A 68,192-nucleotide genomic window follows, 5' to 3' on the forward strand; every position below is an offset into this window, starting at 1 on the left:
GAGTCAGAATTTCTCTCTGTAGACGCGATGTAAAAAAAAATGTTAAATAAAAAAAATCCCCACCTATACCTACCCTATTTTTTTCAAAAATTCAAAGATGTAATAGGAAACACACATAATAATTTATTTGGCCTAATGTCAAGTATCAGGTTTAAACATTCAGGTAAATGATGTCGGGCTTATCTAGTTTACCAAATAACACCTACATTTTAGTTGTAAAAATCATTATTGTTTTGTGCTTAGTATTTTTAGATATCCCATATTACAAACAGGTTACAAGACACCTCAGCATAATTTGGTTTATACAAATATAGCTCCGTTCCATTTCAGAATTTTAATGCAGAGATATAACTTGTCCCTGTTGAATTAAAATAAAACTTAAATCATGTAAACATTTGGGTAGTGTCAATATTACCGTTCTTTTGGTTTGTAACTTTATAACTTTATATCATTATGCAAGCGGGGGCATACATTCCCCGATGTATTTCAAAAGTCAATCATGGTTGATTTTCTAACAGAATTATTCTAATATTTAATTTCAGGCTCTAATTACATGTACATGTAAGATGAAGGAGCGATTTATTTTGAAAGATCCTGGAATGTTCAACTTTATTTGGAAACAATTGGCAGAGTACTGACAGAATTTACACCAGAAGCCAGTCCATCTTGTCCTGCAATTGGGAACTATATGTAAACTGCTGAAACTTGAGAACAACATTAGAAGTCAAGATCAACAATACTTGGAACTACATCATCATGTGTACACTGAAGAAGAATATTGATATAAAAATAACGATAATATAGAACTGATCAGCTAACAGGCTAAGGATTGTACATGTACTTGATGTATACATGTCAACATTTACTAGTAAATTGAAATTAATAATGTTAATAAATGTCTTATGATTTTGATCTTATGGACATATGAGGAATAATTTAATTATTTTGCTGTCTGTAGTGAATTTTTCTGCAAACTTTATTCATGATATGCAAACTGCAATATATACAGTTGTCCTTAATACAGATAGTACCTTATGATATTTGTACATTTTGGACATCATATAAGTACAAAGTGGCACATGCCTTTGCTTCACCTTTTACCCCTGACCCAAAATGGCCACTTGAATTATTTTACATCATTTGGCATTTGCCGTCCATCCATATGCTATTCAGTTTCTATTTGATTTCAAAAGTTACATTTTCTTGATATAAGGAGAAATAAGATATAGTTTTGTTCAATGAGACAGCAATGAAACAAATTAATCAAAAGAATAATATATTGTCTGGAAAAACTTGTGTTTCATTAACCGATAACCTTCTTACCTATGGTAAATTCTGAAATTATTGCGTGCATTTATTATTGAAATTTTTCACGAATGGTCTAAATATTTAGTTTAATTATTGTGATTGCAAAAAATTCTGCGTAAAGATCTTTAATTTATATTAGCTATCAGAATGCGAGTTCTTATTATTGCGATATTCACGCTGTCGCATTATTTGCATTAATTAAAACATCACAGTATAAATTTCTGAATTTACAGTATCATAATGATACAGATTACTGATCATGAAATCAGATAAATATTATTTTGTAAAATTAGATATGCACTTAAATTGATACAGATTGCAACAAAGATCTGAATCTCATTTCAAATTCATGGATAAATGATCAATGTTAAAGTTACCTGATTATGGTTGTTTATAAGATACTGTTAGCAATAGGTCATTTGTCAATTTTTTTAAATTTGTGTTTTTCTAATACTATAAGTATAATGTAAATGTAGTAGATAACTATATGTACATTGTATGCAATGGTTTACAAATGTAAGGAGCACATGTCTGTCTGGCAGTTGTCATTTACGACATTTTCATGGTTCATTGGTCAATATTAAGTCCTCTTTTAATATGCTACATCTACATTGTGTAATCAATAGGTCAACTATATTTGGTGTATTGAATGATTATTAAATGTATAAATTGGCCTCGAAATGACAAATGGACAATTTGAAACAATTCAAATAAGAAAACTAACTGCCTGATTTATGTACAAAATAATGAATGAAAAACAAATATGCCTGTCTTGCAGGGTGGATCTAAACTTAACCTCATTTTCATGGTTTTGTCTGTTTCTTGAATACTAAATAGGTTTCAAAATATTTGGTTGATGGGATGATTGTAAAAGAGTCGGATTAAGGGGGAGGGGCCAGGGCTTATTGGTTGATTATATATGGAATAACTGGAGCCGGCCTCTCTTAGACAGTCAGTGCCACCCCCCCACCCCGTTTTATGAAAATTTTTGGTTCCGTCACAGAGCCCGTAAGCCTGGATTGGATTGATTTATTTGACTTTGGCCTCATTTGCATGATCATTTACAATATAATTTTATCTGATATTCGTAGTAAAACTTTAACCTTTAGGAATATCAACATAAAATCAAGCATGAATGGTGATTAGTAAAGAAGGTGAGACATTTCAGCTTGTGTACTCTTGTTAACACAAAATATATGCTGAAAGCTGTGACTGCCATACATGCAGATGTATCTAGGAATATGTCGTAACAACTTGATAAATATGTGATCTAGACTAGTATCCTGAAACTTCTTGTTTGTATTGAAATAAGACCTTATAGTTGACACTGTTTGCTTGTATTAGCATTATATTTTTTTGAGAAAAGTTATTTCCATATTTTTTTCACAGCTATCGTGGTTGAAATCAATATCGTTGACATCCCAACAAATGTGTCTACTCACCATTTTCAAATTTGGTATATCAAGTTGCTCCAACAGATACATTACAACTGCCATGTTCAGGTCCCTCAAATGAAACTTTTCACCATGAAATTAATATTTTGTCTTTGGCAAACTTTATCAAAGTAGATTTTCATTTACAAAGGTTGGAGAGATGTGTGAAATATAAAACCAGGAAGATGTGGTATTATTATTTATGATGCAACTCTCCACCAGAGACCAATTTACATAGAAGATAAAAACTACAGGTCTCCGTACGGACTTCAGCAACGACCCAAACCCATACCGCGTAGTCCGCTATGATAAAAGGCCAATAAATTACGTTCTTTTGTATATATTGCACATAATAACAATTTAATTTGTGCATGCTGAACGTTCACTGGCAAATATTGCAAGCATAATACGGATGAGAACATATAGATGATAAGTATCAAAAGAAAGTTATGCAAAGTAGGAGGAGCTCGATATATGGTCTGCCATAAGAAAATGAATGGACAATGTATGCTTGATATTGGCAAAATTCCAATTTTTACCCTACAAGGATTCGTATTATTAGTTACATAGTGTGCTAGTGACCTAATACGGTATATATGGTGTCAGTAAATTCCATATGGGATTAGAGCGAAGCTCGAATCCCCATATTGAATTTACTGACCCCATATATACCTTATTACGTCAATAGCACACTATGTAACGAATTTATCTTACCGACTATCTTAACGTGTAAAATTAGACTAGTGACCTATCAAAATGAGCAAGTCTTCAATACAGTTAGCATTGACATGATTAAGAAACTAATTCCTTTGATCCTACAAAAACAGATGCCAACAATGACAACTTGTTAGATTTAAATGTGTTTTATGAATCTATTTTACTTTATCATCTCTTTCTTTGTCTGTTGAAATAACATTAACGGTACCAATTTTTCTGCACCAGATGCGCATTTCGACAAATAATGTCTCTTCAGTTATGCTCGTGGCCAATATATGTAAAATCCATAGCTTATATAAAAGATGTAGAGCTATTATCTAAAAGTGGAAACCTTTAAGATTTTTTCTCAGTACTGTTTAAACTTTTGTTTTTCTGAAGGGACGTAACACCACTACTAACCGTGTATGAAATAAGTCCCGCCTCCTTATTACCTTATATGGAATATAAAGGGACGTAACTCCACTACTAACCGTGTATGAAATAAACCCCGCCTCCCAACTTACCTAATATTAAATATACACGGTTTCCACGAGGACGCTTTTAACCAATCATATTCCTAGAAATGTATAGGGGGTAAGATAATTATGCATCCAGGTGTATGAACACCCTGTCTAAGCAAGGGATTATCTGTCAGATTAGTCATATTTCTATGTTAACCCTATACGATATGAAAAAAAGTAGATGTGGTATGATTGCCAATGAAACAACTACCCGCCAAAGTTCAAATTTAAAAGTCAATATTATTATCTATGATGAGTTTATTTTTATTAAAAAAACCGTCATCTCCTTATTGTCATTAGGCATAGATCGATAATAACGTTTCTTTGCAACAGGTGGATCAAACCAGTGTTCACAAAGAAAATTGTCATTCATTGACACACTCCACTTTAAATTTTTGAATCAAAACTTTCCTTATTAGCTTCCCTTTTAAAAACGCATGTCAAAAAGTCAGTAAGACAGAAGTTTAAGTTTGCCAACATCACCGACTAATATAGCGTCCCTGTGTACTGGGCGGAGTTTTAAAATCACATTTCCAACTTTCCCTGAACCTAGTAAGTAGTATAGGTTTTTTTTGTTATAAAGTCTTTAGTATAGTGTTTGGAACTGCACGGTACACTGCGGGTGTGTGTCCTATAGTCAAAGTCCCGGCATGGTCAAACCTGGGAATAGTATATCTCAATATGTATGTTCCTGGTCAAACCAAATAATTTGTGGTCCTCCGCAAAGCATGCGATATTGCGGGATAATATCATAGACCGATATATCAGGTCGGAATACTAGGTCCTGGTTGCTATTGATCAATTTTCATCTACATGAAAAGGTGGAAAACAGCAAATTATTGAAGTGTCATTTTATTTCTGCATAAAACAAATACTCAGTTTAGTGAAATGTGTGGATCCGTTGGTGTATTATAATAACACATTCAATAATGTTAGTTTTTACACTGATATTTCCTTTTTTTTTTAAAGCGAACTCGGTTGGCATATTGATAGATACAACAGAAAATTGCAAATTAACAAAATAACAATTAGCAAAATAAGTAATAGGAAAATATCATATTAAAATTAAATAAAAAACATTGGCCCCAAGCGGTAATATATTATAGGACTAGTGTTCCGGAAATCATAGAATTATAATACGAAAAAAAATGGTAGATAGTTTCATGCTCATTATTAGATAAAGTAATTAAATCTTTGAATGAAAATGTTATATGTGACTGTGAAGTATGAAGTCTTTGTTAGAAAATTGGCATGTTCCTTTTTTTTTGGGGGGGGGGGGGGGGGGATAGAAAAATACTTTTATTATTATCAAAATTGTGCAGTGGGAAAATATTTCACATACTCGGGAATAAAATCCTAACAATACTTTGAAATTAAGATATTTCAAGTAAAAAAGAGATTTATGACAGTAACAAAATGTTATAAAACGCCATACGGATAAATTGAAAATGAACCCCCGGTGCCTTTAAAGCAAACTAAATAGTACATGTATACGGGTTTTACTTGTTTTTGAAAGTCGTACGATGATATGCAGTTGTTAACATCGCTATCCTTTGTTTACGGTTAAACATTGCGTCATTAGCAAAACATTTTCATAAATAAATCTTAAAGACATCTTTAATTCAACAGGTATTTAAATGAAAATAGGGTGCGAACGTACCAAAGGGGCGAACGTGTATGATGAGAATGTGTTTTTGGGAGCGAGCGCGCACCAGATACCGTCGACGTCGTACAGATCAGTATTTATATATATATTTTGTTTTTAATGTTTTGCTTAAATCATGTATATTTCTGTCCTTTTAAACTTTTATGTGAAAAATGAAGAAAGCACTATGAAATTCTGATCGTATGTATTTCCTGTTTTGTAGAACGTTTTGCATCGCTTGTTGGCATCGTAAAGGGTGCTTTCATACACGCCCGCGTTCCAGTGTCGTCAAAGCTATTTTTGAGAAGATCACTTAAAGCGGCCGTTTCCAAGGCACTCGTCGTAAGAAACATGCGTTAAAATATATGCACTGTTAAAGGGCCGAGCCACCATAACTTCTGGATTCGAGCGTCACTGATTGATCCGCTGTTGACGAAATGCTTATCAGGCGTATAAAATTTTAATCCTGATATCTTTGATGAGAGTATTGATAAATAGTTCTAGCATGGTTGTCGTCACTGCGTACAATCAATACAATGTTGTAACAATAAGAAACACTGACCAGTGCAGAACCAATATGAAAAGCTCATTAGTCAATCAGATCAGCAATCATTGGGTGAATCTGTTACGGAACCGCCCGAAATGAATCCAATGTTATAACCTATAAGAAAACGCTGACCAATGCAGAAAAAAACCAATATGAAAAGCTCATTAGTAATCGTAATTTGCTGTAGGATGACTCTTTTCTTATGCACAATCAATCCAATTTAAAACAATAAGACAAGTTCATAAGGTAATTAGCTTTATGAATGAGTATCTTCATTACGAAAAATCTATCCAAAATTAAGTCTAATTTATTTTAACGAAACCACAAATAATTTGTTGGATATTTAAACCCAGTTTTGATCGTCATATAGTATAATTTGCTGAGAACAAAAACCATAAAGTGAATAAATTGATAGTCACGAAATTATTCAAGGGAGGTATAAATAAAGGTTTCACAAGTGACAAATACAGTTTTTGAAATGGTTTTGCAAAAACTAAGAACGTTTAGGATGCCACTGCTTACCAATTTTCGATTACAATTTTTGATGATGGTCTTTATCAGTGATTTTGTTGTTATTGGTGGGATCCAGGAAATGCGTTATACTTCATCTATGTTACCGATCAATTCAACTGTATACACATCAGGTATTTTCCCAAGTGCAGAGGAGTACCGAACAGAATTAGCTATAGAGTACAGATAGTCTAAACAAGCTAGATGCTTCAGTACTGAGTTCTTCATACATGTCGACAGATATTGTTTTCAAATTACGTGGTAGCCCTGAAACATACCGTGTACTAAATACCGGAAATCAATCTGAACTGCACCAAATGATTTTGACCAATTCTTTCGATGAACGGCCACGTGATATATTTGAGAATATATTTGATCGAAGTACAGATACTACGAAAAACAACATAATTGAACAATATTCAACATCGAATCCGAAACAATAGTCATCATCGAATCCGAAACAATATTCATCATCGAATCCGAAAACTGATATCGAAGAGCTCGTCTCCTTAGATTTAGGTCGAAAATATAGTTCGTGTGAACATGTATCAAATCTTCAAAATCTGTCACTGCGATGCTTTATGCATACTTTACAATGACTGTTGCTATAACGCTGATATCCCCGATGATTCTAGCGTTTCCAAAGACCTTCTGAGTGTTTGATTGCATATCACCTATGATGACTTCTTGGATGACGGGTATTAAAGGTTACAAAGCTGTAAAAACATGTCCTAAAGATTTCAAAAATACAGAAATTGACATCAAATCATAGTATTGGCTGCTTTGCAGGATCAATAAAAAGAAAGAGTCAATAACTCATTAGCTGTAGAGTTTATTCCACTAGTTGCTGCTAATCTACGACAATGTGTTGTTACCAGGAATCCGGAAAATGAAAGCAAACATTGTTTCATCTACTACACCAGCCCATGTGATGGCAACAAACAATAAAGAAAATGCAATAGTCAGAAATGCATTTTGCATCGATCCGGAAAATATCTTAGCGGGTGTGTTGGAATGATTGGTCCGTTAAGAGATTGGGTTGGATTTTATGACATATTTCCAATGACTGTATTATTCCAATTTCAGGAGAGCTGTAAAGGCGAGCTAGGTAAAACATACTTTTATATATATACATATATAAAACGTCTGAATAATAGTCAACGATCTTTCCCACGAGGGCGCTGTATCGATACGAATAACGATGCATGTACACAATAAATAAATTATATAAACGCCTAAAAAGTGTACAAAACAACACTATATGACTTAGATGTTAAGTGAATCATATCAATCTTAAACAAAGTAGATTGATATGATTTATTTAACATCATTATCAAACTGAGTCAGGGGCATTACTTAAACAAGTAACAATTAAAATTACCTTTACAAGTAATGTTGGAAACGAGGCTAATTTAGATATAACTTATATAAGTTATTTTTCTGAATATTATTTTTATAGGTGTCCAATAATACAGATTTTACTAACTTTAAATAATTTTCACAGTCATCTGGTTATTTTTCCCTTGATATATAAAAACTAATTCTTCCGAAACACTAATTAACTTTCTGACGCACTTATCTTTCATACCGACGCTTCTGGGTCAAAGATTGGTCTCTTGTGACTATTAAATTATCATTTTCCTCTAAAATCTTAAAGGTAGATTGATATAAATAGATAGATACTTGTGAATTAATTAAGACCTGAAGTTATTTATAATTTGTAACCCAAATCATTTACATATGTGCCTTAGATAAGTGTAATTGCTTAATTTTTTCAAAAATGTATAAAATAACTTATTCAAGTAATATTTTTGTCATTATTTTTAAAGTAACCCTGTATCTCTATACTCCTCTCAAATCTGATACATTCTTTATTTTATGATATAAAATGTTGTTTAAAATCATGAAAACTACATTTAGTCTATGTTTCTATTGAAAATTAAAATAACTCTATTAAGTAATTTTATTATTTTTAAAAACAAAAATTACTTATATAAGTAACTAAAAAAAATAACTTGTTTAAGTAACGCCCCTGACTGCTGCTAAGACATACGCCCGGATTTCCTAATATTTTTCTATAAATGTATCTCAGCATGTTATCAGTAATCAGTTAGATATAAATTATGTGGACACACTTGTTTAGTGGTTCACTAATTATAACCAGATGTTGATCACAAAATATAAGCTATACATTTATATTTCTCTGTGTCTTTCCTCCTTGTTTCATTGTATTTCTGAACAATAAATTTGAAAAGAAAAAAAAATATCCTAAAGAAAAAATATATATTAAAAATAATAATATGCATAATATGCATGTTTTGTTTATTGCGATGTAATGGACAACTTTCCCTACATTTATCTGAAATAATTTTGTTCCTCAACTTTTATTCTATATTAAATAACTTTGATTTCTTTCAAACTGATGTGTAATCGGGGAAAATTAAAAAATTACCATAAACGATTAGCATAACTTTGAAAAATGATCTGGTCTATGCCATAGATATTGGCTAAAAGACAACTTTTTAGCCCTCCCCCTTTTATCTAAATCTGGTATTTTTCTTAGTTTTCTATCAATTTCGATTAAATTCACGTTTTTTCTATACTAGATCACAATAAACATGCTCAAATTAAATTGTATTTGCTATTTGCTTTTGATTCTAAGTTAACTTTACACAGCTAGAAATTAACAGTAAAAACTCCAGATATGCATGATAGAGCCATATTCCAAAATTAACAATGATTTCCAAAATACAAGTGTAACTAGAGGCTGTCAGAGTGACGGCAAACCAGATTTCCTGCAAAGGTTGAAAGCGGAACAGCCGAGCAAGTATGGACACAACATTTAAGCTTAAAACAGCTTTTGATTTGGATTGTGATTGAATATTTGACACAGCATAGTGTGGTCAAAAGAACTGATTTTTATTAAAAAAATCCATTTGATTACCAGAAAACGAAAAAAATCAATTAAACCTCCAGATGACAATCCCCCTTTTTTCTTCAAAACAATAGAATGTGTTAATCAATGTGTTCTCTTCATTTCTATCATACCATTGTTGGATGTGGGCTGATTGACACTCTTGTTCTAAATACATGAATTTTTGAAAGTTGTTATTGCCTTTGAACAAGCTCTCAGTAACTGCGAGTACTCTCAGATCTGTACTTATTGGCTTTTCTATTGTAGGGATGTATGAATACCTTGCCACGTCCATCCGTCTGTGTTTTTGTTACTTATTTTTCTGCTTTGTATCGGTCTGATGAGTTGAGCTTCAACTGATTTTATAGTTTGTTCACATATGTTGTACTGTTACACCACTATCCAAGGTAAGGAGAAGGGTTGGGCGCCCACTAACATGTCTAACCCAGCCACATCCTGCATGTGCCTGTCCAATTGAATTTATATTGTTTAGAACGTTTTAAACTAATCACAACGATTTTGTGTACGCTTTTGAAAATAGTAATCAGAATGCATTAGATTCTGTAAGGACGAATTATACCACTTAGGTTTATATCCCAGATATTAAACTGTATTTTAGGAACACAAATACAATGTAAACGCACAAAAGATGCAATAAAAACAACTGTACATTTACGCCGTATAAATTTTTAAAAATTTATAAATTTACCAAAAGAGAGGCGGACAATACCAAGCCCGGGCGACTTCAAAACTCATAAGTCGAAGAAAAACTTAAACGCCATAGCGAACCCCCCCCCCCCCAAAAAAAAAAAACCATCTTTCTGAAAAAATATTACACTGAATACACGATGTATACTTAGAACGCTAGCTTTCCGATTCAATCGACGATAACGCTTGCTTTCCGATACGCGTAACGCTTGCTTTCATAATAAGGTTGACAAAGAAGCCGGTGAATTGAGATCAAGATGGATGATGCTTCAAATATTGTTTATGGTGTTTTCTCTTGTATCTCACTGAACACTATAGCTATTTTAATTGATAAACATGTTTTTCATGTCGTTATGAAAGTGTTTATTCAGGTGGTAAACGGTTTAAAATTTATTTAATATAGTCATAAATGCCCGTTGAAAAGAATCACAGGAAACGATGTCTTTCAGATTGTTTAATTTCAGCGTCGTCCTGGGAAACGATTGCTTTGCGATTTTCAGGAAACCACTTCTTTTAGACTATCAAATGTATTCTAGTTTTTGTTTATGGTTATTAAGTTACATCCTACAAGAAGGTCCGGGTGGGATTTATAAAAGAGAATATAATGGGCAAAAAAGCGCAGAATAAATAGAAAAAAATTAATAAATGAGAAAAATGTGTAATGTAATAAAGGGTAAATGATTTTTGGTTGATATGTGTTAAAAATAAAAAAAAATATATATTACTTTTGCTTGCCGAAACAAATACGGTTTGATCTGCATCTGAAAAGATACTAAATATAACTACACCCGTATAAGATGAAAGGTTTGATACACCCAATAATTGCTATATAACCTATGCTCCGATTCTTTTATTTCCCGTAATGGTTCAGTTTTTTCCTAAATTCACTTAAAGTACGTCCATGTTTCATTTTTTAAAATTCAAAATTCAATAAGGAATAATAAAAATAGTTTATATTTCAGTATTGAAGTTTAAAAGACGAACTATATCAGTTATGATTTGACTGTGGCACTTTTCAATATTCAAATATTTAAAAATAAAAAAATACATATTTACTAACACTTTTAATGATTGTTATTAACTTTATTTCTTTATTTAGTCTCGGACGATAAACTGCTGTATTTCACCAACTATGAATAAAGAAAGTACTTTAAAGCTGTTACTTCAAATGTGGGTACTTTTAACATTTTATCTTATTTCTAAAGTTAACACCAAAGCATTTACGCCAGATTTTGACAAATGTTGAGTATCTAGCTTTACCAAAGACATATATTAACAGCTTTAACTCATTATAAATTAAAATTATGTTAATTAATTGAAGAAATGCTACGAATTGTTTTTTGGAAAGAAATTAATTCTTATTGGTTACCGACGTTCTTTGATGCAAAACTTAGCTAAAAACAGTAAATTTTTTTGCATATTTTTTTTAACAACAATATATACACACCGGGTATCCCGATCTGAAATCCGCGGAGGGATCCGAATTCCAATGAGCAATTACACGAGAATGAAAACGACGGAGAAATAAAAATCTGAACCCAGTTCCAAAGATGATCATGTTTCATTGAAAAAGAATGTAACTGGTAACATTACGTATTAAGGAAACAGCCATATAACATAAAAAGGGGATTATGCTTATTTAATTCTGAGATTCTTTTTCGTTACCGACAAGCTTCAAATTATTTATTATTTTGAGAACCTACAATTAATTTAAATGGCAAAAAATCTCAATCAGAATACTTTTGTTCTCCCATATCAAAAGTTTTGTTTCTTCAAAATCGGGAATCAGAATATCTTTTAGAAAAAATCACTCCCTCAGATTTAAATGATTTAACTATGACCTACGCGGATTATTCAGTGTGCACCACATATTTGATGTTATTTATTCATAAACAGCAAAAATATTACAGTTATTCCTCGAATAAAATAAAAAAAATCGTTTACATTTCAATTTTAAGTTGAGAGAATGAAATATACAATTTTAAACAATTTACATTCTAAACGGTTGAAGTCTTATGAAAGTTTAAGCTTGAAACCTTTCTTCTAAACGAACCAATCAACAGAACGTGTTTCAAAAACAGACAATTATAAATTAGTATGCACATTCATGAAAACTACACATGTTAAAAAACTTAATAATTCCAATGTAAATATTACTTTTGGTATGGGATTTGAATTAGCTATGATACTTGTCTATCAACTTAGTATTTCCAAAGAAACCAGATAGAGCAACGCCTTTGTTTTACATTACGTTCTTACTAAGTCCCAGACTGAGTTATTTATTATGTATGAATTGTTAACATATTGTTTTGTGGTAGTGATGCACACAAATATTATAATTGTTTGCCTTATATATATTTCATAATGAAAAATATTGTACAACTGAGATCATTGCTTTTGAATTGAGACATATGGTTGGAGCACCCTTTTTAAAATAGGATTGCGCCTGAACCTATACTACTTAAAACAACAATATTTTCTCTTATGTGACTAAATAAACCAATTATCCGAATTACTTCATTGATTTACGAACATTTTCTTTTTTTTTTCTAAATAGTTTGATGTTAATTGGATATGCTTGGCACGATCTTACGAACAACATATAGAACAAGATTACTCACTGGTGTCATCTACAAATTTGTCGAGAAGCATGATAGAAGAAATACTAACCGTTATGGAATGGTCGCTTAGTGATGAAATTAAAACAATGGCCTTGATGTTTTCTTATAAGGTAGAAAAGATCGACAATTTATTTCATGTAAAAAACGTTTCTATTACTGGTCATGTAATAGAAAAAGTATCATATAAAGCGTCCTTAAACAACGATAACAAACTTAAGGAAACCCAGTGGCTGATACCAAGGAATTGTATATTTAAAAGGAATGGAAACGCGGCTCGAGATCAATCGGGATACCCGCAGAGCACCCGCAGAGCACCCGCAGAGCTATAATCCATGTCTGGCTCAGGCGGAAGTATGATGAATTATATGAAAAATCATGACGGTGGTCCTTTTCCTGTCATATAGATCGGTCTTTAAATTCACGGGGTCATCTTGCTTGAGACGATATAAATGAGAGATAAAGCCGAAATCAAGAATAAACTTTTATTCCTTGAAAAAGAAAAGGCCTTAGGTATCATTTTAATGCCTCATTAAACATAGGTTTGTAATATTGTATTGAGTAATTTCTCATTAGAATAGACCCCTGTCTTGAAACTTGAGGGAGTTTCATCCGGATTACAAAACAAAAAATACGGTGTTTTGATTTTTTCTAAAAACTCGACAACTACGAAGCGAAAACAAAACAGTTGATATCATTATGAAGCTGAAACCTTATTCTATCGTTCAGCTCTTTTTAAGGTTTCTTGTTACTTTTCTGAGTTTTCTACGGTTTTTCGAAATTTCTGTTTTGAGTTTTATTATTCTGTCAAAATATGTCTATCAATCTGGCAGTGCACTACGATTTCTTTATAATATTGAAAAGTAGAAAGAAAAAAGTGAGAAAATGAGATATCACTTTAAAGAAGAAATATTTTCCTACAGTTTGGTCTAAATTATGAATGCTAAATATAATTGGTACTATGTAAATTAATTTATTTCGAAACATGTTGAAATTTGAAGTTGAACGTCAACAAATACATCGACACTTTGTATTTTGGTATGAGTTAAATAACTGCGTGGAATAGATGTGACATTGACATACAATTTTAAAGCTTAATCTTTTTTCTAACAATTAGTGTTGGTTTTATGAAAATGGTGATAAAAACGAATTTGCTATGATTTTTCAAAATCCCATATTTATAGTTGACATTGACGCCATTTTGTTCAGTCAAGTTCGACACCGACGAAGTTGGAAATAACAGACAAGAAATATATACAAAGACTTACGATTGGGATTGATTGTGTCTTTTTATATACATGTACGATGTTATTCATTTATTTTTTTGTAAATACTTTTTTTTTTATACTAAATCGTTGTTTGGTAATGTAGTTTGCCATTATTAAGCGTTGCCGCAAATTACCATACGCAACAGCAAAACTGTTCCTTCCTTTTTTCTCGAAGAGCAGTAGTCTATAGGTCGCAAAAGTATTCCTTTGGTGTTAAAATACATAAAATGCGAATGTGGGAAAGTTTAAACTGTTTCTAATTAGAAAATTTATTGCATCTCTGCATAATTTAGCATTAATTAACAGGTGAGCTGGGCGTTATTAATTTTTAACATCTTAAGTATGTAAGGCAAAAATTAACTTATCATTAATACATGAAATATTATACCTGCAAATTAGAACATCCCGCATGCCATTGTTTATTATAACATCTGTAATCTAAGTTCTTTTATCTAGATAATATACTGAAGTTGTTTACTTTTTTCTTCCCTTCATAATGATGTATTAACTTCTTTCTTTATCAGTCATATTTCACAATTGAAAAGTCATTTAACTATATTTTAAAAATTTCCTTTATTTTGCATGAAAGCTATTTAAAACTCGTAAAATGTCCGACATCATCTGATTGTGACATACCTTCATGAAATATCAAGATAAAAAAAAAAAACTAGAATAAAAAGTTTTTTTATAAGTAACTTTGCATGTGGTTGTATTGCTATATTTTTTTCTTGGATTAATTTATTTTTAGTTTCATGATTAATCACCTACTATACCGCGTTCGTACTGCACAACACAACTTGCACAATGTAAGTACCATTACTCTACATTAAAATAGGTATTTCGAGTTATCTTCTAAAAAAACCCAATTATGATTTATTTTACACCAAGCAAATTGAAAAAGAATGCCCCTCATAAGGATTTTAGTTTATTATTTTTTATTACAGAAACATGCCTAAGAAGAAAATAATATCATTGTCAAGTTAGATAACTAGTGTCAGATTAAATGACCACGTTCGATAACTTCTACCAGATGTTAGAGCGATGGGGTGTAATTAACACCCGGTCAAAGCAAGAGATGCATCATAATATTTTCTTTGAAGTCGGCCGCGTTTCCATTCTTTTTAAATATACAATTCCTTGCTGATACATGTACGTGTTTCCCCCCAAAACTGATTTTCCTATGAAGTAAATGCAATGTTTGTAAAAAGAAATGAAAGATGGCTGCACAGCACAGCATTTTAATTTCAGAGTAGATTGAACCAACTAACTACTGACCATAAAAACAACTTCGAGAAAAAGTTATTGTCTAAAAGTATAATTGAAAGTGAGACATGGAGGAACTCTGACAATCCAAGAAGAGTCATCAAAAATTAACTTGTGCTGATTTTATCCAACATGTCCAAAAGCAACCAACTTTTGCCAGTATGAATATAAACATGAATGTAATTACATATACAGGTACGGGCATTTCTGTGATTGCCTTGACACTATCTATACTTGTTTATAGTAGGTTGGGTAAGCACAGAAGTATTTTTGGTTCAAATGTAGAAAACTTAACAATTGCTTTGTTGATTTCAGAAACTTCAATAAGACAACAACTAGACAACACCAGGCCTGTGTTTGTTTTTAGTTTTTTTAGGGGGATTATTCTGCTAGGCAAATTAAACTTAAATGTGTATACATCTGTTTTTCTGCAATGTCTACACCTCCGTATGCTACGTTTTCTTATAAATCTTTTACACGATGTATCACCTGGAAAAAAAAATGATACTTCAATTTGTCAAAGACAACGTCTCGAGAGAAAGCGAAATTCAGAGACAGGAGCACATTAATGCATTAACACATATATTAAGATCTAATAAGGGGTTGCAGAATAAAGAATACTAGCGGAGTAAAAATTGAACAAAGGAAATGACAGTTTGCAAGAATAAAAATGGAAAAAATAATAAGTCAGTTAGAACACTGATCACAGATAAGAACAATGTACAGATAAAAGAAATAATTTAATGATAAAAGAATTTCACAATATATATTTTTTTGAGGATTTCACATGATAAGCGTTATATTTAAAGAAAAAGAACATTTAGATACACACTGCATTTAGACCCCTATATAGTTGTTGGATTATCTCGGTATGTTATGAAATAAAAAAAAAATCACTGATCAAAGGTTGTTGTAAGTAATCATATTTTCCAGTTCCCCTAACTTTCATTTTTTTTTAAGTTTACATCAATCAAAGCCTTATTTTAATTTGGTTTCATTATTACTACCCCCTTTATGTTGCATATCAATTGTTGTGTATCATGCACTAGTTCTATATATATACTTCGAACATACACTGAACATTTTAGAGCTAGAACCATTTAGTAAACTTTAAAGTTTCTATAGACTTGTATACAGTAAATTCCATACAGATAAAAAACAGTTAATAAATATGTTAGTTTGTATGAGTGTTTCCTTTTTAACTTGTCGATGTATTAATAACCACACATCACTCTTTCAAGAATTTGTAAACTCAATGATGTAATGTTGTTTATACATGTTATATATACTAATATGCTATGTTAAGCAGCAGTTTATGAACAGAAAACGTTCTGTCGTAATACAGTACCAAAACAAGCTGTTACATGTCCTGCTGCTAAAGTTACCAGTTTTTCAAAAAGTGGCTAAATCATATATTTGAAAGGAAGAATAATGCAAACAGATGACATGCAAGATAGTCGAAGAGATTAACGAATTGGTTACTAAAACATGACAAAGTTCAACTATCTCCCATAAGAGCAAAAATTAATAAAAATCAAAACCCTAACAACATTCACACCTTTAGTATTTGTACAAACAGACAGGAAAGATTCAAACTGTAAGAGGCGTTATTCGTAAAATCTATATATCCATAATGGGACGGAAGGAGGACGAACATACGGACAATATACCCCCTTACTTTCAGTTATGGCTTCGATTTTATCTTTTATTAGATCTAGACATAATAGGATGATTTCTATATTTATGGTTTTACAATTTTTGCGTTCATGTACTTACAAAGTATTTTTGTCTAAATTAATATTTGTCTGAAACATGCACATATTGATAATGAACATATTATGTTTTACAACGTTTCATTTTCGTGTCCATAAAAGAGGGTCTAATTCGGGTTTACGGAATACAGAATTACGTTTTTTTTTATTGTTTGGGCAAAAATGTTGTGTTTGCGTCGCTTCTTCAGGAAAAACGAAGTCGGTGGCGATATTTTTTTAGCATCATCTACTTTGTAAGACAAGAAGGAAAAACATAACAATTCTTAAAAAAGATCTATGGAGTGGTTCACGTGATTTATTCAGGAAACAGAAAATTGTTAAAGAAACATATTGAATTTCCCTATAAACATGATATATTCAATGTAATTTAGTACCTTATCGCACCATTTTGAAAACGGCTTTTTCTGGAAAACGAATTCCGTGACACATTTTTTTTTAACATTTTTTTTATGTATATTTTCAATATCTCATTCAGTTCTAAACTTTAAAAAATTATATGGACTGGTCATTGACTGATCCTTAACATACACTTTGTATGTAACAAACGATAACGATAACATTGATTTAGAAGTTTTATTCATTACATAAAAATATACAATATAATTATTGCGAAAGAAATACAATGTTTGCCAAGAATGACTGTTTTACAAAGAACACTTTTATAGAAATTTAAGTAAAAAAATGTATGAATAATTGAATAAATACTATAGCTATTGCTTTCTGTTATGGTCATTGAAGAAATGTAAACTTCTCTAAAAATCAGCCTTAAGCCGTTATTGTTTTAATAATGAAAGAAATATAGAAAAGAAGATGTGGTATGATTGACAATGAGACAACTGTCCATAAGAGACCAAAATGACACAGACATTAACAACTATAGGTCACCGCACGGCCGTCAACAATGAACAAAGCCCATATCGCATAGGCAGCCTTAAAAGTCCCCAATATGACAATGTAAAACAATTTAAACGAGAAAACTAACGGTCTTATTTATATAAAAGAATGAAAAAAAAAACCAAATATGTCACACATAAACAAACCACAAACACTGAATTACAGGCTCTCTGACTTTATTATAAACGGTTATGATACTCAAGTTTATTTTTAAATTATCCTCAAAACTTTTATATATTTTCAATTCTCTAACAGCATGATCAATGTTTATTCTTTAGTCATTACGTCTAATTAATTTTCTACACCAAATCTACTTATTCTTGGAGTTTCGAACAATCCGATGTCTAAGATAAGGTGTCAATGCTTATTGTCTGCTTGGATATATTTTGCCGACAACCAAAACAACAAGGAACCATATGCTCTCTCCGAAATACAGGACACGTCTCTTTATATTATGTTTCCAAAATTTTGTCTTTAGTAATTAAATATAGAAAAATCAGCAAAGATTTTGTTCACAGTGTACTTTACGAATGGGTTCTTTGTAAATGACGTGAAAATTCGGTAACCAAGTAACATGATATGATTATTCAACCCATCATAGCGCGGTACTTTTAAAATAGATGTGTATCAAAGTCTTTTGCTTTCACGATTACATGTTTGTGTCCGGAACTGTTCCCTGATCGACTTATTTTCTTTTTATCCCTTAAGTCTTAGGGATACTGTTGATGCCAAAGTCTGTGTTGAAATGAAAACCGTTGAAAGTGCATTATATACAACTACAAGAAAATTGTACCGGTCTTGCATCATGTTTTAGACGATCAAACCCCTCTGTTCAGGGATAAAAATATATCCATCGTGAAAAATACGTTCATACAAAAACGATATCAATATGTTTAAGATATTTTCGTATAAATTGGTTCTTTTAAATGAAAATTCACATTAAATATCCACATTCATGCATCAAATTTTGCTAACAAGAAAAGAAAATTTATACCTTAATTTCTCTGCTTTTACCATCCAAGATTGCGAAAGACACCCATACCACCTAAATGAAATAAAACGTCTTATTTGTAAATTTTCTCTTTTTTCTCCGCAATAGGTCTTTTTAAAACCTCTATCTACAGTGTATTCGGAAAATTTTGTGGTTCTGATTAATATAGTTGGAACGCACAGTGATATAGCAAACAAAGAACTCCCTCACATAGTCAGTAAACCGGATATACGATAATAATAATGTATAAAATTGATGTTTGTCGTGTAATTTAAATTAATAAAAGACGGATTATATATAAGTATGTAAATATAAAAAAGAAGATGTGTTATGATTGCTAATGAGACAACTTTTTACAAGAGACCAAAATGACAGAGAAATTAAAGTGTGTGGTCACCGTAAGGTCTTCAACAATGAGCAAAGCTCATACCGCATAGTCAGCTATAAAATACCCCGAAATGACAATATAAAAAAAATTCAAAAGAGAAAATTAACGCCTGATTTATTTTAAAGAAATGAACAAAAAACAAATATGTAACACATAACCAAACTACAACCACTGAATTACAGGCTCCTGACTTGGGACAGGCACAAACATACATAATGTGACGGGGTTAAACATGTTAGCGGGATCCTAACCCTCTCTCTAACCTGGAACAGTGGTGTAACAGTCCAACATAAGAACGAACTATAAAAATCAGTTGAAAAAGGCTTAACTCATCAGATGCATGGAGTAAAATACAAGTGGACGTGGCCCGGTACTTATACATCCCAACAACATAAAGACACTAGGAACAGATCTGAGAGTAGTCGCAGTTAACTGACAGCTAGTTCAAAGCCACTAACAACTAATAAAAAAAATCACGCAACTAAGACTAAATTATCAATCCGTACACATCCAACATCTTATTGATTTAGTGTAGAGACGTGATAAACAGTCAAAGAAAATCATGACCTTTATCGACATATTTTAGATCCATGAATTTTTATATGTTGATAAGGTACTAGTCATATTTAGTTTGCTTTTACTTTTTTGATAACAAAATCAATGTTATCACAAAAAAAAAAAACAATATTCAATGATCTTATTACAGTGTTAAATTAGTAACTTTTTAAAATAAGTTTATTTAAAGGAGCGATAAGTTTACAAGGATCATTTCTAAATTTTACGGGCACGGTTAACAACATATCCGTAAAAATGAGGACGTGCTATCCAGTTTAAAATAAATTTTCTACAGCTACAATCAAACTTCAAAACAAAATGTTTATATCTATGGAAACATTTAGTAAAGGTTTAAAGTAATGTATAGTAACGAGTTTGATTTTAATCTTTTTTAGGCAAACGAAATGGGTAACTGAGGTATTTATCATTTTTATATATCAGGAATTAGTTGAATGCAAAGATTTGTTATTGTTTTGAAAACATTTATTAAAAATGTAGTCAGAATAACTAAGAAATCCTTTTCAACTGAGAGTTAATGTTTAAAATGATATGGCCATCGACTTGATTTGATACATTTTTGAATTTGTGATTACATTCCATGATGAAATTCTTCTAAATCTTGTTTGTATATGAAATATAAAAAAAAAAAAAACAATTTTACATACCAATTTTCTCATCATGCTTCTCAGTCTTATAAAAAATTGAATGAGAAAAGAATATAAACTTTAACAGTACAGAATACTTGTTAAACTTATTAAAGACATTTTGATGATGGCCGAACCTAAGATTACCCAGGCTTTTAGTTTCTTGTGTTTTTCTATTGCATTGTCATGTTGTCTTCGACTTTAGTGTCTTGTATTTTTCTATTGTATTCTCAATTTGAATTCGACTTTTAATAACATCAAACCGTCGCTGGACTTCCAAAATGACTTCCAGAAATAAAGAAATGTATAATTATGTTATTCCCAAATCCATTATACAACAATTTTCAAGTTTTCATACAACATTTTGGAAGTAAACTTTACAAACAACTGACATTGTCAACTATGTAATATGTTTTATTTCAAACGTTTTGATTTGCTTAACTGTATGCTATTTTGTAATACCAAAGATTCCCTCCGCCTACACCATTGGTGTCAAAAAGTATTTTAGACATTTTGGAAGCCCAGCGACGAAACACTTTTTCTTCTATTCATACAACATTTTGGAAAGCCTGGGGAAAAAAAAAGTCGTAATAGTTTTCTATAATAAAATGCAATCAAACATTTCAGCTGATTTATCACAATCACTGCAACCAAGTATTTTACCATTTAAACAAGACAATAGGTTAATAGTATACTATATACTTAGCATATATTGCAAAATATCAATTATTCTAAATAACAAGGATGTCCTTATCCCAGGCAGAAAACCTTAGCCGTATTGGTCATAACTTTTTGGAACTTTTGGCTCTTCAACTTTGTACTTGTTTTAGCTTTTGAAAATGTTTTCATACGCGTCACAGGCTAGTCTTGATTTTATTTTTTATCAAAATGTGTTTGATATACGAATGTCATATATCACGTCATCCTAATTTTTCAAATTAAGGGACTGTCTTTAACTTACAGGAAGATGAAAGTTTTGTCTCTCAGTGTTAAATGTCTCACTGTGATTTTGAGATAAAGAACAGCAATAAAAGCACTGTTCTTTTGCTTTTTTTGTGTGAGTTTTTTTGTTGTTGTAGTCATTGCTGAGCATGTATTGATTTTGTGACGTGAATGTATACCCCATATCTTTTGTTTTTCTTTTTAAATCTATATAACTGAAGTGAGCTGTTCTTTTGACAATGCAGAATAGAGTTAGACATCAGGACAACCGTAAACTTCTGATGAATTTGTTATCTAATCGGTAGTCGTTCTTACAATTTGTTGTTCTTTTTTTTTTTAGAAAGGGGATGTATAGATAGCACTTTGTGATGGCAGTTACCCCATCTCTTGATGACTATTGTTTTTACATTTTTGTCTGATAGAAACCCATGCAAACATGATTTATTGATTAAGAGCTGTAAACTTTAGATAATCGCATAAATATCTATGTTAATGTGTGTTAAGGGTGTCATCTAAAGTTGTCTAGGTACTTTACACCTGAATTACACAATCAGAAATAAACTTTACAAAAAGGAAGGTAAAATTGTATCTTATTATCTCTTTTGGTGTATATAAATTTTTCTGACGTCAGACACTCAAATCAATCCATGTGTTCGTAGATAGTAGATGTTTTTGTGTCCTGTTAAGTTGTTATACGATGATGACTGATGTACCCATATTTTGACTATTTTATTAATTGTGACTGTTTATTTAACGCATCATGTAAATGTAGCGGAATTTGATGAGACTGTTATTAAAGTGAGAGGGTTAGCGCTATAGAACCAGGTTTAATCCACCATTTTCTACATTTGAAAATGCCTGTACCAAGTCAGGAATATGACAGTTCTTGTCCATTCGTTTTTGATGCGTTTTGTTTTTTGATTTTGCCATGTGATTATGGACTTTTCAAATTGATTTTCCTCTGAGTTCAGTATTTTTGTGATTTTACTTTTTAGAGACATCAACAGAATCACATTTACATCAAAAAAGGATTTTTCAATGTTACTTTATTGGAAAATGCATTTATTTAACTGTTTAAAAATCAGGACTATTTATCGGCTTAATAATAATATGAGCAACACAAAGGGTGCCGAATGTAGAGCAGGATCTGCTAACCATTTCATAGCATCTGAGATCACCCCCAGTTTTTGGAGGGATTCTTGTTGCTTAGTATTTAGTTTCCAGTGTTGTATATGTGTAAATGTATTATTGTCTGTTTGTCTTTTTCTGTTTGGCGTTGTCAGTTTGTTTTTGATCTATCAGAATGTCCTCTGGTATCTTTTGCCCCTCCTTGATGTCATGAAAATAAAATTTTACGTTAGCAAAGTCATAACCTCCCTTGTAACGGTATCATATTCTGTTAATGATATTTTTGCTTGCACTTGCTATCTTGAATAAGAGTTTTCCATTAAGCATCGATAATCCGCCCTTTCAATAATAGAACGTACAAACGTTATGGTAGTACTAATTAAGATACAAGCCACAGATAAGATAAGAGTATTCATAAGCACAATGATGCATAAGCACATATTTCATTATAGTATTCAAAGTTACAAGACTTATATAGTGACGCTCAGATAAAAATAGTTTCAAAGTCAAATAATAAAATTACTGCAAATTTAAAAGTTATCATACATATTCTCAAATTACTGAAAACTTGACTTAAGGTACAAGGTATTTCAGAAAAACAAAACAAATTTGACATTGAAAAAGTTCCCATGGCATCAAATCATGACCTACTTTGCACATTTTGTAAAATTTCGTCATTTTCCTTGTTTTTGCAACAAAAATTAAGTATATTTTAGATTGAAAAAGTAAGTTCGCACCCAAGAAGCAACTTTATATTTGGTAAGATTATGTCATTAGTTATAATAAAGCCTCTGTTAAATTATTTTGTTGTTTCTTGGCTGCGCACTATGTTTTCACAACAGAAATTAAAATAGAAAACTGCATAAATTCTGTATTTTTCATCGTTTTTGTGAAAAAAAAAAAAAAAAGATTCCATTTATATTTCTTGACATTTCTTGCATTTCTAAACATTATGTGGCAATTTGAAATAGTTATTTAACATTTTATTTTCTTGTGCCAAAACCAGGCCACTCCTTTTTTACTCCCAAATTTCCAAAAGTTTGTGCCAAATACGGTTTAAGATATCTAAGCCTGGGATAAGAAAATCTTTAGTATTTCGACTAATTCATACTTTTGCCAACAGGAATTTCATAAAAACGATTATTTAATTGATATTAACCAGTCTATGTTGATATTTTTAGATCACTATTTACACTGAAGGTAATATTTAAAGATAACATGATTTATTACAAACGAATATTGATATCACGTATTACCTTATTGTTCAGTTCATGTCCTGAAATACGTACATGTTTTATCACATGAGTGATACATGCAGGTCAGATAAGACCATTAACGCACATTGATATAGATAAAAAGCTGAACAACATTAGCATTCAGATTTGATGGGATAGACAAGAAGGACAAAAAAAACCCAGATACAACTCCAACAAAACTGAAGGTGAGTGACAAGTTACCGAATAAAGATGTGTATTGTGATCTTTCTATTTGAATCTTTTGACCCGTTTTGAAATTGGCTCTTCCGTGACAAAAATATTAGGGGAAACAGGCCCTAAAATGATCATATAATTGATATTAAGTACGACTATGAAGGGTAAAAAAGTTTAAATTTTTAGATTACTATTTACACTAAAGATAAGCCCTGAAGGTTACGTGATTTATTTCTGACGAATATCGATATTACGTGTTACCTTGTTGATTAGTACATGTCCTAAAATAGGTACATGTGTTATCACATAATGAATGCATTTAGGTTGGATAACACCATTAAAGCACATATATATATATATATAGATACAAACTGAATAAAATGTGCGCTCAATTGTGAGGGTGAAGACTAGGAGGACAAAAACGAAACAAATCCAACAAAACTGAAGGTAAGTAGCACTATTTTTTAAAATTTGAATAGAATAATCATAGAGATAGAATAGTATCACGTTTATATAACATAAAACAGCTATAAATATCGTAAAACAGGGCAAATATTTATCAAAGGTACCAGGGCAAAGTTAGAATGGCTAAGTAACCTCCATTCCAGTCGTGTTCACACCACACATCGTATACTATATTAAACATGTTAACCATTAATGAAAATCCCTGGTTTGAAATTAATTTGTTCTCACCTATAAATTGGTTTGTATTACTTGTACATGATAATCATTTCGAAGAATTGAGTTAAAAATAGCAGACCCATCAATAAGATTTTGCAATGGTTCTCAACGCCAAGAAAGCCTCGCACTTTTCCTGCTCAAGCGATAGAACGTAATGTCCCCATTCTGACAGGACGAAGCTGAATAGTTGTATAGCACGCACAGCCAAACGGACGACCAATTTTGCAAGGATTTCACTGCCGATTGGAAATTGACCTTGGTGACCATCTTTTCATTTCCAATTCATGGAGTGATTTGAGATATGTATATTCTGTACCAGTACTGGTAATCACTTTACAATAATAACATTCTCCAGGACAGGATATAAAAAAATATTTTTTCCTACAAACTTTTGTAAGATTTAGTTGAGAACAAAAAGTGAAACAAAATGTTGCGCTAAATAAATGAACCGCACTATCATAGTTACGTTTGCTAAAGGGACAAAAGCTACGAGAAATATCCAAAATAAGATTTGTTCAATCAGTAATGAAATTAAAATGGTCAAATAATATTTCGATTTTAGTAGCCCAATTTGATTCAATTTTGTTACGATGAGTTATTTTCTTGTAAATTTGACCTCATTGGATCCGTATTGATGTAATCTTCCATCTAAACCGTTAAATAGAGCATGGTGACGCATTACCTAGGCGTAATCAGCTATCAAAAGGAAAGGAGTATTAACATTGGCAGTAAAACAAGAGTAAACCACTTGATTGTCTGGTCCGATCCACAAAACACATTTTTATACAGGTTATAGCGACGATTAATATATATGTTTATACCTAAATATTAAATCCAACAGACCTAGAAAAATCAAAGTGCACGAGTATGCAATCTATTTATAAATTTGTGTATGTTTAAATCAGGTTAAATGACCATACGCAGTCTTCGGAGGTACTTTCGATGGTTAATTAGATTTGGACAGCTAATGCTCCTTTACAAAAGTAATTTAGTCATTAACTTCACCAAGTTAGTTTTCCTCTTTTTCTTTGGTCAACATCCGTTATGGGTATTAGTTAGAATACACCTTTGATAAATGTTTTGAAGTATAGTTCCAAAAGAAATATCACTAACATATCATGAGCCCTGAGAATGAAATCAGTATTTATGTCCCTTCAGTAGGCCTGCGTATAACACATTTTTCAAAGTGCTGCAATACCAAAAACAATAAAACAAACAAATTAAAAGTGGCGTTCCATTTTGTACATGTACCAAAGAAAACAGTGTTCAAATCAATACTGTTAAATTTTTCATTGGATTTAATAGAACATAAGAATTTGATGGCAAAACAACCTTCAAGATTTTGTCAAAAAATCCCAGCGACGCTGGCATAAGGTGTACAGGAATAGTTTAATTTCACACTTATTTGTTCTATGTAATCATAACTTGCACTGCATGTAATTCCTCTTTTTCTAAATAGCACATACTTGTCAAATGTAGGATCACAAGAGGAAATAGTTATCAAAGGTACCAGAAATGACTGCTGATACTTTGTTTTAATAAAATGTCCACATGTTATGTATTGAAACAATAAAAGGGTACGTGATCCTTGATAACCTTTTTTCCCCAGACGTTTTTATTTTCACTTATTGTGTAACCGATCAATTTTCAATTTTAAAGATTTTGTAATTATTTGGATCATCTAATTTTTAGTCGTTCGTCATTAATGTACGTTTCGATACTAGTACTTGTTGAGAACGACAGATGTCAACCAAACTTACTGGTTCGTCTTGCTATAATTTTTTTTTAACTTTATATAAAAGTAGTTTCTAGTTTTTTATTTTTCATAATTTGATCATGATGATTGTAGTTATTTCTCGTTTAGCATCAGTAATCTTTTATTTTGTGTCTATTTAAATTTAACAATACAAATAATATTGTAGGTAACTGACACAGTAGACTCAAAAATACTTCTGACCAATATTTTTCTGACCAACAATTAATTGCAATGAAACTTTCAAACCGGTTTTATTTCATGTATTACGTATTGCAATGCTAAACTATAAATATCGATAGAATATTGGACATAACGTGTCCATGGCTGTGCGTTTAGTTATATCTTAATACATGTATGTCCAAACAAAATAATGTTCTATCAAACAGAATAAACACATTAAACTGGAGTTTTAAATGTTTAGCATTACAACAAAACTTCATGTCATTCTTTGGAGAGCTTTTGTGTGTCTTTTTTCTCATTTGGAACGCTCACAGTGAATATTTGACACCCAGGGATGTATGAGAATCAAAACATTAGAACGGTTTTTAACCTAAAAAAGCCTTAAAAACCAAAGCGATTGACTTTTGAATAATGTACACCTACACCTAAAGAAGGGAACAGTCTAACATTGCTGTTCAAAAGAAAGGTATAAACATATACAAAACAAAATTGGTAAAGTTTTTCCATGTGAAATTAAAGCATATAGATATGGTTAGACATTTATTGTTGTTAAAAATTGAAATCCACTGTTCAATTTGTGTCACTAGGAAAAATATATTGATAACTGAAAGTTTAGTCATAGAGTAGAGTACTATTCTAACTGGTCTTGCGTCCTCTCAGGTAGCACTCCACAGTTAGAAAATAAAAGTAAAAGTGAGCCACAAAATGTTTTATCATCTCCTATTCCGGGATTTTTAATACATTTACCTAACTGTTTGTGTTGTACATGTGCATATGTATGTAATCAGTATCTTCCATAGATTTGATTTTCAAAATTAAAAGGGTGAAAAATAAGTCCTTTTATGTGTATCCATGGCAACAATCTGCATTTTTTTACCATAAAATATTGCAAAAAGGAGGGTGTACATGTCACATATCCCCAAAACTAGAATTTCAGTGCCTTTGAGTGATACCTTTTTAGAAACTGTTGACATAAATCTTCCTAATGATCAAATAAAAAATGGGTATCTTTCGCCTCATTTTTTCATAAAATCCAATCACAAAGTTCGTGCGATAAAAAGTTGGAAAAAAAACATAACAATAATTGTCGGACCAATGTATGGTATGGACATGCAAATACGGACTGTCATACAGAAAACAGTCTATATTACATACATTACATAACCTTGATGTTCATATAAACCCAATACAAAGGCTATGTTAATACTCAGCTATCCAAAAATGAATTTTATTGCACACTAGCTCTCATATATTTAAAAAATCCACAGGGGCCAAAATGCGAAACTTCACACCTAACTGTGGAATGACTTTGAAAGATGTTAACAAGTTTGCGTTTTAATGACGTTACTCCGGATATCAATCCTGGAATCTATGATGAGTTTAATTATGATACACGACTTTACCTTTAAAGACACTGGTATTTGTATAATTTATGTTCTTATTCATAACTTCAAGCAAACCTAAATGATTTACAAAACAAAGTTAACACCTTTGTAAGGGAATAGCTCGCCTGACAGTGTGCAGCAAAGCTTAAATTATAATAAAGACAAAAAAGCGAACCTTGAATGTTAATATCTTTAATTCACATAACCGCCAAAAGCATAGCACGAACTATTTGAATTGACCTTATTCAAATATTATGGTCAGTTTCAATCGACCACTGAAATACATTTATCCTAATATATACTTTCAACATGTGTATGATAATAAACAATTACCCGTAGTAATGTTTACAAGCCGGTGTACATAACTTTAAACAATTTTTATACCATTTTTCTCCAATTCTTGACCAATCATCTGAGACACTTGGTAAATATATAAGGACCCGTGGAAAATCCAAATGCTTAAACAGTGAAACAATAAAGTGTATCGCACCACGAAAAACCTAGATACGTGTGCTGTTGTGGACATATATTCAAATAAAAATAACAAAATTTCAAATCAAATTTATACAGATAATCATTTTTCTGAAAGTATTGCACAGCTATTTTCCAATCTTTTTTAGCGATAAATTCAGAGTGCTCGAATCTAAAATTAGACGGCTCTTCCCAGACTTGTTATTGTTCATGTACATACTCGAAGAACTATCAATTAATGGAATAAAATATCCATTTTTTAATGTGTCTAAAATATCCTATTTTTAATGTGTCTTAAATAAAGGAATTAGCACCAGTATGCTCCTAGTACTGGATAATTCTTGCTAATCTTCCCTTTATACCAGAGAAAATATCCGTGTTAGATTTGTAATTTTCAAAAAATCTATTTTGTCTTCGCAAAATCTCAATATCGTGAGGAAAAAATAATCACTATCACATTCAGAGAACAAATATAAATACTTTATCATTAACTAACTGTTCTTTGTAAAATTATTCTGTTGTGTGTTGCTGGTATTGAACTGGTTGCGTTTGAAAAATGGACAGTTCTTCCTCCAGTGACCAAATTGTCAACAGACATGGCACATGTCGTGCTGGAACAGCTCACGCCCCCTCCTGCTGACTCGAGAGAGCGACATGTTCTGACGCTGATACTGATTGCCATATTTAGGATATAGAGCAGTTTTAAAAGTAGCTTGTCTAGATGTTGTCTTGTAAGGATGTGGACGACGGGACTTATCTTTAGCTGTACGCATGGCTCTGGACTCTGTCTGGCGGATTTTCTCTTCACCTTTGGAATGTTTGGAGTCTGAAACGATAATATTTGCTTCATTTTCCCTGACAGTAGCCTAACCACCGGCTTAATTATTAGTATACGAATAAGTTTGTTCTGCCCTTAACCTTGTCTATGAGGTTGATGATGATACGGGAGACCTTGGTCTTGGAACGGGGAAAAAAGCTAAAACCTTGTTTAACTCTGCAATAGTTTCCTCGTTAAACTTGTATTTTATTTTGTTGTCCTCGGTCTTAAACTTTAGGGAAACCTCTTCTCTTAACTTCTTAGAAATTATTTCTTTTTCACGGACAAAATCTGATTTAAGGTCAACTAGCTAATTGTCAAAATACACTTTAAATAATTCAAAAGTATCGGCTAAATCACGGCGCTCTTCTACTAGGTTGTTGTTACTCTGTGATTTACCAGATGAAATGTGTAAATGTTCGGTCTCACCTTCAGACATTGAACTTCCCACTCTAATCTCTGACATACTCAGGTAAAGCACAAGCTTACAACTTTACTGCACCAAAAGCGAACCTCCAATATCTTAAATTCACACAGCCACCACAAGTATAGTATGAAATATTTTAATTGACCTTATTCAGTTTATGGTCAGTTCCAACTCGGCCAATTAAAAACATTTATCCTTTAATTTACTTTCAACTCGTGTATAAATATAGACAGATACACGAAGTAATGTTTACATGCCGGTGTTTATATCTTTAATAATTAATATTTAACTTCTATTTGGGTGGGATGGATTCTATATTCTATTTCGCATAATGACAATCTATTTGAAGATGTGTAGGATAAGGATGATAACCATTATAATAAATATTGACTTCTGACATTTTGTCTTACACAAAACGGATTAACAAATGCAATGTATGTATGATAAGGGACGAGTAGAATAGTTTAAAACCGATAGCATTTTTACTTGTTATAGCGAAGTATTTTAAAGTTTCGGATTTTGTATTATTCTGTTTAAAAACTTAAAAACGGAGTTAAATATCATTTTATTTTAATATGAATCTATATCAATCTCCTAACGTAACCCTCATTAGCAGAGTGGTAGGAGTAGTTAAACTACTATACCACTAGCCTATCAAGACTTGTGTAGTGAGTTAAAATGCCGCATGTTGCAGGTTTGCTAGACTCCAATCTTTATTGACTAGAATTTTTAGTTTTCCTACCGAAGTTCTGTCTGCATCAATTAATCAATATATTTCCCAACGTGTTTAATATAAATGCACATAACATAGTTTTAAGACTAAAAAAAAAGAGGGGACATTATTTCCATCAAATCAAAATATCAGTTACGGAAAAAACAGAAGTTTTAAAGCTTGAAAATATCTAAATAGGTCGAGAAAACTACCCTATTTATATACATTAGGTCTATAAAATTCCCATAAGTTTTTCGTCTAGTCATCTTTCTTGATTTTCCCGGTTGTGTTTTATCAATTAATACCGTCTCATTTTTGTATTCTATTCTTACATTACACACCACATGAACAACAAACAATATTGGAAAAGGTTACATTTAACCGACTTGTTTGCAATATATGAAAAGGTATGCAAATTTAAAAGAAAATAAGTTATAAGAAAAGAATGGGATTAAAGAACTTCAGTGGCATCCCCCTATCCATTAGATATTGACGTGAACGACATCTCTCACATCCTGATAATTTACAATTTGACTATACAAACATAGATGTAAATTTAACATAAAAGAAACATCTGTCGCAGAATTTGCGTTACGGTTCAAGTTTAATGCTAAATACATATAAAAATGGCAATTAATTGTTACTATAGTATTAGTTGCCATGCAATGAACATCTGTAATAATTAAATGCATGCACAATGTGTTTTCTATTATTCTTTAGTGAAGTCTTAGAGCCTCAACATTTGTTAAACAATCTAACTTTCATAAAGCTATAAACAAACAGTAAATATCATGTTAATGTTTTTGTAAATGGTATTCATGAAGGAATACATGTTGCGTTTTTTATGATCATGTATGATTTTCTTTGTTTATCTCTTTTCTAAATATTTTATAATCCCTTTTTCGTTATATACATGTAAAGAATCAATATTTCTATAGTAGTACTCATTCAAGTAAATGAGACGTTTTGTTTAACATAGAGAATTGCATGATTATTGTTCGCTTGATGTCCTGTGGCAAATATGTCATACATGTTCATGTCGAGAGTTTAGAAAATTTAAGAATGCTTTCACTTAGAATATAAATATAAGTAATGATTGCAATAAGGCCATGATAATTAGGAAGTTTCATTTATTAACAGTCTAAGACGTATCATATAATGGTGTCAAAGTCAGAATTTAAAGAAAGAATAATTTAAAAACATTTCAAGCACAATATCCAACTAATAGTAATCTGGCTTTTGAGTATCAGCATGTATATGAATATTTGATGTCTAATATGTGTACCGTCACAGTTAAAATAATAAAGAAATATGCAACAATTATATGATTTTTCCTGGATTGTCATAAATGACTATTTCGATGGTGCGGCTTTTTCTGCCTCTTTCTATTATAAACGTACATGCGTTAAAACAACATACTGTCCTTGATACTTACTGCTATCATTCCTGGGAGGTCAACTTGTGAATCTGTAATACGACTTAAAATGCCCATTGATGTAAAAAAGATGTCTTTTATTTTCCTTAAGATTTAACATAAAGTAAAGGAAAATAAATATTTTGTTTCCAACGTTGCATTTCGTTTCTTTGTATTAATAGATGAAATTGTTGCTACATGCAGGAAAAAATAACACTGTAGTGTTATTAACTCCCTGTTTATTTATTGGCCTTGTAGTAGATTCTTGGTTGGCAGTATTTGACCCGAGACTCGAAGAGCGGATTGCAAATCTATAACAGGGCCAATACAATCAGTTCATATCACTTTATTAAAGAATTTATTCTTTTTATTAAGAATAATCTAAGAAACTCACCGTACAGAAGATACGAAATTTGATATATGAACTTGTCTTCACATTCACGTCTATGGTGTTTTTGTCATCATTGATTTCTCGTCCAAGTAATTAATATTATACTATTTCCAATTTCATTTTATCTATCAAATATAAAGTAGTATTCATAAGAAAAATAAATCAGGAATTTTAACTTTCCTTACTCGGGGGTCGTCTGTGTATAAATGCATATGATTGACCAACGGAGATATCAATAGTCGAAAAGGCTGAGAACGATTTCCGTTTTAAGACTTCAAATGGTTTCAAAACACAAAACTTCAATTCAGCTTTATCTTTAATGATTTGAAATTAAAAGAATTTTAATACACATGTTTGTTTACATATTAATACGTTAACAGTAAGTTAGGTATAGCCTAAGAAAATTGAAACCGGAAGTAAATAGCTCGTGGGTCAAACCGACATTTTTGTATTGGCCCTGTCCGAAAGCAGTAGTAACTTGTGATTTAGGTAGCGATACACTGGAAGAAGTTAAGTTTCTCTTTTTGGCCATCGTGATTTTTTTTTAAATGAAAGTTATTGTACACTAAAATCGATTTTTAGATATTTGAACAATAATATCGCCTTCCAAGTAAGTTTATATGAACATCACGATTGTTGTTATCATGTTTAAAAGCATTTTGTCTGTTTGACAGTCTGTATTTTTACACCCGTTCTGTCAAGAGGTCAATACATTTTTGTAGTGTTTTTCATCAAAGATTTGACCCTCGATTTGTTCAATTTAATCAAATGCAGAAGAAAAAAAAGTTCTTAATAGACAAGTCATCACCATCATGGATTACAGTTCTCCTTTTGACCAAACGTTTACAAATTTTGTGACATATTCATCCCCTGTTTGCCTTTTTTCTATCAACTAGTTGCCATGGTAAGACCAACAATTATAACTATTGGAAATCAAATTTATGGGAGATGTTCTTCCATAAATATACATATGCAAAACTCAAACATTTAGCCTTATTTGTTAGAAAGGAAGGGAAAGAGGATGGCTAAAAATTATGAGTGTCAATTTTAAGTTTCTTCCTAATTGTGTATTACTACTTTATATCGACAGGGTAACGTCATCAGTATTGTACAAACAGATGTTTAAGTACTGATTTTTTCGTATGCTGTAATAGATATTAAATCATAATTATTACATTTTTATCAGAATAAGATACATATACATACCATACCCCATATCTGCCGTCGAGACTTTAGTTATACGAGAATGAAGCACTAATGGTGTGTATTATTTTCTGATAAAATTTACTATTTCTAATTGTGAGTAGTTTACTTACATCAGAGTCAGAATAATAGTGATACCTTATGACCAAATATCTGGCTCTGTCAATACGTGTTGCGGTATACGTAGTACAAGGCTTGGTTCATATTAATATTCATTAAACATGGTTACTATGTTTTGAAACATCTTATCAAATGTTCTTCACATCTATATAAGCAACTTCAAACCACAGCTTTCTAATGTTCAAGCTTCTTGTTGGTACGTTATACGGTTTTGTGCATTTTAAGGCATATAGGTCACCCAAATTCCTTTAACAAATACTTATATATGTGTACATAATACATGTACATAACCACGATAACGTCATGTTTTGAATTTTCTTCATAAAACATGAGTTGTATCTTGATGCTTGCCTACAAAACTTATCATTATTTGGAGGTCATTTTGTTAAAGGTCAAAGTTAATAAAAACTGAAATTATAACATTGGTTCTATGATGCATTGTTCCTCTTGATTTTCAAGCAATTTGTTCTAATGTCAAGGTAATAAATTCTAACCAAGGATAGATTTATTTAGATATATTAAGAGATAACTGATTTAAATCATAATGAATATTGGTGTTCAAGGTTTTATGAGATTGCTAACTTATGATTATTTTGTTTTCAGGGGATGTAGGAGATATGTTTTGGTAACAAAAGAACCAGGTATCAAGAGAAATGTCAACTTGAAGCCGTTTTGTCTGATATAATCATTTCTATTATTGTGAACAAGGAATAAAGAAGTCTTTACTATGGAATCTTTTTCTTTAGAGGAAGAACACTATGTTCGAATGAGTTTGCTACTGACAGGAATTTCTCCACGTGCTGTAAGAACCTGTTTTGATAATGAGTTTGATCCAGTGTGTTTAAAAACGTCACTAAAGAAAGACTATAACAAGCTGATGGGCTTGCAAAAGAAACATATAATTAACCAATCGCAATTGAACCTTCTGTTTCCAAGATTTCCTGGTAAGTGCAGAAACGACAAATTATTATGTCCTTTTAGGGGTAAAAATTGCTTGAAATATGTCCTCAGAAATTCAAGCTACAAGATAGGGTGATATCAAAAAACTTGCGCAGGGGGTGGAAGAATCTAATATTATCAATGCTGTTTGTATCAATTTAAAAAAAAAGAGCTATCTTCTTTTGTCCATAATTGAATCAACTACAACCAATACTTTATACAATACACTGTTTAATTTAACAATCCACCGATGAGTAAAAGCAAATTTTACCCTTCATTGCCTAAAAGCTCTTTGATTTAGGATCTTAGTAGTCTATAAAAAGCCATGTGGATATTTTGTTTCATTTCAAATTTTCTGTTTAATCAAATCATAGTGCAGAAAGTTCACATATCCTCTTACTGTCAACCATCAAGCTGTTACGATATCGATCTAAATAAATTGCCGTATTTATTTTTCCTTTTACATTAGAAATGATTCATAGGGGCTTGGAGTTATACTGATTTTGCCAAGGGTTTATTGGTCGTGGTAAAATATTTAGCATAATGGACCAACCCGTGCTAAAATCGGTATAAATACAAGACCCCATGAATTATTTCTTAATCACAATTCGTTCGTATGTTTGAATGCGCTTTTCTGGATGTACCTTTATCAGGAAAGTTTATACCCTTTAAATTCATAAGAATTATAAAGCAATAAGACCTAAACAAATGAGTGCTATATGGTCGAAATGAACCTATTAGATAGACAGAAACTGCATATATCTCAATATCAGCAAAATTTATTATGACTGAAATTATTTATATGACTCATTTTGAAGCCTTTTTTATACAATGTTTAATATCATGATTTCCTATCATTTTTTCCTTCATAGAGAGTTGCTGCTTACACGGTAGCTATTAAATAAGGAGTTATAAATGGTGAAGTTGAAATCATACCGTCGTTAATTTTACGGACGCCATCAAGAGTTGATTGACCGTTATTGAATATCCATTTCACAGATGATATCGGATATGTTCCTGAAGTGTTTAACTACAATCCCGTTCCCTTTTCACGAATGTGACCTACCGAATTTGACTATTTACCGGGTTTGTATTAACATGAGCAACACGACGAGTGCCAGATGTTGAGCAGCACCTGGCTACCCTTTCGGAGCATCTGATATCACCCCCAGTTTATGGTGTGTTCGTTAGAACTATATGACCATTTCGGTCCATTTAGATAGGCAGAAACTGCGTACACGGATATCACAATATTAACAATATAAGATATGCATGAAAAGTTATGACTGAAATAATGTATGTTACTCATTTTGGAGCCGTTTTATAAACCGGTTACTATCTTGATTTCCTATATATAGTGTTTTGGTCAATGAAGCTATTAAACCGAGAGTTCCAAATGATGAAGTTAAAATCTTCCTATCGTAAATTTTACCGACGCCATCGCGAGTTGGTTGACCTTTATGAACTATCCATTTCACAGATAATATCGGATATGTTCCTTATGTATGTTAGCTACAAACCCGTTCCTTTTTTACGAATGTGACCTACCGAAGTAGACTATTTACCGGGTTTGTTATAACATGAGCAACACGGGTGCCAGGTGTGAATAAGGATTTGCTTACCCTTCCAAAGCACATGAGATCACCCCAAGTTTTAGTGGGGTTCGTGTTGCTTAGTGCTTAGTTTTCTATGTTGTATTGTGTTTATCATATTTTGTCTTTTTAAGTCGCGGCGTTTCCAGTTTATTTAAGATCAATGCGTTTGAATGTCCCTCTGGTATCTTTCGTTCCTCCTTTACACATACTGATGTTCCAAATTTGGCGATTAATTAAACAAAAATGGACATGCTGGAATGTCACGTCTGCTTTTTTTAACCATGATTGATTGTATGTTGCTAGTTCTAATTGTAAAGTTTTGATTCAAATATAACGTTATCTTAATATTATCAATGATCAATAAAATTCAGGTCAAGGTCAAGATAAAGCAATGTTTACAGATGCGTATATCCTTTACTCATTCCATATACCAAATATAATTGACCTAATATGTGTACATGTGCAGTATACAAACACCAACGCCAACAAGTTTAATGTTTACCAATGAACAATGAAAATGAGATGAAGGTCAGATGAACCTTGCCAGACTATGTCTTATTTCAAACGTTTGACTGTGCGTATTGCTATATTTTTCCTTATTCTTCATTGGCTAGAGGTATATGGGAAGATTGAGATAAAAAAAACCACATGTATAACCAAAGACAGAAACCGGCCTTTGTAAATCTTATATGTTTTTTTTAAGTTTAGTTCCTTTATTGGAGTTTAGTCTGACGTCCAGTTTCTCTGAACTAGTACAGGATTGTATGTAGGGTCTAGCTGAGACCACCTCTGGGTGTGGACTGTTTTTGCTGCTTTGAAGACAAATTGGCGGTCTTCAGTCGTTGTCTGCTCTTTTGTCGGGCTGTTGTCTCTTTGACATATTTCCCATTTCCATTCTCAATTTTAAACATTTTCACTTTTGTCAGGCAATAAGTAAAATGTTGCCAATATAGTTAGAAGACTTCTCTCTTTATAGATGAATTGCTCGTAAATAAGGATGTTGTTTACTCTGTATTGTGTTTGAAAAAAATTTGAAAGAAGATAGACAGAAACTAAACAGACAAAATGAGTAGCAATACAAGACTTCAATATGCATATCGACCAAGGTGGACAACACAGACTCTGTAGGCCTTCTAATGTTTGCCCTTATTACATGTATTACCTAATGTATTTTCCAGATGTTCCAGATTCTAAAACTTTTGATGTGACTCTGATGATAACATTACTGAGGAAATTGACTACAATGACTCCTCCTCTCTGTGGATTTGACCGTTTACCTAGTGCAATGGAAACAACAACAGCTTCAGATTTAGCAAGAATTAAGTACTACAGGAATTACCTGGCTCATTTAAATGCTTGCAAAATAGATGTTACTTTCTTCAACACTGCATATGATGATATAACTAGTGTATGTACACTTCAATTTTTTCTTCGCTAATTTTATGTTATTTGCAACAAAATTTAAGAAAAAACAAATTCAAAGTAATTCAATTAACTATACATCTACCTTGGTATATTAATCTTACTGAATACCAGGTTGTTCTGAAGTTGAGTGTATTGCTGTAAAATGTAAGAATTCAATTTTAGTTAAAAAAAAAAGCTTGGATTTCATTTCGAACAAAATAGAGATAGAACACTTTAATTTTGTGTATAACTTTTTCACATCAACTAGGATTTTCATCAAACTACATGTATACAGCTACCTTGGAAATCTATAGATCTTACTGAATAATGGGTCATTATGTAGTTTTGTGTATTGCTGTCAAATTTAAGGATTAAATTAATCTAGGTAAAAAAAAAGCTAGAATTTGCAGTTCGGACTATATTTAGATAGTACACATTAAGTCAAGACTAAATTTTGAGGTCCAGACTAGTCGAGACAGGTTGAGACTGGCTGAGACTGAGTCGAGACTAGTCAAGACAAGTCGAGACTGGTCGAGCCTTGGTCGAGACCAATTCAGAATACACCAAGTTCATCAAGTACTGAATCAGACTTATTAAGTAAAGTTGCGTACAATTAAGTACAGTGAAGTACTGTCGAGACAATGTCGAGAATAGTCGAGTAAAATGTGTGATCGACTTTACTGTTCGAGCACAAACACTGGTCTTTGCAGACTCTTAGCAGTTTGTAGTGCTGGTTGAGCTACATATTGTCAGTGTAAGTTCCGTTTCAACCTGTAAGTTTGATTGAAATCATGAAGAATTCGAAAACGGGAATATCTCATACCGTAAATGCAAAAATATGACAATGATGTAAATGCAAGGTTGATTATTGCGATTCGAAAAAGGTCTGCATGCAGATTTCAGAATACGATTTCTAACTATTACGATATCCCCTCTCGCATTATTTGCATTAGTAAAAATACTCGCAGTACTTTTTGAATTTACAGTGTTATGTACATACAACTATAGATTAAGAGAGAAATTTCATCGTTTATTTCACAGGCAATTGAAAGATTAGGTGGGCAGCAAATGAAACAAGAATGTGTTCATATGAAAACCAAGCCTTTAGATCAAACTAACTATGAATTAATGAGGGACATCAGACATTCTAAGAATGAAATACGGGAACTGAAAGAATCAATTGAAAGTCTGAAGCGATCATATACTGAAATGATTCAATCTAATGAGGTTGTAACAAGAGAAATGGAAGAAATCAGATGCTCTCAGAGGGATACAGTGCCTTCGAATATTAGAGGTAAACAGTTGGTTTTAACTGATAACGAGTCATATAATCATTCAATTTGTTATGAGATCAGATTTTGAATTAACTTCATTTTTGAAATTAAATTAAGGATTTCTCTATTGTCGCAGCTAAGATGAAACTCGCAGAATGTAAGACATAATATAAATCACAATAAGGCGGATACAGCGTAAACAATTTGTATATAGCTTCAATGCTTGAATTTTTTTTTTAATGGAATTGTATTCGACTGTCATACAAGTGAGAGGTTTAGCTAGCTATAAAACCAGGGTTAATCCACCATTTGCTGCATAAGAATATGACTGTGCCAAGTTAGGAATTTGACATTTGTTTTCCATTCGTGTGATGTGTTCAAGCTTTTGATTTTGTCATTTGATAAAGGACTTTCCGTTTTAAATTTTCATTGGAGATCAGTATTTTTGTTATTTAAAAAATATAATTCTAACGTAAAAGGATAACAATGATTTGTATACTTGTATGTTTTCCTTTACTAAACCTGACTTGAAATATGTAGAGTTTTGGAGTTTCTGGAGTTCTAAACTGTAATCCTTGTACATTTGATCTTTTTTTAAGAACTGGTTTCATATTTCTTAAGTATTTACCAATTTGGCTAATGGGCTATTAAAAAAAAATACCTACTTTCAAACTTCAGTCAGCCTCTTTTATGTAACTATATATGTGGTATATGTATATAAGATTATGTATTATGATATGTTGGTTCTTACTACAAAATATGGTAGAAGTAGGTGCTCTGTGTAAAAATACTGTCCCAAATGTCAAGAGTGTGACGCTTTTGGGATGACATTCACAAAAGCATATACATTCATTGATGGAATAAAATAAATACCAAACAATATCTTTCATAAAACTATCATATCTTCACTGTGATTTTTTTGTTCAATTCTTAAATATATTTACATTTTTATAAACAACATAGGGTAGGTCAAGTATGTGTATGTATAAAGTGTCAGTAAAGGTGAATGTGTTGCAATTTTTTTTTTATGTGAAGAGAACTTTTGTCTAAATCTTGTATGTTTTGTTAAGTATACAAGCTTGGAACAGACGCATTCAGATGACCATAAAGTTTTTGTACTAGAAAACTATGGTAACCGTTGCAATAAGAAGACTACATACGTTTGTCTTGAGTATAACAATCATAGCTTCTCATATAGTTATGAGTAAATGAACAGTTCAAATTAGGATAGGACGAAGTCGTATCAACTGACTAAACTTAAGGACAAAGTAATAAAGATTTAATATGAGACTTACTCCTGAGTGTCGGGAGGTCATTTATTGTTGAAATATACATCTTTTGCAGTAAAATCTATTATTATTAAAGGAAACAAGGACAAATGTAACAAAAACGATTGATATGCATTTTAAAAGTTGAAATTATTTTATATCAGACCTCATTGTTTTTTTATTATTATTTTCATTCCATTTTTATCATTGTTCATATCAACATTTAATCATTGTTTGTTCTCCTCTCTTCCAATATGTTCATATGATGAAGACATAATCTTTCAGTCAGTTTAATTGAAGTCTGGAGCTGGCATGTCAGTTAACTGCTAGTAGTCTGTTGTTATTTATGTATTATTGTCATTTTGCTTATTTTCTTTGGTTACATCTAACGACATCAGACTCGGACTCGGACTTCTCTTGAACTGAATTTTAATGTGCGTATTGTTATGCGTTTACTTTTCTACATTGGCTAGAGGTATAGGGGGAGGGTTGAGATCTCACAAACATGTTTAACCCCGCCGCATTTTTGCGCCTGTCCCAAGTCAGGAGCCTCTGGCCTTTGTTAGTCTTGTATTATTTTAATTTTAGTTTCTTGTGTACAATTTGGAAATTAGTATGGCGTTCATTGTCACTGAACTAGTATATATTTGTTTAGGGGCCAGTTGAAGGACGCCTCCGGGTGCGGGAATTTCTCGCTACATTGAAGACCTGTTGGTGACCTTCTGCTGTTGTTTTTTTCTATGGTCGGGTTGTTGTCTCTTTGGCACATTTCCCATTTCCGTTCTCAATTTTAACATAATATCGTAATATTTTGATGCTAAAATGAAATGGTGAAAGACTTATTTCACTGATAACGTTAGTAAAGGAATCAAAAACAATGTAAGTGATCCTTATATGAAACTACTTACCTGTGAATATAAAAAGAGAGCGAAAGATACCAGAAAGAACAGTCAAAGTCGTAAACTGACAACGCTATCGCAAAACAAGACAAATAGACAAATAGACCACAATACACACGATAAAAAACTTAAGACTTAGGAACACAAATCCAAACAAAACTGGGGGTGATCTCAGGTGTTTCGGAAAGGTAAGCAGATCCTGATCCACATGTGGCATCCATCGTACTGTTCGTACTGTTCATGCTTTTACAATACATTGTCTAAATCGGTAGGTCATATTCGGGAAATGGGAAACATATGGATCATTTCCGATATTACCTGTGAAACGGTAATTTCATAACGTTAAACCAACTCGTGATGGCGTCCGTAAAATATACGAAGGAATGGCTTTAACTTCACCATTTGGAACTCTTTATTTAATGGCTTTCTGGTGCATGTTGTGAGTAGCAACCTTCTATCAAGTGTAGTAGTCTCAGACTGATTTGTGTCCTAAATATATCAATGTGTTTCATTATCAATCATTTTCCTAATTTCACAATTTTAAAGTCATATAAAACTTTAATTAAATACGGACGCATCAACAGTTGGTTGATCTTTATGGAATATCTGTTTTACAGATGATGTCGAATATGTTCCTCATGTCGTCATTACAGTACCGTTTCCTTTCCACAAATGTGACCTACCGAATTAGACTTATTACTTGATTTTAACTAAAATGAACAACACGATGGGTGCCACTAGTGGAGCAAGATCTGCGTACCCTTCCGGAGCATCTGAGATCACCCTCTACTTTTTGGTTGGGTTGTCTTTTTTTCTATGTTGTGTTTTGTGTACTATGGTTTGTCTGTTTGTCTTTTCTTATTAACCATTGCGTTGTCTGAGTTTGAATGTCTCTCTGATATCTTTCGACCCTCTTGTTTTAATCAATCCCTCTATCAGCAATAATTTTGAACATGTACATGTACTGTTCTTTCCAAACTGACACGAAAGTCAGGACCTGGAGTCTTGGGAACTCCCTTGCAATTAGTTTATGATGGATGACATATATTGAACAACTTTCAATGTGTTTGCCTGTTAATATATATTTATGGGGAATACACATGGCAACTGTTCTAAGAAAATGATGATAAACAGTAAATCAATTTACCGCACCGTTCTTTAGCTCACCTGGCCATCACAACCGAGTGCGCTTTTCTCATCATTTGGCGTCCATTGTTGCAATCCGTTAGCCTTCGTTCGTAAGATTTTACGAAAATTTTCTCGTCTGAACAAATAAATATTAAGAAAAATACTGAACTCCGAGGAAAATTCAAAAACGGAAAGTCCCCATTAAAATGGCAAAATATAAAGCTCAAACAGATTAAAGGAATGAAAAGCGAATATCATATGTCTGACTTGGTACAGACATGTTCGCATGCATAACATGTCGGATTAAACCTGGTTTTATAGCTATCTAAACTTCTCACTTGAATAACAGTAGGATTACATTCATTTAATTGACAACAATATGCGAATAAAACAAACAGACATGCGATGTAATAGGTAAAAACGACAAAATTAGCTTTACAGTAGTCAATATTGTGTTATAATTCTAATCACTAAAATAAAGGCATATATACATGTACAAAGCACATATCCAGAAAGGATAGTCAATAATGGATAAATTTACAAAATCACGATATCACAATCACGGGATGTATCAGTATGGATTCCTTAAATAAATGTTCTTTTGATACTATTTTTCGTGTAATTCATGGGTACAGAGCACAAACGAATCACAAATTGTCTACAGAAATGTATGCAGCATTGACAAACAACAAAATCAAATCTCCTCGAATATGCGAGGTTTCCTTCATCCACAAAAATGGGTACCCCCAAAAAAAGAAATAAGCCTACAGTATAGGTCCAGACGGAATAAGCAAAGTCTGGAGTCCTATCCGAAAAGTTTTGATTGTTAATGGAAAAAACACCATCGGTATTTCTAAATGTAAAATCAAATTATCTGGCTTCTTTGATATTCTTGTTTTTGACAAATGTCTGCAGAAGCTCTGCCTCAAAACAAAATAAAATGTCAGCAAGGAGAGGCTCAACTCGTTTTAAAAAAAAAGACGACAATTTATTAAAAATGTTTACATCTAAAATATCTCAAATGTTGTTTATAAGAAACTCCAATATACTGGTAACTTGTTCCTTTATGTAGCATGTTTTACCTTTTTAATCACTAATAACAAAATGTGGTGTATGGTATCCAAAAACCATACAGTTATAGTGCATTCTACCAGTTTTATTAAAAAAATACAAAAAAACACACCAAAAAACTGAAAATAAATGAAAATTTAAAAGGAAAGTCCCTAATCAAATGACAAAATCGAAAGTGCAAGCCCATTAAACGAAAGGATGACAACTGTCATATTCCTGACTTGGTCCCCGCATTTTCTTATGTGGAAAATTGTGGATGAAACCTGGTTTTATAGCTATCCAAACCTCTTACGTGTATGCCAGTCGCATACAATTTCATTATACTTGAAAAGCATTATGGATTAGTTCCATTAAACAATCTTTTCATATAAAATCGGAAATGATGGTATACAGGGCTGAAAAAGTGTTGATATAATTAGTTGCACAGCAAGATCGAGATATAAAATGAAAATTTACGAATAAGCTTATTTTCAAATATAGATAAGCAAAACTAATCAGAATAGAAATCTACTTTGAGTTGATTCCCATAATATTGCTATTTTATATATATTTATATATATAGCATATATATCATATTGAATAGCAACAATGGTAAGTGAGTAAAGATCTATAAATAAGTGAAAAGGCCGATTTCGTCAGTTGACTCGTTATTGGGGCTCGGGCTCTTTAAGGATAATTTTATCTTCTATCTGTTGTTTGTTTTTGCGTTATTATGGTGATCTTTTAGATATTAGGTTGTGCATTTCCGAGTAATAGAGTTTTATTCTAGAAAAAGGGGGATTTCGAGTTGTAGGAATATAACTCAAAAATGCTTTGAGCACTTTTCATGAAACTTCGGGGAAATGTTTGTATATATTGACGTGAGGTCCCTTTGCATTCATAAAAGTATTTGATTTTAAATTTTTTAGTTATGGGGTTTAATTCCTTAAAAAGAAAGAGTTTCCAGACACAATAACTTCAAAGTGCTTTGAACAGGTTTCCGTGGCATTTTGGTGACCGATTAATATATATTTGAAACCTCCGTTTATTTTTTTTATAAATACATCCTCCGGGTTCGGGAATTTCTCGCTGCATTGAAGACCTGTTGGGGACATTCTGCTGTTGTCTGTTCTATGGTCAGGTTGTTGTCTCTTTGGCACATTCCCCATTTCCATTCTCAATTTTATTTCTAATATAAAATTGAGGAGTTATGGTACCTTATTTTTAAAAATGCGACTGACGAATCATGCGCTCATGTCGCAGCTGTAAATTTATTATTATCGTGAAAAATACGAAAGATAGCAAAATATATTAGTAAAAGAAAGGTCTACAATCATGTGAAATAATCCTGCGCAGTAGCACAGGCTCCGTAGAACCTCTAGTTCCATAAGACTTGAATCTGCTTATTTACTTGTAAGTGTCTTTGAGATCTATGATGAAACCATGCGAAAGGAGCTCCCTAGGAAATTTTAAAAATACATTGAAATTTATGGTTGGAATCATAGTTCCACTAAGTCATCTTTCTGCTTATGTTAAATAAGTATATGCTCTCATCCATGGGAAAGAACTATGTCTTATCAATTAACTAAACAACAAGCTGCAATATTATCTGTGGTGCTTTATTCCATTATCATGTGAGTACATTTTTATTGTTATTATCAAAAGCTAATTATAAAATGATAAATATCAAATAGACTAAACAATCAATAAATCAAAATAAGAAACACATTCATATTCTTTGTAGCCCAGCATAATCTAGAAATCAAAGAATGGGAGAATGATGAAGCTACGTTTTCTGAAACCCGAGGAACACGTCACATATTTTCATTGATACCTTCCAATAATTGCATTGTTGTTACTGGCAGCTCCGGTTGTGGTAAATCTTCTAACATTCATCATGCTGCCTTACACTTACGTGACAATTTTGGATACGAGATAATACCTGTTTTAACAGGACCAACAGACATTATGTTGTATAATAAGGTTAACTCGAAACAAGTGTTTGTTGTAGATGACATTTGTGGGAAAGAATCGATGAATATACAGACATTCAAAAATTGGAGAGATAATGAAGAAAAGATCGAGAAAATATTAAAAACTGTAAAGAATGAAGTTGATGAAAATGTTGCAGATTCAAAGTTACTGATTTCCTGTAGATTACAGATATATAAAGAATCACAGTTGCAACTAATTAAATTACTCACCAGAAAAGAATGTTATTTATTATCCCCAGAGTTGTGTCTGCTGCAAGAGGAGAAAATACATATGATGAAAAAATACCTTCCAAAAAACATAATTGATAATGTAATGGAAATGAAGGAGAACGTTGATTTCTTTCCATTGGTTTGTAGAATGTCGAAAGGCAAAAAAACGTCTGAAGAGGTCGTTAATCTTTTTACTGCTCCTGTCGAAAGCATTATGAATAACTTACGCCACATTTTAACTGAAAACAAGACACAATTCTGCGTTTTGGTTGTATGTATATTGTATGATGATGGATTTAATACAGATTGGCTTAATCCAAATGTTATCTCAGAGAAAAAATTGGTCAAACTTGAAGATATTTTAAAAGAATTTGAAATAGATGTGTCCAAAGAAATTTCAAGAAATTCTTTTAAAACTGGTTTAACTACATTAGTTGGTACCTATTTAAAACAAAAAGGTACGGAGTACCGAATAATTCATGACAGAATAAGGCAAATGGCAGCTATAATCTGTGGCCAGTATCTTCCAGAATGTTTTATTAAATATGCTCCTTCTATAATTATTCGTGATCACTTTATTTTGGAGTCTATAAGCGCTGAAGTACCTTTAAATCGCGATTTAATTATTATCTCTGAAGACAAAGTTGATATGTATTTTGACAGATTGTTAAGTGATCTAAAAGAATTCATAATTACAAGCACTTTTCACAATAAACAATTAAAATATAAGCCGTTTAGAGATAACTTAATAAGAATTTTTGGACAGAGTGATACAGCAAAACAAATATTAAAAGAATTTTTCCCGAAATTAAAGAAGATGACTACAGAAGCGGATTTCTATTTTTGGAATGAAATGTTAACACTCCCTTTGATAGAATCAGTGACACTTGGTTACAATGATATGGTTCTTTTTCTGATAGATACTGTTAAATGTAATGTGGACGTCAGGGACATAAGAGGCAGGTCACTTTTATATTTGGCAACTGAAAGAGGAAACACAAATGTAGTTAAAGTAATATTAGAGAACAAAATTGATATGTTAATTTGTGAATCATCTCGAACATGTCCCTTTTATGTAGCTTGTGCACAAGGATTCACAGATATAGTGAATCTGTTACTGCAAAACCGTGTGAACCTAACTCAGAGTGAGATCTTTCGATTATCTCTCATGGAATGTGAAAAAGGACATGCACAACATCGAATATTACCCCATCAAAGATTTCAAAGTAGAGATTCTCGCTTTCATATTCACCGAGATAGAGATTTTCCATTGTTTATTGCTTGTGAAGGAGGTCACTTAGACATAGTGAAATTATTACTAACGAACAATGCTGATGTTTTTATTTGCAACAGTTTAGGTGATACACCATTGTACATGGCCTGTAAAGGAGGCAATATCGATATAGTTAAATTGCTTCTTCAGAACAACGCTGTCGTATCTCATGTACGCATATCTAACAACATGAACAAATCTGCATTGCATGCAGCCTATAATGGAGGATACACAGATATAATTAAAATGCTACTGCAGAATAGTGATGTAAGCTATGATTTTGACGATTTAGAAATATATTACATATTGAGATTAGAATGTGAAAAAGGACATACTGAATTACTAGAACTGTTACTAAAGAAAACAGTTGATATAAATCGGTGTTACTGTTTTGAAAAAAATACTCTTTTGCATGTTGTCTGTTCAAAAGGTCATGCAAATATAGCTAATCTGTTACTTAAGAACAAGGCTGATATATCGCAATGTAACAGTGAAGGAGAATCGCCATTGTATCTGGCTTGTGCGAATGGCCATACAGATGTAGTAGAAACACTGCTGCAGTACAATGCTGATGTCTCTCAGTGTAAAAATAATGGACAAACGCCATTTCAAGCGGCTAGTGCAAATGGACATATCAATATAGAAAATATATTGCTACAGAACAAAGCTGGTGCATCTTAGGGAAATGCAGTGAAAAATCAGTATTTTATAGGATGTAGGGCAGTAAAAATGTTACCAAAAGGCAATCTTATTGTTCTCAGTATGCAGACAATGGAGAGTCACCAATTCAACATGTTCTGTAGATATATTTGTTATTTTCAAAAGTGGTCTTATTTGCAATAATACTTCATCTTCTTTATTTTAGACAGTAATAACATTATTGCAGATAAATGTAGTTTATTAATAAGATGTTTCGCCGTGTGAATAATACGGAAGCCAGTCATCTTTTCATGTTGTTAGTTGAACTGATTCTTTTAGTATCCTTTGACTTTCGCAGATGCTTATAAGAAAATATATGTTTAGTGAATTTAAATAGTGAAATTGTTTAATACATTAAAGTTGTGAAATTGTTATTTGTATGGAGTTTAGATGTTGAATTATGTAATAAATTTGTCACAGCACACTAAATATTATCCACACATAAGAATATTACACTATTGTGTATCTTTTGAAAGAGCATCAGAAATAAAAAAAATATCACAATAAATTAACTATCACAAATTCAAATTGTAAGTTAAATCTCTATTGGATAACTGCTACATTTTAAGAATTGTTAATTAATATTTTGTTGAGATGTTTAATTAAATATGGTTATGATGATAGAAAGAAAAGTGTATATATTTTGTTTTCTGCGTGACGTTAAAACATGTTATATTATTTGGTTTCTGATAATTTATTATTTCTTTTTTAGTTAAGACAATCGTTTTAACAATTACACATTATTTTTTCATTTTCGTATATTTAAGTCCTAATCAACGCTGCAATGAGAATGTTGTATAATACATATTAGGTGCTGTAGAAATGTTGTCTTCCAGTACTATAAGATTGATTTAATTTAGCATGTAATCATACCATATTTGGCAATATTTTTTTTAATACATTGGTTCCATCTAGTATAGTCTATTAACTAAAAATTCAGGATTTCAATATATTGACCACAGTATTCGATTATAAAATCTTCTATATGAACTTAAAATTACCTACAGCTGCTTTTTTTATATGTTATTTTTCTTGGTAAAATTTCCTCAGTTAGTTAGATTTTACTGTAAATAGTAAAATGATATTTGATTATTGATTGCATGTGCCTAACGTTATGCAGTGTGGCAATATTAACAGTATTGTACGTAAATCTCAACTGAATGATTATATAATTATTGACATTTTTATATTCACCAAGGCCAACGGCCTAGAAGAAATGTTATATGTGGGATGTATAAATAACTGTATTAACTGAAATCAAAAGTTTAAATGTGTATCTATTTATTAAATTAATCTTAAATTTTTAGTATTTGCTCAAAATATTTAACTGCTTCTGATATTCTATATATATGTTTTGCGTTTGGAGTCGCTTAACTTTTACAAATTGAATTATTCAATATAATGTATGAACAGAGTCAACATAAAAAAATAGAAGAAGAAGAGCGACAATGTATTCACATAAAGTTCTAACCCGTTGGCTAGAACAAACTATTTAATATGTAGCTATTCCAAATCTCATATTCACATCTAATGATTTTTCCCGTTGTGAATATTTGTCAATTATAGCCTTTCTATGTGGCCGATACGATATTTTATCGACCTTAGAGAAACAAATTGAATAAAATCAAATGCCGAGGTCGACATAACCGGAAGACCTCAACCAAAGGCTACAGTGGTTATATCATTAATCAACAAATATCTAGTATTAACAACAAACATCTGATGTGTTTTTATTTAAGTGATGCATCGAATCTTCTTGTCTGACATCATATTTTATTCATATTTATTTAGCAATATATTAGATGTATTAGTTTGACAATTGTGTTGTGGTCTTTTTTTCGATTTATATTCACTTGTAATTAACTCTATTGGATTGTGTTTATACGGTATCTTTGTACGTGGAAGGTTGAAAAACCGATCCCACGACTGTGTTAAACCAAAGACATTAAAATTTGAATATTCTGCTTCCTCTATTATCGTTATTACTGGTGACCTTAACATTGCTAATAACATTTCTCTGCGATTTGTGTCATCCGAAATGTTGTGAGCCAACATCAATCAATTGGAAACACATCTTCAAAATACTGATGGATTCAGTAGAGGCTTATGACAGGGAATGGTTAAACGCGGGAAACATTAATCTTTATAGACTCAAATGAGCAAAACATCTGTCCACGCTAAATGTAGGTAAAGCCACAAATAATTTTGTTTTGTGTTTGTAAATCGTATTATATAAACTGCTTGATAAATGAATCAGGTATTGAAAATTAACTCAACATACACCCTCATGACACTTACAAATCCTTGATTATCATTGGCCTGTTCTATGTGTTGTTGGAATTTTAACCAAAGATGAAGAACTATATCTTCCTTTACTGTAATGGATACCTTAACTACATAAATGTCCTTGCAAACAACAGTAAATTGCTGGGTCTTCCAAATGCTCCTTGAATTCTATTATAAATTATTATCATAAATGTTATCAGTAATCAAAACCTGGCTTCAAAAATATTGTGAAAAAATCATTACTTGTACATACGATCTAAGTCTTTTTTATTGTGCAATAATATTGACACATTTGACTTGTCTATAATTTCCATAAATAGTTATCAAAGGTACTTGGCTTATAATTGATACGCCAGACGCGCGTTTCGTCTACATAAGACTCATCAGTGACACTCAGATTTAAATAGTTAAAAAGGCAAACAATAAAGTTGAAGAGCATTGAGGACCCGAAACTCTAAAAAGTTGTGCCAAATACTGCTAAGGTAATATATGCCTTGGATAAGAAATCCTAAGTATTTTGAATAATTTCTACTTTTTCAAACAGTAAAGTTAACAAAAAAGGACCATACAATTGATATTCATGTACAAATCGAAGTGCTTGACTACTGGGCTGATGATATTCTCGGAAACTAATCTGTATTCCAAACTGAAATACAAGTTGAAAGAGTTGCTCGTGCTTGGTTTCATGAAATAGAATGGTCAACGTAGACACAGGTATATTGTCTTAGGGAGGGATAAATACTCAAATTGGCCATTCTTTTTTAATGAAACAAAGCAATACAAACTCTTTCAATTTGTCTTTCAGTTTGGAATGTGGAATATTTGTGTAAAGTGTAGAAAAGTCAAATGTTTTAATACTGTTGCAAGATGAAAGAGTGTTATATTGTATGTACTTTTAAATTATACTTTTTTTAGCATCCACATCGGATTCACGCCACCTAGAATAACCAGTTTCACAATAACTTTGAAGCCCGTCTTTTATAGCTGATAAAATAAATGTTAATAATTTAGAAAGAGGTTTTATATGTACCACGTCCACTTGTATTTTTGTCCATCTGATAAGTTAAGCCTTTTTCAACTGATTTTTATAGTTCGTTCTTATGTTGTACTGTTATACCACTGTCCCATGATAGGGAAAGGGTTGGGGACATGTTTAACCCCGCCATATTATTTATGTATGTGCCTGTATAAGTCATGGTTGATGTTTGTTTATGTGTTACATATTTGTTTTTCGTTCATTTTTTTTATACAAATAAGGCCGTTAGTTTTTTCGCTGAATTGTTTTACATTGTCATATTGGGGCCTTTGATAGCTGGCTATGCGGTAAGGGCAATTTTCATTGGCAATCATACCATATCTTATCTTTTTCATATTTAGGTATCAAATACAGTGATGGTAGATTCAGTTTTTTATCTTTGGTTAAAATTCCATAGGAACATAGAACAGACTTATGATTATCCATGATTTCTTCTTTGGTAAGTGTCGTGAGGGTATATGTTGAGTTTCTAAATGAATTGTCAATACCTAATTCTGTTATCAAGCACTTAACGTAGTTGTAAACACAAACACGATGTTGTTTGGGGCTTTGTCTACGGGGACAAGTCAAGAGGTGGCAGTTGTTTTTCATATGATTCGTTGATCGATAAAGTTTCAATTGTCATGGAGTTAAATATTATTGTTTTACTTCATGGTTTCTTATAACTGGCCTTATAATTGTGATCTACTTGAAAGTCAAGAGCGTTCATGTTTGTACTAATCTGGGAGTATTACACATTGTTATGTACGTTTAGATTCTTCAATGTCCATAGTAATATCCTAAACCAATATTTGGTCGATTTTTTTTTCATCTGAGTTTGCATATCCCTTTTAGGTTTTTTTACCACTCTATCACTATAACAGACTAGTTCAATTAACCGTATGGCACGGTGTGAATGTGCATTTAAATGGTAATATTGATTGATTGATTGTTGGTTGCTTTACGCCGCATTAGCACAAAAAGGCTATATTGCGGCGATAAATGGTAATACGTCTCCTGTTAAAAAAACTTTACCGGGTATAGATGCCATTTCTTTTTTTTTATACTATAGGAATCAAACATATATTTGTATTTCACTGTGAATGTAACTAAAATAAATAGTATTTCGTATTTGAGATTCAGATTCAGATTCAATTTGAGCGAGCATGAGTGGATTGACTGTCAACGTAGATATGTATAAAAACTACGCGAGGTGGGATGCATTAATATTTAACAAAAACCATCAACATTGGTAGGTTCATTTTCTCCTTTGTTCGTTTGTTTATATAAAAGAATTAAGGGAATAGTGGGTATTTGTTTATTTTTTTGTTTCTTTTTTAATGATTGTCTTTTTATTTAAATAAAAGAAATACTGTTTATGACGCTTTTAATTTAAATCCAGTGGATGAGTACTGATTGCTCATTTTAATTGGCTTTTAACACGTTTTTAATAGTTGATAGTACTCTTCTTTTAGTATGGTTAATCTGCATAGTCAAAGTCTTTTAAACTGATTTTTACTAGCGTCTTTCTGTGTGTTTGTTCATTCTACTTTTGTCAGAGACATAATGGGGTCCAGATCTCCCACAACTTATTTAATACAGCAACATGTTTGCGACTAACACATTCCGGGAATCTCTGGTCTTTGCTATTGTAATTTGGTATGTGTTATTGTTTTGTTGTGTTGGTTCATGTATATGTTTCGGAGATTTGTTTGACGTTCAATTTGCTGAACTACATGTAGTATATATTTTTTGTGAGGGACAACTGAAGCCCCTCTCTCTTTACATGGTGTTTTGTACTGTGTTAAAGGTCTATTGCAGGCTTTGGCCTGTTTTCTGCTCTTCGGTCGGGTTGTTGTCTATTCGAAACATTCCTAATTTCCATTTTCAATTTTATTTGTTCCAATTTTTTTATTTTAGATTTTTGTGCATCGTTGCAGTCTTTTGAGTTGATAGGACGCCAAATTCGTTTGATTTTTACTGTTACTTTTTAAGTTGTGCTGTTTACACCTTTTTCCCAGATGTTGGAAGAATGAAGCGATTTCAAATATATATATAATGTTTAACCCCTCCAAAATTAGTATGCAGTGGTCGTCGTTGGTTCATGTCTATCATATATGAGTTTTGGTAAATTAGTTTGATGAACATTACCCTTAACTTTCATTGTGTCACTGATGTCAAATTTTTTCATGACGGGCCTATTATAGCCGACAAAATGGTATGTTTTGTCCTTTGTTGAAGGCCGTACAGTTGCTTATAATTGTTTACATTCATTCATTTGAACTTTGGTGGATATTTGTCTCACTTTCAATCATACAGCATCTCCTATTTCTTCTAATGTTTACAGTTCATCCTAGATAGCATTTCTATAATGTATGATAAAGGCAAAACAAAGTAGTTTATTGGATTGTTTGAAAATCTTAAGTAAGAATATTTGTGATCTTTCATATAATCAATTATTTTACAGGTGAATAAACATAAACGGTATGGAAAATACACAATCTTTATGTATTTTATTTATACTCATTACGCTTATAATAACAAACAACAATCATACAGATCATTTGGCAACGCATCAGGGAATCAATAATCATAACATAAACGGTTAAATATAGATATTGTGGAAGACACGGGGGTAGCCAAAACTTTGAAAAAAATAGATTTGGCTCGTTAAATTTTCATAAAATATTTCGAAATATTTATTTGTCTTGTTGACAACAATATAACGTTTTTAGGAAATTTAAACAACTCAAATTACAGGTTTAGTTTATCGTGTATAAAGCAGATAAATGAACACTAATTTTGATCACTGAGAATCTTCTCACACCTAATACTTTCAGATTTTCGGTATTGATATGCTATGGTAAAGTGTTCATTTTATATCCTCATCATGGGAAATAACATTTTCTTGCTGGGCTTGCTTTTGTTAAAAAAATTATTTTACCATTCAAGATACGTTTAAAGCATCTGTTTATATAACAGATTTCTTTATGTGACATGTTTATGGCCTTATAACAACAAAATGTTGCTAATACAACTAAAATGCCCACGAATTAAAGTACTTTCATAATAGTTAATTCTATTAGGTGTGCTTGACCTCCGATCTGTTAACATTAGTCCAGTGTCAATATTTTATTTCTCACATAACTTAAACGAACCAAGTATACTCGATGGATGCAATTCCTTTTCTTATGATTGGAAAATTATGATTCAGAAAATCTGTTCAAACGAAATAATGAAAACAGACAGTATGATGTTATCATCAATGCGAAAGAGAATTGAAAGGTGACAACGGAACATTCAAACTCATCTGACAACGTAAAAGTACACAATGTTGAATGTACAACATGATATATAAATAGGCTCTAGAATATAAGGAATAGAGACTATTGGGTAAAATAGTATGAAGATTAAAAAAAATGGCCTTCCAATTAATGAAAATATAAATGCAAGACTCCCATGCAGACCATCAACCAGACAAAGATGTTTTGCATAATTGAAGTCTTTTAGATCTACCAAACCGTTAACCATACTTGTTCTTTACTGTGAAATTTTGTCTCCTAAATAACATGTAATATATGTTAGGTTGTTTACAAACAATGCTTAATATTATTAATGGATCTACATCCATGTAAAAAAAAACAACATGAGACAACATTTAAAAAAGGAGGTTAATCATAAACAACCCCATATAAAAACATTACAAACATTTAAAGCAGGAGGTAAATTATAAACAACGCCACATAAAAACATTACAAACATTTAAAGCAGGAGGTAAATTATCAACAACGCCACATAAAAACATTAGAAACATTTAAAACAGGAGGAAATAAAGTAAATTATAAACAACGCCACATAAAAACATTACACACATTTAAAACAGGAGGTAATAAAGTAAATTATAAACAACGTCACATAAAAACATGAGACAACATTTAAAACAAGAGGTAAATCATAAACAACGTCACATCAAAACATGAGACAACATTTAAAACATAAAATAAATCATAAACAACGTCGTATCAAAACATGAGACAAAATTCAAAACAGGAGGTAAATCACAAACGACGTCACAGCAACACATGAGACAAAACTCTAAACAGGAGATTAATCATAAACAACGTCGCATCAACACATTAGAAACATTTAAACAGGAGATTAATCATAAACAACGTCACATCAAAATATGAAACAACATTTAAAACAGGAAGTTCATCATGCATAAGTAACGTCTCATCAAAACATAAAACAACATTTGAAATAAGAGGTTCATCATAAACAACGTCACATCAAAACATTAGAATCATTTAAAAATAAATGTTCATTTTCTTAAATGGGGCTCTTCAAATGCTTGTTGTGCATACTCGTGGTAAAAATCGAATATGTTGCATATCATCTGGTTTGGAACGTCGTGAATTGTTTTAGATGTACAAATTCTTCCCCACGCTTTATGCGCTTTTTAAAACGAATGTGAAACTGATGGTCGTCAAAATATAGACACATAATCCTCCAAGGACAAAATATACAAGAGAGACAGTCAAACTCATAGATCGTATAAACTGACAACGCCATATGGTCAAAAAAGAATAAAAGACACAAGACACATCATTTAAATCTAAATACTATGTCACACGAACCCCACCAAAAATTCGGGGCGATCTTAGGTGCTCCGGAAGGGTAAACAGATCCTGCTCCACATGTGTCACCTGACGTGTTGCTCATGCTAATACAAACCCGAATGCGGTAGGTCACATTCATGAAAAAGGAAGGGGGTTGAAGTTAGGACATAAGGAACATATCCGATATCATCTGTGTAACGGATATTCCCTAACGTTCAACCAAATCGTGATGTCATCCCTTTCAATTTACATAGGAATGATTTAAACTTCACCATTTAGAACTCTTGGTTCAATAGCTTTATTGTGAGGAGCAACCCTCTATCATGATCATGATAGGAAATAAGCTTGGGAATATTGTATGTATGTATATAATTCGTATGCAGGCGCTCTTTGAATGTTGCTTTATAGAAATGGAAGGTTCACAATTGGGTAGGTAGAATAACCTCTTTTGTCGTAAAGTTTTGTGTTAAACCGATCCTTATTGTCAATTTCTAGATAAAAGACAAGATTTGAGACAGATTTAAATGTATCTGTTGTATCCTTTATCTCTAATCTAATGGGATAGAAGCGTTCAAGAAAGGCACCAAAACTTGATTTGCTTCGTGAACGAACACCATCTATATAAAGGAAAGTCAAGTGATAATGCAAGCTTATCTTTCTTCCTAAAATGTAAAAACACAAAAATACTGAACTCCGAGGAAAATTCAAAAAGGAAAGTTCAAAATCAAATGGCAAAATCAAAAGTCCAAACACATCAAACGAATGGATAACAGCTGTCATATTCCTGACTTGGTACAGGCATTTTCTTATGTAGAAAATGGTGGATTGAACCTGGTTTTATAGCTAGCTAAACGTCTCACTTGTATGACAGTCACATCAAATTCCATTACATTGTCAACGATGCGTGAACAAAACAAACAGACACAATAAGTAAAAATGTCAAAAAGGTCAGCAGTCAACATTGTGTTATCATCTTATATAATCACTATTTAAACGTTCAAAGTATGACGGCATACATGAATGAAGAGTCACGTAAAGTAGATATAACATAAAACAGACTTAACAGTAAAAGTAATAATAATAAATAAAATAATTATGTGGTTCAAAGTATGACGGGATACATAAGTACAGAGTCACGTCAAATGTATATCATAAAAACAGACTTAACAGAAAAAGTAGTATTAATAAATAAAATAGTTTTGTCATTCGACGTATGGCAAGATACATAAGTAAAAGTGATATTAATAAATAAAATAATTTTGTCGTTCAAAGTATGACGGGATACATAAGTACAGAGTCACGTCAAATGTATATCATAAAAACAGACTTAACAGAAAAAGTAGTATTAATAAATAAAATAGTTTTGTCATTCGAAGTATGGCAAGATACATAAGTAAAAGTAATATTAATAAATAAAATAATTTTGTCGTTCAAAGTAGGATGGTTTACATAAGCACAGAGTCACGTCAAATGAATATCTAAAAAAACTGGCTTAACAGTAAAAGTAATATTAATAAAGACAAAAAAAAAATTACTATAACACGTTATTAAGATGGTAACCAACGTCAGTACGCAAAATCTATACTTCAAGATCATCTTGTATTATTTGTGAAGTTGATACGGAATATTTATCAACAAGTTCTTGGTACCTTCCGATGAACTTTTTAAGAAAAAGGACGAGAGGTTCTTTGACATACCCATGGCTCATCAACTTTCTGCTGAGACACTGGTGACGTTTTACAAAGTCTGAATAGGACTGAAAAGATCTTGACTGTCAGCCTTCGAAAAATAGAGGAACAAGTTGGCAAGAAGAGGGGCACAATTGATCTTTATTTGAAATTGAATAATTGACTTACTTTGACTGAAATCATGAATTAGCTAAATAAGTACACAAAAAAAAACCAAAAAAACACACATTACAAATTGTAACAACAGGTCAAATTAACAAAAAGTACAACGTAACAGTACTCGCAGTTATTGAAAGCTAGTTTGAAGCCAAAATCAATTAATGATTAAAAAAAAAATCATCATTTAATCAACTGAAAAACAATGGAAAGTCACAGAAAATATATACTTACATATTTATTACTGATTTAAACTTAACTTGTTTTTAAACTGTTTTATGTGTTGTATGTTTATTGTGCATATGTCTATTGTTTTAAAAATAAGGTCAAATATTTGCGAATAAATCCACATGGGAAAATGGGAAATTAAAAAAAAAAAAACAATCTTTCTTTTTTTGTTGTTGTTGTTTTAGTTATATAATCTGACAAAACAGAAAATGTATACATGTTTATCTACTGGACAATACCCTTTCACTAGTAAATGGTTCTTTAAGTTGCCGTATTTTAACGATAAGTACGTTTTGTTGTTAAGTTTCCAACTGCAATTAACAATCCCTGGACACTACAACATATGACAAATAAGTATTCCATTACTTCATTTTTGAAAATGGCTCTTAAAAGTCCTGTAATCCATAGCATGCCTGTCACAAGACTTATGCGCACAAACACAAGAAGGTACTGAACTGAATTTTAATATGCGTATTGTTATGCGTTTACTTTTCTGCATTGGCTAGAGGTACAGGGGGAGGGTTGAGATATCACAAACATGTTTATTCCCGTTGCATTTTTGCGCCTGTCCCAAGTCAGGAGCCTCTGCCCTTTGTTAGTCTTGTATTATTTTAACTTTTAGTTTCTTGTGTACAATTTGGAGTTTAGTATGGTTTAGTTCATTATCACTGAACTAGTATATATTTGTTTAGAGGGCAGCTGAAGGACGCCTCCGAGTGCGGGAATTTCTCGTTGCATTGAAGACCTGTTGGTGACCTTTTGCTGTTATCTGCTCTATGGTCGGGTTGTTATATCTTTGCCACATTCCCCATTTCCATTCTCAATTTTACTGGAAAGAATTTGATCTTCGAATGTGTAGTATACCTAACGACTGTTTTGTTATCACACCTGCAATGTACAATAGACATGCGATGTTGATCACAACGGCCAATCATATAGGACCGGACAAAAATATCAAGTTACCTGGATATCCCGTTGGAAAACAAATAGACCCACTGTAATCAATAGTCACACCTTGGAATTCCAACAAATCAATTATAACTGCTGGTACAACAAACAAAGATGGCAGGAGGAGTCCGAGCAATGTAAAATGGGGCCTCTTGGAAGGCATGTCTATATCTTTAGCGATAAGTGACATGCTCATAAGGCTGTGGCACATGTGAAGTAACGCAATGCATTTAAATGAAAACACTAGCAGCCAAAGATAATGAAGTGCAACCCCTACATTATAGCAAACCAGAGAGAAATCATTAATAGAAATTAATAGAAACGTGTTTTACATGAAATAGATTGTCGATCTTTTCTACCATATAAGAATATTAGATGTCGTAAGTTTTGATTTCATCACTAATGACCATGCCATGATGATTAGTATTTCTTCTATCATGCTGCTCGACAAATCTGTAGATGATATCAGTGAGTAATCTTGTTTTATATCCTTTCTGTAAGTGCGTGCCAAGCATGTTCCATTAACATCAAACTATTTAGGAAAAAAAAGAAAAGGTTGATTTATAATCAATTACATGTATGTAATTCTACTTATTTGTTGATATAGTCACATTAGAGAAAATACTGTTGATATAAGTAAGATAAGATCAGGGGCGGACCAAGTTTTAAAAGGGGACTCAACCATATGTCCAAATTAAAAAAAGCGTTGATTGTCAAGGAAGGGGATTCAAACCCTTGGACACGCCACCTTTTTATCTGCCACTAGGGTTCGTTGACCGATCAAAGAAATGTTTTCGGTCAGTTGTACCTCCTGGACTACTAAAATTCATACAATATTTTCATTATGAAATATATATCGGTAAACAAGTTATAATATTTGTGTACATCACTTTCACAAAACAATACGTAAAAATTAGGACATCAAAATAATCCAGTCTGTTACTTAGAAAAATATCAACTTCAACCATATACCTAAAGTAATATTTAAATCTGAATTATTATTTTTAAACAAGTGTAGTCTTCTAAAAAGTCTTACTTTTCTATAAAAAGTCCGTCTAATGGTTGTTTCGTTTAGAATAGGGGTTGCAAGATTTAACTTTCATGAATCAACCGTTTGGTAAAACTTTTTGGAATTTTGGTCCTCAATGCTCTTCAACTTCGTACTTTATTTGGCCTTTTTAACTTTTTTGGATTCGAGCGTCACTGATAAGTCTTTTGTAGACGAAACGCGCATCTGGCGTATATACTAAATGTAGTCCTGGTATCTATGATGAGTTTATTAATTAATTAAAATTGTATCTTCCATCCTTTGAACTTTAGCCGTATTTGGCTTTTTGGAATTTTGAATACTTAATGCTCTTCAACTTTGTACTTGTTTGGCTTTATAAATACTTTGATATGAGCTTCACTGATGAGTCTTATGTAGACGAAACGCAAGTATGGCGTACTCAGTTATAATCCTGGTATATTTATATAAGTTAAAACAAAAACAATAATTTACTTTAATAAGTTTAGTCAAGGAATAACTTACTATCTATTTCTGCTCATGACGAAATAACATTAAAAAGGGGATGCAGACTAAATAATCCGTGTAGGTCACCTTACGATCATATATTTTAATATGTTTAGTCAAGGAATAACTTAACTATCGGTTTCTGTTCATGACGAAATAACATAAAAAAAAGTGGTGCAGAGTAAATATTCCGTGTAGGTCACCGAACGATCATATACTTTATTATGTTTAGTCAAGGGAAATTGGTAAGCAGAGGCATCCTTAACGTTCTTAGTTCTTGCAAAACCATAGCAAAAACTGTATTTGTTACTTGTCATAGCTTTATTTATACCTTCTTCGATTAAGGTCGTCATTTTCATTTACTCCTTAGCAAATTACAAGTACTAAATATTTGTTCTTTCTGCATTGGTCATTCTTATTGTAATAACATTGAGTTAATGGTCAACAGTAAATGCTGCCTTTTTAGAACTATTTATCGATAAACTCATCAAGGATACAAATTTCAAAATTGTATACGCTAGATGAACATTTTGTCTATAACAGACTCATCGTTAACGCTGGAATCATAAACATAAGCAGGTACTTGTCATTGCGTTGATAGTGCGTGAAGAAAGTAGCCATTTAATGTTTTTTTTCTTATAACCTTTTCTAACTGTTAAACATTGAATTGATTGTGCGTGAATAAATTAGTCATTTATTAGCTAATTACTTTTTTTTCTCTTTCTGTTAAAACATTGAACTGATTGTGCATAAGGGAAATTTCATTTAATACCTAATTAATTGACAAAATTAAAAATCGAAATAAGGAATGTGTCAACGAGACAATTACCGACAAAACGCAGAAGGCCAGTAGTGATTATAGGGTATCTACACGTCTCAATCTTCAAAATCGCTTACATTTTTTGCAATAAAAATCATGGTACCCTTCTATCGAAAAGTGGTATGCCAAAAAATGACTTACATGTACCCATCTTTCTACCAACATTACGGAAAAGTCCACGATTAATGGTCGCACAGCTTTTTTAATTTTGAAACTTATATTTGGAAAATTTAGTGTTCACCCCAAAAACCGGTTTGGCCACAACATAAAAATTTCAATAATTTAAACACGCATGAACACCAATTATGAATAAGAAAGCATTAACCTTTTATAACATTAGGCATAAAACAGCACAATTTAAATTTCTAAAAGAAGTCGTTTCCTAAAATACACAAAGTAATCGTTTCGAAGGACAATTTTTAGCTTTTACTCTCCACTAATTCAACGTGGTCACCCTCTATAGATAAGTGTAATGCCAAAAAGTTACTTACATGTGCCTTTCCTTTTAACAATGCGGTAAAGTGCACGTTTAATGGTCGCACATCTTTTTTAAATTTTGAAACTTATATTTGGAAAATTTAGTGTTCACCCCAAAAACCGATTTGGCTACAACAAAAATTTCAAGTTTATTTACAATTTTCACAGTGTGTATATGTTAAGTATGTTTAAATGAAGATATATTCCAATAGTTTGGACTTTATTCATTATAATTATGTTAACAAATACAGGCAAATTTTACATGTTGATGAAGTGTCCTATATTTTGACTTATAGTGGAACCTTAATTAGCCATTGTTAGATGGTGACGATCCCTTTTCACCATCTTATGGTGTTTATTTATCTCATCTCTTACTATTCTCTCGTGTATGTAACAACGTATTATATTTAACGAGAGACATTTACTGAAAACATATTACTCCAGGGTTTTCGATATTACAAACTAGTCCAAAAATTACTAAATTTTATCATTCGTAAATCCAACTCAATATGCAGACATCTTATAAGTTCAGATATTTCACATCTAATCGTTTATGGTAATATTCTTAACAAAGCACACAAATGTCAGGTTTCACCTCAAAGTTAAACAAACTAATTAAAAAGGGATATAGTTCCAATACACAAAATAGGTTCAGACAATATAAAAATGATGAGATGTGTTATAATTTGCAATAATACAACTATCCACCAGAGATCAAATGACGTAAAACTAGTCAACCATAGGGCAAACTTGTTATTTTAATACAACTAGGTCGGTTAATATTGTTGGCTGGGTGACTGTTTCTGATCGAAAGTGTTTTTTTGTAGTTTTATTTACGTAGCAAATAATTCGTAACTACAGTATAAAAAGGGTATGACTAAACATGCTAAACAAACGTTGCAATTGAAAACAAATATTGAAATCAAATTCAAATCAGGTATCAATTTACCGTTAACTTGTATAGAATTTAATAGATTGTTTGAATAACAAGGAAACATAGAAAAGTGCTGTTTTACATTTTACACAGGGACAAAAAAAGAAATAATCAACAGTGTTCGGAATTACGCGCTTTGGATGTCGGAACGAGACCCGTGTAAAAGGAGGGGATTTGGAATATAGGTCGTTAAAAGAACTCTGAGACGGAAGGGTTATTGTACCTGTAGAAAACTTACAAAAAAGCAAAAAGAATGAGAAATGAGCACTGAGTGTCAACTCTGTCCCTTATATATATATATATGTATAACAACAAATATATTAGGTATTTCAAAAAATGTAACACAGATTTGATTTTTCTCTTTCGATATATGAAATTGAGAATGGAAATGGGGAATGTGTCAAAGAGCCAACAACCCGACCATAGAGCAGACAACAGCAGAAGGTCACCAACAGGTCTTCAATGTAAAGAGAAATTCCCGCACCCGAAGGCGTCCTTTAGCTGGCAACTAAACAAATATATACTAGTTCAGTGATAATGAACGCCATACTTATCTCCAAATTGTACACAAGAAACTAAAAGTTAAAATAACGCAAGACTAACAGGGGCTAGAGGCTCTTGACCTGGGACAGGCGCAAAAATGCGGACTGGTCAAACATGTTTGTTAAAAATGCTATATATGAATTTTCATAGTAAATGTCATTGTATAGACTCTGCAACCTTTGGAAGAAATATTGATATGAACTTTAATTTAAAAGTGTTAAAATATGTCTTGTTTAAAATTGATCTTTTCTGGCCTAGAGCGCTAATTCATTATGTTTATGAAGAACTCGAAATGTGAAAAAACACATTCAGCCAATGTTACAAACGCAAAAATGTTCTGTATTGGTCTATTTATAGAATGTCCTCTTTTTGTTTGAATAATAAACAATAACCAATGTAAATAAAAGGATAACATTCAATAAAAAGACCAATGCTTTCCGTAATTTAATCAATGCCTTTTCCATTCGGAAAGGGAGGACATTTAAATAGATGCTAAAACGTCTTGAATTTAAAGCTGTCAGTCGATATACATTTATATAAGTGCTCGCTTCCGGTATCAAATTGTACAAGTGATAAATGTCTCTTTCTTATAAAGTATTTATAAATTCACCAGACGACAGTATCTACTCAGCCTTTCTGATTATGTTGAATAAGCAGCAAACGAAGACGGTGGAGAAGATTACAAAGCCTAAGTAATACAATGACAAAAAAAGGTATGCATTTCTTACTTTGCTAAAATATTTCAGACCGTTGAATAGTTCGAAATGCTCATGATTTTTTTTAACCAAATAAATAGTTACCTGAGCTGTATTTTGAAGAGACAAAGAAACTTTTGGAATTTCGGATCCTCTTTGGTCTTTAATTTTGTTTCGTATTTTGATTAACTTTTTAATTATTTTATTCTTGCGATCCAAATTATTATTTGTTGTCGAATTGCGCTTCTGGAGTATGTTATTTTTAATCTGGTATGTATGGTTTATTTCCATTTGAATTTGTTGAACTTAACACTTTAGTCAAGGTCTATTCACTTTCGAATTTTGCTTATTTTTCGCAAATAACTGTTTGTGATTAAGTCGTTTTCAGAACAGAAAATCCCTATTTAGTATCTATGATAAACAAAATTAAAGTTGTATCTACAGTATACCTTTTACTAAAACAAAACAAAAAACATTTTGATACTGGATAGACATTTTACTGCACAATCTATCAAACCATTGAAGAAAAATTGATAGACATTATAAAGATCTCATTTTTGTTATTCCTATAGTATTTCTTGTTTCGAATTGTTATATTAATCCGGTGTTTTGAACTAACAAATTTTGTTAAGTATTTTTGAATGACACATTGTATTTTTGTTCTGTTAAATTCTACCTCGTCCTGCTCGTCCGAATTTAAAGTATTTTAGCTCTAAATTGAAAGTGCTATAAACAAGACAAACACAGATAGGATTAGTTGCTCGCAGTAACATATTATGTTCTCTTGCGATACAATATTTTATTTTCTTTATTGTACAGATTTCTTCGATTGAAACAACATATAAATACATGACATATAACATTGTTCCTCTTTCGCAACGTTTCTTTTTCCTCTGCTAATACCTCCAACGCATGTACGTACAATACACATAGCAGCAACTGCATACATGCCAATGTGACCAACTTCAATTCGACGTAACTGCGAGCACCTTCGATACTTATACATTTAAAAGCAAAACTTCATATAGTACCATTAAACCCAACCCGTAGAAACCACCAAAACTTTCCTCGTGCCCTATGCACCTAACATCAAATTTATAAATAGTACATCCTGTTGCAGAACCAGTATCAGAATTAGTTATACTAGTTCCAGTCTATAAATATATACCACAAATAGCAAACCCAATTTCAAACGAAATAAAATACATTTTCTATGTTTTGTTTTTGTTTTTATTTATATGTTTTTTTTTCTTCTTTTGTAGCGAATACGCACTAATTTTAGATATGAAATATTGATTTTTTTGGTTTTCCCACTAAACCGAAAGTGATAAGATCACGATTCTATTAGCTGTTTTTATACTTTTGGAATAAAGTTTTATAACCAAGCATGATAATGCATACTATTTGACAAGACAAATTAAAATGGCGAATATGAGTCACCTATGAAAGATATCTTAATACTTATAATTGAAAAATAAACCTACTACTTTTGAACAAACTATACCCACCATTTGTATTTACATTTTACAAATGCTTCCAAGACGATATATTTGATGTTTTAAAACATCTAAGGATTAATCTATTTACAGTGTAATAACAAAGATTCACTGTACTATAAATAGATTTAAAGTTATTCTTAGAATGACATCATTGATGACAATGCCCGTATGTCATTCAAACGGATATCGTTTTCGTTGTAAACAATAACGCCAATGATATTATAAATACTGTATTAAAAAAAAACCATAGATAATTAAAAACCAATTGTTCAGAGAACAATTGAAGGTCTTTCCACATCAAAGAAATTTGAAAAGAAGATAGTTTCTCAAACTCATGCTATAAATAAATGGTTTTGATATGCTTTAAAGTGAACTTAAGGAGATGGCTTGCTACTTCCAGTTAAGGAAATGTTACTTCTGGTCTCAAACAATAGCATATTTCATTCTGAGTTCAAAAATATATAGTTTCTATATACATTCATGTGTACAACGGGTGATAATTGGCAACTTCCGGTTTATTAAAAGTTATTTCTAGTCCTTGGTGATAAGTTTATGTATCTATATTACAAACTATATGAATTCCAAGTACTTTTGCAAGACAAAAGTGCAAAAAAATGTACTTCCGGTTTTCTCATGGTCACTCCCGGATGTCATTTTTCAAGGTCATATGTCACCTAACCTTTTGATATAGATCATATGGCTTTGTAATTAACCAAGTTGAAGTTGTATTCAAATAACCTTATAATCAGACATTTCAGGGGCATTAACTCCTATCCTAGGTTACCACAGATTTCAATGTTAACAATATGCACATGATTATTTACTGTTAACATTTCCAAGTTATGTCTCTGTGAGATGGAACACAGAGAGCATAACTTGGAACCAGTAAGTAAACAAAATTGATTTTCTATGAATATTCAAGATCTCCCCAAAAGAGGCGTGTTTTGAGAAACAGCTGTATTTACAAAGTGCAACCTATACAGACATTTATTGAAATAGAAAACTCTCTAAAATCAGTTTTTCTCACATTAATACTCATTTATCAGAATTATAGTCTTAAAGAAATCACTGTGTATACTCTAAGTTTTTCTTTACTATACACTTTATACCCCCTACCCTGTTTCAATTTTTTAAAAGAATTTGAAAACAAGACTTTAATTATTGCCAGCTTAATTACCCTATTTGCATATTTACTGATAAAAAATACCTAGAACCTGTTTAAAACTGTTTTGATTACATATTGAAAGCATATCAGAATACTATAAATGTAATGTTTAGCATTCAGTCATTACAACATTAAAGATTATATAAAGTACCAAATCCAAACTCTGTCTCCAGTCCATATCTTACTGTATGCCTATTTGTCAATTAAAGAACACATTTTCTGCCTCAAATTGTCAATTTAGAATTCTTGTCACAACAGTATCATCTGTAACCATATATCTGACACAATTTAGCTTATATATATACTAGAAGTGTTCAAACAAAGCCAAATTTGCAATAGTTGTATGCATGCAGATACCAGTCTGAGATATAAATTGACTTAAAATGGTGTAGAGATGACTGCTAACTTCTGATTTTTGCATAACTTCCAAGCATATTTATTGTTTTCTATATCAAGAACTTTAAAATCATTAAATCATAGCATTTACAAGTTAAATTATTTGTTTTAAGACCCAGGGGTTAGGCAATTTTCTATGTTTTTTGCCCCTGGCGCCTCAAATTTCCTAAATCATTCTGCTGTTTGTAGCAATTTGGAATATTTAGTACATATTCAGGATAGAATACACTATTGTAAGTTTTCTTGAGATGATTTTGTTTTTCTAGCTTGTATTTATTATGCCGTGGTGACAAAAAAAACCCAGATTGAGGTGTTGCGGCTTACTTTTGGGTTATCGAAAGGACACAAATACCCCATAAATAATATTCAGGAAGGATCTATGAGTTTCAATGACTGCGAAGAGTAAATATAAGCACTCCTTAACAAATTAACTTACAAATATGCAAATATTATCTGGCATGTCAGTTAACTGCTAGTAGTCTGTTGTTATTTATGTATTATTGTCATTTTATTTATTTTCTTTTGTTACATCTTTTGACATCGGACTCGGACTTCTCTTGAACTGAATTTTAATGTGCGTATTGTTTAGCGTTTACTTTTCTACATTGGCTAGAGGTACATATAGGGGGAGGGTTGAGATCTCATAAACATGTTTAACCCCGCCGCAATTTTGCGCCTGTCCCATGTCAGGAGCCTCTGGCCTTTGTTAGTCTTGTATGATCTTTAATTTTAGTTTCTTGTGTATAATTCGGAGTTTAGTATGTTGTCCGTTATTACTGTACTAGTATACATATTTTTAGGGGCCAGCTGAGGGACACCTACGGGAGCGGGAATTCTCGCTACATTGAAGACCCATTGGTGGTCTTCGGCTGTTGTCTGCTCTATGGTCGGGTTGTTGTCGCTTAGACACATTCCCCATTTCCTTTCTCAATTTTAAATATTATGAATTAATTTTGAATCCAGGACTTTAAGTAAACTATGCGTACTGTAAACTGTGCATTTATGCTGAGTCATCATATTGAAGGCCCAGGATTCTACCAATCTTCATTAAATATCTATAAAACTTCATATTTGAGTTAATTTCTTTAAAATCTGTGAAATGAAGCAAATTTGGTTAAATTCTGAATGTTCCTCCTTTTCACCCTAAATACAGACATTTATTCAAAAGAAAACTCTCTAAAATCAGTTTTTCTCACATTAATTCTCATTTATCAGAATTATAGTCTTAAAGAAATCACTGTGTATACTCTAAGTTTTTCTTTACTATACATTTTATACCCCCTCCCCTGTTTAATTTTTTTTTTAAAGAATTTGAAAACAAGACTTTTATTATTGCCAGCTTACCCTATTTGCATATTTACTGATAAAAAATGCCTAGAACCTGTTTAAACTGTTTTGATAACATGTGATATTGAAAGCATATCAGAATACTATAAATGTAATGTTTAGCATTCAATCATTACAACATTCAAGATTATATAAAGTATCCAATCCAGCTCTGTCTCCAGTACACATCCTACTGTATGCCTATTTGTCAATTAAAGAACACATATTCTGCCTCAAATGGTCAATTTAGAATTCTTGTCACAACAGTATCATCTGTAACCATATATTTGACACAATTTAGCTAATATATATACTAGAAGTGTTCAAACAAAGCCATATTTGCAATGGTTGTATGTATGCAGATACCAGTCTGAGATATAAATACACTTAAAATGGTGTAGAGATGACTGCTAACATCT

The 68,192-nt window shown here is 31.8% G+C and overlaps 1 protein-coding gene across 1 annotated transcript; it reads left to right on the forward strand.

Moving 5' to 3' along the window:
* The first annotated feature begins 34,348 nt into the window (after window positions 1-34,348).
* LOC139504348 (uncharacterized) lies at window positions 34,349-47,447 on the forward strand. Its single transcript, XM_071294421.1, has 4 exons — window positions 34,349-34,676; window positions 37,445-37,674; window positions 38,679-38,964; window positions 45,034-47,447. Exons 1-4 carry the CDS (start codon window positions 34,460-34,462, stop codon window positions 47,445-47,447), a joined length of 3,147 nt encoding a protein of 1,048 aa, XP_071150522.1. The 5' UTR covers window positions 34,349-34,459.
* The last annotated feature ends 20,745 nt before the right edge of the window (window positions 47,448-68,192 follow it).

The sequence above is a fragment of the Mytilus edulis genome, chromosome 14 (assembly GCF_963676685.1).
Source record: "Mytilus edulis chromosome 14, xbMytEdul2.2, whole genome shotgun sequence".
Classification (NCBI taxonomy): Eukaryota; Metazoa; Mollusca; class Bivalvia; order Mytilida; family Mytilidae; genus Mytilus; species Mytilus edulis.

Excerpts from the sequence above, each read along its gene's own strand:
- LOC139504348 (XM_071294421.1), top strand. The coding sequence starts at position 34,460 with ATGGAATCTTTTTCTTTAGAGGAAGAACACTATGTTCGAATGAGTTTG. Across the intron at positions 37,675-38,678 it reads CATATGATGATATAACTAGT|ATTAAGAGAGAAATTTCATC; the intron begins GTATGTACACTT and ends ATACAACTATAG. Across the intron at positions 38,965-45,033 it reads AGTGCCTTCGAATATTAGAG|CCCAGCATAATCTAGAAATC; the intron begins GTAAACAGTTGG and ends TATTCTTTGTAG.